Raw genomic sequence first — 68,462 nt, 5'->3', positions numbered from 1 at the left:
TATACAATAAGCATTATTCTTCCTGAATTTCAACCCGAATTTCAAGACAGGTAAACAAATATTTTGAATTCATGTAAAATTATATATGTAGAACTTTGACAATTACCAAGTTCTGATGCTTTTTGTCTTCGGTCACACTGATAAGAAATTCTCAAAGTTCTTCGTTAATTGAAATAACATTCAACAACATATAGACTAAGTCATCAAATTCTATGATTTTGACTGAAGGCAGCTCCTGGGATCCTGTTGACAATATTAAAAAGAGTGATGAAGATACATAAATAAATAAATAAATAAATAAAAGGGAATTAAAATTGAGTGAAAACAAAACAACCTTCGTTGTTGGAAGTATTTGTCCTCGAGCCCTCAAAAAAGAAAATAAGGCACCTATCCTTTCTTGTCTCCTTAAATAATCAAAACAAAAAGTAGAAGTTGATAGCATAAAAGAGGAACCTTTTTGTCTTGTTTTGTTGTAGATCAACTTCGTTTGACTCTTTCCATTTTCTTTCTCTAAGCCTACCATGGAAGTTTCATGTACTAAGCCGAAATGGGTCTATTTTCAAGGAATTTTGTGGACAATTTTTGTCTCTTTTCTATATAAAAATAATACATGATCATTGAACTTCATTCAGAGTGAATCTGACACCGGCGCAGCAATTCAATTGGTGCATTCTATATATCACAGTAAAAGTTCTCTACCTAAACTTTTTAGTGATACTAATAATATATGTTATAGGAATTAATAAGTGAGATTTATACATATGTTTTAAAAAGTAACAAAATTATTGATTAAATATTTAAATTTGTTTTAGATTCGTTTTAACGAGTTGATATTTTATCACAGTTAATCAATAAAGTTGCGAAAATTTTTTTAATAGAAAGTGTCGGAGCTCCATGCTTCGATTAATATATTTGTTTTGTTTCATTGTTTTTGGGTCTATTGACTAGAATCTTGTATATAAAAAAAAAAAATTAGTGCTAAAATTAACAAGTTAATCAACACCGAAATTAAGTTTTACAAGACTCAAAATTAATTGGTTTCAAAAATCGGATTAAATTGGTTAGTCTAATAGGTTGAACTATCATCTATTAAGAAAATTAGTTTCAATTCACTTAAAAACCATTTCTTACAATTTAACTGGATTAAATCGTTCAAATCATTCAATTAGATTAGATATAAATCCAAATTTGACTCAGTCAACATAAAGAATTAACTTTTTTTACAATTCATTATAAAAACTTAAATATAAAATTTTATTTATTAGCTTTAAATATATATAGCATTAAATTAAATATTAAATAAATTAAATCATATAATTAATGATAAATTATATATTATTTCTTCTATCGGTCAATACCCATTTCAATTTTAAAAACATTAATTTTTAACCAATAAAAAATGGTTTGATATTATACAAACGAGGGATCTTTCAGCCCATTGTTGCTCTTTTGAACTATTCCTTTGATCTGACTCATAATTGTAGAGAGAGATGGATTTAGATTTTAATATTTTATTTTGTTAAGCTAAACTTCAATCGATACTACTACTTCCCACGAACTCACCACTTCCTCTCACTGCCCCACGTGAACTCATTTACTAGAACAATTTTAGACCTAGTGCGACCCAACCATGTTACCAATTTTGATTTTCATGAATCCCAAATTCAAGTTTAGTTTTTTAAAAAGCAATAAAACTTTCAAGTCTCAAGACAGGAGTGAGTGAAGATTCAATTTATATCTTTATGTTGAATTTTTGTCATCTTATGAAAAGGTAAAGACGAAAACTCAATGCCAACCATCTAGCTCTCTATTGTAACACAATCAATTAATTAATATCAAAGTAATTAACATCTTCTTCTTATAAGGGTAATTCATAATTTTCAATAATAGTAAATGAATAAAACCTATGCGTATCCGCTTTGAATTTATAAATAAGTATATATTTATATGTATCATCACATGATTATGTGTTATTTTATTTTTAATTCTAAATCATCAATTACATGATGACACACATAAGTATATACTAATTTGTATATCTAAATTAAATACACATAGTTTTGTTGATAATAAATATGTTTCTTATAAGAGAAATATAACTTTATCTTTAATTCAAAATCACCTAATCGATGATGACTCATAATCTATTATCTATTTATATACCTAAAAGTATGTACATATGATATTACTTATCTGGTAAAGCGATGGAAATAGTTCCACTTTGATCATTGTAGATAGCACAAGAGCGGTAAATTGGGGTAAATAATCTATTACTTAATGAGAATTTACGTCAAGCCACCGAGCTGTTGGCTTATATATACTAGTGATGAGTAAGTAAGTAAGGATTAAACTAAGTTTAAAGTACTAAGAAATTTCTGATTTACTTGAGCTCGATCACATGCTACAGTTGACCCCATTCACTCACAAGACAAATTCTTCAAGTCTTTCTTTAGAGATCATCATCTTCATCAACAACAAAAAGTATACAAACAAACAAAAACGAGCTTCACTTGCCAATGATGAGATATTAGACTAAAACAATGAAAGGGGAATGGAGAAATTTTAATTAAGAAACCATGTCGCGTCCAAAAATGCTCTCTCTAACATTGCTAGACGAAGCAAAATTGAGGTACTGATGAGAAGGGTTGTTCTGGAGGAGAAACGACTTGTCGTCTGGTTCTACGTCGTCTATTTGCGGAGTGGGCATGATGGGGTCTTGATGCACCTGGATGCATAATATCTCCGCTTGAGCCACCGCCAGTTGCATTTGCAGCTGAGAAACCTGGCTCTGCAGGTACGAAATGGCCCCAACGCAGCCGTAAACCGGGTCTCTCACTCGCGCATTTGCTTCGTAAACCAAACTGCTCACTGCATCCGCTCTCTGGTGAACCGGGAGCTCCTGTGATTTCATAAAACAAAACAAGTTGATATACAGAACTTAGAAGAAACTTTATATTAAGAGAGAAACAGAGACAGGAGGAGGAAGACCTGCAACATTTTGCTGACGTTGCTGGCGCCGAAGACTTTGTGGACAATGGCGAACTTGTGGGGGTCGTCAGAGGGAAAGTAAGGGGCGAAGATACAGTCTTTAACGCAACGGCGACGGAGCAACTTGCAGGAGGCACATGGAGAATTTCCACCCATAATTTTGTCAGTGAAAAAACTACAACTCTAGCTTGATGAAGAAGAAGTAAATAAGTTTGAAAATTATAAGGAGAAAATGGTTTCTGTACTTAGGCGTAGGTTGAAGGGAAAGAGAGGAAGACAGCGTGCATATTTATAATAGATGACAACGTGTGTGACCGTGTGAGAGCTGGAGTTGTACGATAGATCAAAAGGCTACTAAATTATTGAATGAAGTTGGGTTTGTTTGATTAATTAGATAATTAATCATATTAGATGGGACGAGTTTTAAAGATTTAACTATTCCTACTTAAATAATCCTTTAAATTTGTGATTAATTTGGTAGGTAATTGTTATATAAATAGAGCCAAATTAAACAAGATTAACATAAAATAAAACTAGTAAAATTTTATTATCACGAATAAAAGGTTAGAGTTTGAAAATATGCGTTTTTATTATTAATGAAATCTAAATAATTTTGTAGAGTGATAATAGATCTAGTTACTTTAACTTAAGATTTACTTGTAGGATCAAATCGGATAGATTCTGGGTAAGCAAAAATAAAATGTTTGGCCAAGCATGGTGGCCAAAGAGAAAAAAAAGGAAATGGGATTAACTTAATTAACCTCCGACCAATTTCTAACCACACAAAAAATAAGATGTTTGGCCAAGTATGGTGGTTTCATCATCAAAATCAAATTAGGCTTTGACTTGATTGGGTTGGCAAAAATATGCTTATATTATTGAAGTTTTCTCCACGGAATATTAATATAATAGGTTGAATGGCTTCCACGTCCTCTTTTAAATTAATTGAAGAGAGAGTTATATATAAATGGAGTTTGCGTTTGAGTGAGGTTTTGTGGCATGGGAAAGAAAACCCTAATCAAGAGGAAGACGATGGATGATATAAGATTAAGAGATGAAATTAAAAAAGGCTCAACATGAATGTTTGTTAGGCACACCGCACACAAACATTCACGTGAAGCACAAACAAACACAACCCCTCTCTCTCACTCTGTCCCTCTTAACCCACATGGTTTGACTCAAATCATTGATTACATCAAACACTAATCTTTATTTTATATTTGTGTAATGTAAAAGGGATCTATCAGATGCTTTGATGCTTCCAAAATATATTATATCAATTATGAAGTATGGGTACTCTAAAGTAATATCCCAAGGTTTTTTTCTCATTTGAAGAACAAAATTATGTGTTGGTATCTAAGAATTTTTATTTGACAAGTCGTTAGAATCTTGAATATAAGGTATAAAATTTGGATTTTACATTAAAAGTATAAATTTATAGATTTATATGGTTTTGAGTCTTATAATTTCAATAATTAGTTTTTAAGATGTAATTCCCTCAAGCTTCATATAGTTTTTAGTATCAAGAGTCATCGTCATATTTTTCAGTTATAATCATGGAGTTATTGGTATTATAGTGTTAGCGTAGGGCTAATAAGGATTAATGCACAGTCAATCTGCATGAACAAGAGGTTACGAAGCTCTGGAAGTATGAGTTATGATTTTAGACTTTCTAATCTCAATAATTAGCTTTTTAGATTTTGCAATGTGATTATCTGAATATTCATATCACATGTATCATTGGTTATTCATTAGGTAGATAACTTAAAAGGGACATGATGGTGGAGTTTGCATGAAAAACATGTAAAAGTTTTGGCTAAATTTTATGGGCTTGTTGATTGAACACTTATAATTACTCTTTTCTAGACAAAAAAAGGAAAGAACAAAAGAGAAAAAGGGTTTCCATTGAACACAGTCAGATGGTGGTGGGAAAGCCAAAAGGATATGGTGGCAGCATGCAAGAAACAACAACTGTCTTTTCTGGGGCACACCTTTAGTATTTTGCTGCTTCTATTTAGTCGTATTAGTTGAATAATCAGAGCTTGTCATGGATTACATTAACCAACTGAGATATATACAAAGATCCTCGCAGATCTTCTTCTTACTCATTCTCTTTCAAGTGGAGACTGAGCCCGTGAATTAGTGTTATCATAATATCAACTTGGATTTAGACTTGATTGATTAATCAATGTTAAAGATATTCAATTTTCGTAAGTCCATAGACCCAAATTTGTCACGGCTAGGCTAACTGTTTATTTGTGACCCATAAGTACATAGAACTTGTGATCATTATTAAAGAATAAATTCCCCTTGAAAACAAATTCCAATACATTTTTGATACCAAGTTCATCGAGTGACGAGATGGCAAGATAAGTATGACGTAAAACAACCGTAGTAAGAGTTACAATGACATTCATAAAAACGTAAATGGTTAATATTATTCAACTAACGAATAGAATAATAAATATTTAATGCAATCTTTTTAAAACAATTTTTATATATCAATTTTGAAAATTTAATTAATAATTATTTTGTCATGTCACACAATATCATGTCAAGCATGTTATCACATCATTTTTTATTGTTATGTCATCCACTCGTCATCTCTCTTATTGTTATCTTATTTCTTCAACGTATTTATTTGTTTTTTTTATTTATCCTTTCTTTTACCCATATCTTTATTAAACATTTTTTCCTTCTATATTTTACTTTTACCTAAAACTTTTTTTTTCGTTTAACCTTTCTTTTACCTTATATCTTTATTAGATATATTTTCCTTCTATATTTTACTTTTATCTAAATCTCTTGGTTCCGTCACAAAAATGAGTTTTTTTCTCTGATTTTGACATCTTGTTTTTTACTCTTATCTAAATCTATTAGTCTCGTCACAAGATGAGTTTTTTCTCTGATTTTGATATATCGTTTTTTAGTATCTAATATTATCTTCACTTGTTAAATTATTATACTGTTGTTTAGTATAGGTTAAGTATCTATAATATTTTATATAATATATGATTAATAAAATTATATATATAAATAAATATATATTTGATATATGTCATCAAGTGATTGATAATTTTGAATTAAAGAAAAAATAATACTTAATCATATGATAATATATCATGTATGTTTATTTATACATCTAAAAATATATATGCAAAACATTGCTAATATATGATAATGGAAATCAAGGAAAACACAACCCACCAAGAAATTAATGAGCCTGACAGAATCAAGTAGTTTGAATTATAAAAATGAAAGCGGGTTCGAGGGAGATTAATATTGAAATTTGTAGTTGTAGAACCCTAAGTCCTACTAAAACATACACCTCACTCTTGCATTAATGGCTTCTCACATGATTCCAAGCTTCTCATTTCGCCTTCCAATATAAAACAGCTCTACTTTCATTGAATATGTTGGTCTCTCCTCAATATTTATACTATTATTGTATATATGTACCACTTCATTCATGAATTCAATCAAACAATCAAGGACATAAACCCTAAATAACATTTACACTCTAATTGATCAAACTCGAAAATATGACCAAAATTTAAAAAAGGGTTTGTTCAAATCATTTATGTTTTACTTATTTTTTCTTTGTAGTTTGAAAGAAACAAAGAAAGAAAGGAATCAAAGAGCATTGCATTGGTAATTAACACAAAACCCTAAGGTCTAGGATGGTGTGACCGCAAATATAGACAAGGATTAGAACCTTGTTGTTTGGATTCTGCGAAAATATAATAAATAAGAAAGAAAAAACAGACATCTTTAGCACCTTAGAAGGAAAAACATGAGACCTCCAATGTATGCATTAAATGAGCTTCGTGGCTAAGAAAGATTCATTTTCGAGATATATAGTTTTCCATCAAGATCGACATTGCTATGATTAATTATAGAATAGTCTTGTCCTTTTTTTATTTTCATAAATAGCTTTGGTAATCTCATTGCTATATGTTTTAAATTTTGATATTGTTGTCCCCAAAGTGGTGAGTTAGATTAAACAATTTTGTCATGTGAGCTTAAGGAAGACGATATGTGTCCCTCTTATTTGGGCTATCTTTATTTTGTAATTAATTAGGATTTTCAAATTTTGGATAGCAAAATTCTGAGTAAAATTAAAATTTTTAATACAAAAAATACTATACTTTAAAAGGCAAAAAAAAAAAAAAATTTCATTACAACAAATTTCATAAAATGTGACAAAAATTTTCATTTCAAAAAGTCAAAAATTCGTCTTTGAAAAATCTAAATTGTATATTTGTTATACTGTTTAGTAAGGTTTATAAGCTTGGATGGTATATTTTTGTGTATAATTGTAGCAAGTTATAAATTTACATACATACATACATACATATATATATATATATATATATATATATATATATATATATATATATATATATATATATATATATATATATGGATCAATGTTACTTTTTTTCATCATCTACAACCAATTTAATTCATTTATATTATATGGCACAATGGATCCCTGATATATCAATTTGAATAAAGATATAAAGACACCACCTATGACATCAAAATACATATTGTTCTTTCTTTAATATTTTGTGAAATTAATTAAAATTGAAAAAAAATATTATTTCATATTTGGGATACAAAAGTTAGGATAAAGTTTGCATTACAAATGATAATGGAGGCTTATTCGATTTAATAGGTCACATAATTTATCATAGTTTTATTTGAAAATCAAATCAAATATAATAAGTTGAAACTTAAGGAATTGGAAGATAAAGTTTAAAAAGTTGAAACGTGAAAGGTTTAGATTTATGGGAAAATTCATTGTGAAATTCAATATTTTGTCCTCAATAAAGTAGTTTTAAAAAGGGGTTTCTCCTCATATTTTCTTGATGAAAATTTTTGAACTCTCATATTCAATTTAATCTATTATGGTCTCTCTCTAAATTCTTATGTGGTCTTTAGGTTTTCTTGTGGTAGAATTCAAACTTAATACAATTTATTTGAATAAACGAATTAGTCTCTCTTGTTATTCTTTTGTTATTGTATCTTGAGAAATAGACATTGTTCATATCCTTATGCATTCAAGTCTATGTGTTACACAAGTCTTGACATTCAACATAAGTTTGTTCAAAAATTTTTTAATCGATTTTTTGTTCGTCATATTGAAAGTTCTCATACTCTCAATCATAAAATTAGTATATATAATTTTGAATACATTTGTATTTTAATTATATTGTATTGGCTATGAGTCTACTCATGACGGGTTTACCCAATCCAATTTAATATAACTGTCAAGGGCAGTTGGACATATATAAAAGTATCATGCCATTTTTTTAATAAAAAAGAAAAGGAATTCCTCCTTTCCTCTCCTACAAAAACAAAAAATGCACAGTAAACTTGTATTCCAAATGAAAATCAGTACGTGAGCAAATGAAGTTGTAGAAATAGACTAACATCGTCGAAAATTACTCTGGGTACGCAAATCCTTATTTACAGAATTCATAGAATTTGATCATGACATATTTTATTATTCCCAACATATTGTTTATATATGATATATATTTGCGAGCGCTGATATAAATCTTTTGTAAACAATCTTAAAACATATTTAATTTTATTAGTTATTTGGTTGTGGAAAAGCATTACTGTATATATGCAGCGATGCCTTTAAACGGTGATGGTGAATTTTGAGAAGTATGATGTAGAGAAATTTTACCTAAGAAGATAGTTTTCAAATGGGATATTGCATGTGAGCCCTCAAACCTTTTTCGGGAATTATTTATTTTTGGTTTTTTCTTTTTTTGGAAAAAAATATGACATCAAGACAAGCTTTGTTGATATGTTGGGTCAGATTGTGGCGTCCCCACTATCACATGTAGCATCAATCTTTGTTTTGATGAACCATTCAAGAAGACCAGAAAAATTTAATGGGATGAATTTCAAGAGACGATAACAAAAGACATTTTCCTTATTCTTGATTGAGGATACTCCAAAGCTCAAAGAAGATGAGCAAGATATTCAAGTTACCAGTGCTTTTGATGCGTGAAAGCATTTTGAATTTTGTTCTAAAATTATGTCATGAATGGTCTAATAGAATCACTATACAATGTGGACGCTTTAAAAAAAAATAACCAAAGAGTTATGGGAGCCGTTAGATCATCAATTTAAAACTAAAAATGTTCTATAAAAAAAGTTTGTCTAAGATATTATATAAAATTCATTATAAAGGGATGTTAACACGAGATAAGGAAAAAACAGAAACTAGCAAATCACTGTCTCAAGGCATAAGATGTCTATTGATATGTCAAATTGGTTGTTATTTCTGTAGCTAATCACTTCTTTGGTTATTGTTCCATAAATTTAATTGAAGATGAGTTTTAGCAATAATCAGATACACAATCAGATAAGTCAAAATTTTTTTTTTATAGCATTTCTCTTCTCATGCTATTTAAATTCTGGTATTTCACTAGAGAATCTCTTCATTTGATCACTCACACTAGCCTCTTGGGCTTATGTGTTCACGTACTGGTAGATGCACTGATACAACGCAACAAAATTCTGATGTATGAATTGAGCATAAACTTTTTTTTAAGGGTTGCGGCTTTTGTATTAGAATTACCTTTTTATCCTCTTTTTAAGGTGATGATGGAATTCCATTCCCAAAAATATCTTAACCGTCTGAAGGACGGCAGGGCACACGGGCCCGCAGGGGAAGGGTTTTCATGGGAAAGTACAACATTGTTTTCTCCAGGCCTTGGGCCTGACTTTGGCAGGTTGGTAACTGTAGGTTACAAATGTGAACCGGCCCAAGACGAACTGAATTAAGTGGTTGTCTAAAGAGAAGAGCAATTGAATCAAAATTCAAAGACCCAAAAAATGAAACGGACCGTACATTCCGGTTTTGAATTATGCCTAATGACTTTCTCCCTGTACAAAATTCTATCAATCAACAAAAAAAATTAAATTTGAATCACAATCTCCCATAAATGATCAAAATATCATACTTTCTCTTCAGAATTTTATATTCATATATATAATTTAAATATATAAATTATATATTATTATATAATTAAATAATTTTTAATTAAAAATAAAATAATGGTGTATACGAATTATAAACACGTAGCATCGCAAAAAGCCTGAGCAGGCCACGTGCCAATCGTAACCTATCAATCTTTTCCATCCACGTGTCACCATCCAATGGCTATCCATCTCTAGCCGCGTCCTCCTGTTATCATCCCTCCTTATCAATGCCGACACATAGCACCGTTTCGTTTGCTCTGTTCTTCTGCTACTTTTCTCTTTCTATTGTTAGAGAGAATCATGCTTCCTGGTTTTGCGTAGTTTTTGAACATTTTATATTATCTGCATTACTAATGTCAAGGATTTTTTATTCAGCTTTCATATCTGTGAGTTTCTCTTTCTCTCTCCCTCAGAAGACAAAGACAACTGAACCATGTTACTCAACGTAGCTCCGTCTTTTACGCTCTTGAATCCACCCACAGAGATTCTTGATCCTCTGTTCTCCTTTGTTTCTTCTCCAACGTTCATTTTAACTCCGGTTGTTTGGCCAAAAATGGTGCTGGCGTTATCGTTTGTGCATCGAAAAGCGCTAACAACAGTCCCTTGACCGGCTTCGTTTTTGAGCCTTTTGAAGAGGTGAAGGAGTTCGATTTGGTGCCAACTGTTCCTGAATTTTCTCTTGCTAGACACAAGTACCACGACCACTGCGAGGCCGCTATTAATGAACAGATCAAGTTTGTTCCATTTTTTCTTGATTTTTAATTCAAGTTTTTATGTCAATAATTTTTTTGTATTTTCTGAATTTCTTGCGACATTATGTAACAGTGTGGAGTACAATGTGTCATATGTGTACCACGCCATGTTTGCTTATTTTGATCGAGACAACGTGGCACTTAAGGGCCTTGCTAAGTAATTGTTTCGTAAAATTGTTCTAGTTCTATTGCTTTTCTTGTTTGAAGCTCATTTGTTTTTGTTTGCGTCGTGTTTAAGTTTTTCAAGGAATCGAGTATTGAAGAACGGGAACACGCTGAGGAACTAATGGAATATCAGGTGTGTGATTCATCGCATATTTAGATTTGTATCGAAATTTGGTTTGCTTTTATCTTGAGAGATTGTTTCGCTAATCTTCATTTATCTTATAATGACTAGAACAAACTCGGTGGAAAAGTTAAGCTGGCATCAATGTTGATGCCACTCACTGAGTTTGATCACGCGGAGAAGGGAGATGCTTTGTATTGTGGGTTTTTGCGGTCCAACTAAGCGTTTTGTGTTACTATATTTGCCAATAATTTGACCTGTAGCAATGATCTTGAAACATTTATCTGCTTTTATTTTGGTTAAATGTTATATGCATATGGCATGAAGGAGCTGCATATCATTTGACAAATCTCATGTTATGGCTATTTTTGAAGCTGACTACTTGTTTATGAGGCTGCAAATTTAAGTGATAACATGTAGTAGACATTTATGTGACATTTGTATATTTTCCCAGGACAGGCAAAACCAAAATCAATTGAAAGACTGCTGTATGATTTTGGTTTTGGCTTTCAATTGTTTCCATCTGCAGGTAGAAGCCGTCAAAAAGATCTCAGGATATGTTTCTCAGCTGAGAAGAGTGGGCAAGGGACATGGTGTGAACCAAAAATTATTGTCTTTCAGTATAGACAGTTTTCAGCTTCATCTTAATTGAATGTTCTGATTTCAACTTTCTTTGCTTAAGCTTACTGATTCTTATGGTGGGACTCTCAGGAGTTTGGCACTTTGATCAAATGCTCCTTAATGAGGCCTGATGATGGAGAAACCTTGCCTGATAACTGGCTGCCTTTTTGGTGAGGATTGTTCTATTGCTGGTTTTTACCATAGAAAACCTTAGGCATGCAGCTTGTCAGAAAAAACTATATATTGTTGATAGATGAAAGCATATGGGATATTTTCAGGCCTATCTTTGCTAAACTTTGGTGACAAACACATTGAATAATTATTGTTTCTCTATAGAAATCTCCTTCTCCAGTTGGTTTTATTTTATATGGAGGAATGAACTCTTTCGGAAGCAGGCAACAAATTCGGGGCTGCAAAAGTTTTTTTGAGTCAAATTTTTCGGGGCCGCAGGGTCCCCTTTAATGAGTCCGGATGAATCTTGGACCCTCACCCTCACTGCCAAATTGTCCAAGAAATTAGAATTGGCCATCTTTGAGAAGCCCACCGAGACCTGCCTGAAAGGAACGCAGGAACGCATAAGAAGGGTTGTCAATTTTTAACAATTTGTTGATCTGAGAAGGCATTTTGAACATACAAATAATATATTATTATATGATTGAATAATTTTAAATTAGAAATAAAGTAATATTTAATTATATTATAAAATATCATTTGTGTATTTAAAATCTATATACATAATATTATAAGAATAAATTATATAAATGTTGAAAAATAATCTCAACAACAATAAAAATCTTTATGAAGTGTATATTATTCTATTTTTGTATATTTATAATTACTCAGATTAGTTTTTATTTTTATTTTTTATTTAAATATTTTATTTTGTTATTTGACAATAAAAACATGATTTGATTAATTAAATTATTGTTGTGTTTTAATGATCTTAGTGTGTAATTTTTAAAGTAATTTAATATAAAAATTAAAACACTAAGATAGTAAAAATAATAAATAATTTTGAGTTACTTTATTTCAAAATAGTTTGGGTTTGAGATATGTTTGTATCAGATTAAGATGACACTTTTAAATTACCCAATTTAATGATTATAGAATAAATTATTAAATTTGGCATTTTATTAATTTTCTATAGTTAGTTTGATTTTGAAGGGGTGGTCTCGTTGAAATAAGATTTTTTTATTACAAATAGAAAGATCTCTAAGCAACATTTTCAAATTTGAAAGCAGGTGCCTTGAGATCGTTGCACCCTTGCCTTTTACATTGCTCTCACAACATTAATCACGGGTAAGGGAGACGGCTCTAACCGTCATCGTACACGTCAGCAATTGTTTGGAGCACCAGCAGCCGGTTGGATTCCTACCTAGACGCGGAGACGGTGCATGCAAGTCATGCCTATTCATGCTAAGACCTACCTCAATACTAACCTTGAGACACAGCCAGTGGACCCTTGGATTATGCTTTGACAGAATGGTCTCCTAAAAATTAAAAGTTTATATATTTTTTAAAAAATTTATAAACCGTGTTAGATTGGCACATGGGCCTTTCCCACAAACCCAACCACGACCCATAATTTGCAAACAGTACCTAGTGATCTAACTTTTTTAGCCTTGGGCTCTGCCGACCCACGGGGTTGACACGGCCATTACCAGATCTACTCCTGCCATTTCTTGTCTGTCGATTTATAGAGTACGTGCATGGAATCTCTTCTATATCTTCTAAACAACTCCAGTTCTACATGTGTGAAAGTTTAATGGGCTCAGTCTCTCAGATGATCATCTATATATGTATTTTTTAAATGGCTTTTAATTTTGGAATTAAAAGTCGAAAAACGTTGCAGGGTTCGAATGGTATATAAATACCACGTGGCGTCATCGTCAAAGCGATAACGGTGGGCTCACCTTTTAGATTGACCGTCAGTCAAGCGCTCGTCATATCAATATCGCAAACCGTGGCATACGTGTTCTTCGTTAGAGAGCTGCTCAGAGAGTTCTACGGCATCAAAAGCAAACGCAGACTAGACGGAGTAAAGATACAGATTGCTATGGCTTCTTATATGTTGATTCTGTTCATAATTTCGTTATCGCGATTAAACGATGTCGTTCAAGGCTTCGATGTTCGGCAACACCTCTCTACCGTTACAAGGTTTTTTCTCTCGTGTTAATCCAGTATGAAAGTTGCGTGTGTATAGATTAGATTATAGAATTTGAAATGTATAAAAATGCATTTCGATTAGCGGATTGTGATTGATGGACAACATGTTATTGTGATTTACTTTACTTATTGTTCTAACAGTTTAGTTCAACCAAATTAAGCTTTAATCTAATTCTTGTGCGTGATTTTACCCCTGTTTGGTTTCAGGAATAATGAGAAAGCAAAATATCTCGAAAGTTTGGATTTCTGATATCATGTTGCCGGTGTTCTTTTTTTTTAAAAAAAAGTTTGAACAAGATATCTTTGTGAAAGAAATCATTGGAGCTGGTTGAATTAATGAATAATATAGCTATAAAAAATAATTTATATTCGCAGTGGAGGCACATGGTTGGCGTTATCATTTAAAATAGATTATGGAGTGCTAGGTCTTGTGTAGTTATTTTATTCATTAATTGTTAGTTAATTGTATGTGCAGATACAACGTGGTAAAAGATGTTGCTGATACAAAATTCGTACCTTCTCTGATTCCTGATGAATGCACTCCAATACACTTAAACCTTGTGGTAATTTCACTTCTACAATTAAAATTTTTATTTCTGTGCAATCTATTAGTTTGCTTTTCCATTTTGTTTGTTGCATTTTTTAATAGTACAAATTCTGGTCATAGTCAACATAGAATCACAAATAAGAAGTTACTCGTCTATATTTTGTTATTTTGAGCAGAAATTTCCATCGTTGTTGCCTGACTGCTTTAAGAGTATCAAGTTTTGATGGTCGGGGATAATGTTTTAAGTTAAAGTTCTTTCTTTCAACATTTTGAGTCATGAGTTGCATATAACAGGTGACAAGAAAAATGGATATCACATTCTAAGTAAAACTAATCCTAAGGCAAGATATTTTGGTTGGTAAGGTACCTTCATAGTTAGGGAATCATGATATTTTATTTCAGCAACAGTAATTGTGTTAATGAGTAGTAAGATGAAAGTCATGGTATCACAAACCTGGATAACAAAAAAGAAACTAATAAAGTCTTTTTCCAGGCAAGGCATGGTACTCGTGCTCCTACAAAAAAGCGGGTAAGGGAGCTGGACAGATTGGCTGATCATTTGGAGGTACTTGTAAGGGAGGTTCAAGAAAATTGTTTGTCTCTAGAGAAAGTTCCTGCTTGGTTACGAGGATGGAAGTCTCCTTGGAGAGGAAAATTGACGGGTGGAGAATTGATTGGCAAAGGAGAAGATGAATTGTATGATCTTGGAATCAGGATTAGGGAAAGATTTCCTAATTTGTTCATTGATGATTATCATCCAGACATCTATACCCTGAGGGCTACTCAGGTAAGTTCTCTTCTATTTGGGTCAGTTAACGTGCCTTATACTAAGATTTTTATTTTAAGTTCAATACTACTATGAGATGTATACTGGTGGTTCACGGAAGATTCCTCTATTTTGTACTCTTCTTCATCTTGTCAATTTATTTTGCAAGCCCTATATTTTCATTTTTGTACTTGTGCTTAAGTGATTATAAGGAGAAAATTGTTGTTATGATTTAGGTCTAGTTTTGTTCTACATTCTCCTCTTCCTGCACTCCTGCACCCCTTTTTCTCTACTCGTTCTCACTTCTATTTTCTCACTGATGGTATAGGTTCCCCGGGCATCTGCTAGTGCAGTAGCATTTGGCATGGGCCTGTTTAGTGAGAGAGGAAGTCTAGGACCTGGGCGTCATCGGGCATTTGCTGTTACTAGTGAAAGCCGTGCAAGTGATATAAAGCTGAGGTTTTATGATTGTTGTGACAACTACAAGGTATTTTTGTGTAATCTTGATGTTTTGTTTGAGATCTAAACAGCCACCCACAAACTCTTGTTAGTTACTGAGTTTCAAGTTTTTAAGGAAAATTTCACATTCATTTTTCTTGCTTTAAAGCTTCAGTTTCACAAAATATGAATCTTCAAAAATTTACCTCTAAAGTGTTGTAAATTGTAAAATGAGTCTTTGTTGATAGAAACTATATTTCTTTTAACTGCTTTAGACATCTTGTGTATGCAGGAATTTAGGACAAATCAGCAGCCTGCTGTTAATAAGCTCAAGGAACCAACTCTTGATGAAATTACTATTTCATTGAGAAAGCGATATGGACTGAATTTCACTAGACAGGATATTTCTTCTCTCTGGTTTTTATGTAAACAGGTGATTGTCCTTTCATTTTTGTTGTAAACAAATCTGTTGCTCTCTGAGTCCACAACCTATATGCATTTGAGATGTACATTTGGGTCAATATCTCAATTGGTTTTTTTTTGTCAGGAGGCATCCTTGTTGGATATAACTGATCAAGCTTGTGGTCTTTTCAGTCCTTCTGAGGTACAAAAACTTTATGCTATCCTTTTGTAATTGAAATTTAAGTTACTGATCTGTAAGCTCACTTATTGTCTTGCATAGGAAATGTAGAGATTATAATTTTTTTTATTATTATATCTTTATTATTAATTTTTTATCCTGGACTAGAAATTGTATAAAAGTTGATGTCCCTGTCTGCATGCGAATTAATATGATGTATGGTTGATTTGTTCAAGAAAAATAAATATTTTTGTTTTTCAATAATTAAATGTTTTCATCAAGTAAGCCTGTCAACTATTTCTAGCTTAGAATACATGATTTCTTTTTTTTTTTTTTTTTGTCTTTTTGCTTATGTTTTTAACTTGCAAATGTTTAAATATGTTGTAGGTTGCTTTGCTGGAATGGATAGATGACTTAGAGATGTTTATATTGAAGGGTTATGGTGAGTCATTAAACTACCAAATGGGAGTGCCATTGCTCGCGGAGGTTGTTCAATCAATGGAAGAAGCTATTATGGCCAAGGAAGGTATCATCAAAGTTTTAAGTATGCACTCTTTATACTTTTTTCTTGCTTGTCAATATGCCATGTCGCTCAGTTTCAATGGAAGGAAGAATGTTGGACTTTATGCATATTATGATGGATGAGGATCTTCTAGAAACCTGATAACACCCTGCTATTTTCTATTGATTTTACTGAACAATCCAAGTGAAAAACAGATCAATATCAATTCTCACATGGTCAAGCAAACAAATGAAATTATAGATATAACTCCACAAGATTTATATCAACAAGACAAAAACAATCCACAATCAAGCTATACAGGGAGATAGATGAATCAGTGAACGAAAAGTTCAGTAACAAAAAGAAAAATGCAAATGACATTAAAAAAAAAAAAAATCCTGGCAACAGAGGTGCCAAAATCTTTCAGGCAATCGACCCCTTTTTCGATTTTTCCAGATTTGTCTTCAATTCTTTTATGTTATTTTTTTCTTTCTTCTTTTATTTTATACCATTGCCAAAGTTGCCTCTTTCATCATCCTTCATATACATTCCACGTGCGCCCTCCTTATGGATATATGCCACCTCACCAAAAGCCAAAGTTCTTCTACTCTCACCCTTATCTTTCTTCTTGTAGACTATAGTAATTGGAGGTCTAACAGAATCTTATGAAGAACTGTCTAAAACTAGTGGGATAGCATTTCAATGATGCTGTAAATGTTCCCCAGATCTAAAACTTGTGGGATGGCATTTCAATGATGCTAATACATGTTCCCAGCAATTATGAATGCTTTAGAGGTTGTTATTCTTGGGTTTGCCAAATTGGCTGCCGATAATCCTTTTCTTCTTCATTGTTGTCTTTGTTTCTACTATTCATTCATCACCCAACTTCTCTTCCCTCACTTTGGGCCCAAATACAATGTTCGTATATATTTTTGGAGATAACTGGGTGAATAAAATATGTTCATCATTCATCGGTGGAACTTGTGTAGTTGATGCCTTATGCTGAAAGAACAATGGTAATGCACAAATAGTTGGTTCACCTGTTGAATGTGTTTTGCTATCATTCTGAATGTCTTTCAATCTTGTAGAAAAACATACTCCAGGAAGTTATGAAAAGGTGAGACTTCGATTTGCGCATGGAGAAACTGTAGTTCCATTCACTTGTTTGCTTGGGCTCTTCCTGGAAAGATCAGGTGAGTACTTGCATACATGAATTCTTTCTGTGTCTGAAACTATTTATTCCACATTCTTAATGAAATTATGCATTTTTCAGAATTCCACCAAATACAACGAGAAGAAACCTTGCAACTCCCTCCAAAGCCTCCCAAGAGTAGAAATTGGAGGGGCAGTATTGTGGCACCTTTTGCTGGGAACAACATGCTGGTTCTGTACAGTTGTCCTGCTAATTTCTCAAACAACTACTTTGTTCAAGTACTACACAATGAACAACCCGTTCCAATGCCTGTAAGTTCTAGATTCTTCTTTCTTTTGCATTATTACTTTTTTTAGTGTTTCTCTTTTGTGTATTTTCAAAGGTCTATATTCCTCCACCTTTTTTATGTTTTGTTTTGTGAATAGGGCTGTGATGATACTGATTTCTGCCCATTTGATGTTTTTAAGGTACCATCATCAGCCAAACTTATGTTTATTTAAGGCAATTGCTCCTCACATACTTCGTTTAATTCTTTTCTGTTTGACATTCCTGCAGGAAAGAATTGTTGCTCCTCATATGAAACACGACTACAATACCCTATGCAATTTAAAGGCAAAAGCAATTCAGACGAGTGAACCCAGTAAGTTATCACCCCCACAATCCAAAAAAGTTGAATCACTGTAGCCCTTTTTATTTGATAGTCTGAGAAAATAGATCCCACGCATGTCTGTTTCGTTGACATCTAATTACAGCAGTGAAAATAAGACAAACTTTGCATACTTTTTTTTCTTTTTTCTTTATGATGCAACAGAAAATGAGTGCACAAATATGAATTGAAGAAATTAACTAAATAAATGTTTATAGATAAGCATAACTAAGACGATAACAAAAAATTAATGTCTGATCAATTTATACGCTAATATCGGTATACAAACTGTATAATATATGTGATTTATTTATAGGCAAGCCATGATTTGAAGGAATCATGGCTTCATATATTGGCATGGTGGAGGAATCACGTTTCTCCCTTGGCCATCTGCAATGCAAACATGAGTTCTAGTGAACGCTGAAAACAGATGAATTAATGAAAACTTGTATCAATATTTACATTGTGAAACTTACGACTGTGCCCACCTTCAAAGCCCCTGAGTTGAAGCTCTCTCCACTCTTGAACCATTGCACAACAGCAACACATGAGATGAGTAAGGAAATCATCGCATGCACCTCCCTGCACAACACACCCAAAATGTTGAAAGTAAGTAGTTTCTATCAAGGGTTTAAACTCTTTTCTGCAATGGAGAAGAAGAACCTCAATATTGTAAGTTTCTCGCAGCTTTTTCCTTATACAGCAAGTGTAACAGCAACATCCACAGAAGAGGGAATACGCCGTGAGTCTGTCAATTGCTTCCTCCCGGGCTGTGGTACCAATCAAGTAAGCATTTCAGCTATAAAAGGATTTAACTCAATGTGTCAAATTGTCTCATCAATCGAATAAGCTTACATATTTTTCCTTTAGACACCGCATTAGCTATCCTTGAAAATGTTCCACAGGGATAGAAGCACGTTTTCAAGCCTGAAATTAACCAAATCAAATCTTAAAAAGAATCAATATAACCTAAACAATTACCTCAAATTAGAAGAACTCACATAAACAGGGCTCTCTGCAACAATCAAAAAGATCAGATTGCCACTCTGATAATTGTCCTTCATCTTCAGGCCTTAATCCCAGGTCTCCACAGCCAGAGTTAGCATTATTAATTACATACCTGCCCACAATTGCATGAAAATCTTTTGTCAAATTACTTTGAGAAAGACTATAAACACATTTAACATATCTCAAGACTTACCCTGATGGAGTATAACTTGGTTCATGGACAAGAAGCTTATTAACCTTCTTCCCAGGAAGATCATTAACAACATTTTCTGTAACATCAATTAGATGTTCGATCAAGCGGCACTGCTTGGTATCATTGTTAGTTCTCGATCGTTGCAGCTCGATATGTAGTTTCTCTTTTTCTTCTTGCAGAGCATCCTGGAGTCCCAAATCAGGGTATTTTCTGGACAGTGAATTCTCCAATATCTTTGCATCTTTCTTTGAACGATCAGGTTTTAATATCACACATTGTGCTTTAACATCCTCTTCATCTAGCGTGTACTCTCTTTGATCCTCTTCAATGGCTACCAAACCTTCCTTCAAATGCTGGGCTTATAACACAAAAACTTTATTTAATCAAATTTGATTTTATTGAGTCAAATCTGCCCAGAAACATATGCCCCTCAATTTTTTTCCGGGTGATCCGAAAGAAAGGAAAAAACTTTGTTGGTTCCAAAATCAATTCAAATGGGAAGAATCCATAGAATGAGGAATTGGTTTAATAATAACTTAGCCAAATGACTATTTCTCCACCCAAACTTTGATAAAACTGTGATGTTTTACTTTCTAAATTTGAAAATTTTAATTTTTCACCAGTCATTTGCTCCTATTAATAAATTTTGTTTTTTACATAATTTTTTTTATCTTGCCTTTCTCCCTTGTTCTTATTTTGTTTTTTTCCTTTTTTTTTTTTCATTTTCCCTTTTCCCCTACTATTTCTATTTTCTCTTTCTTTCCCTTCTCGCCACTATTGTCTCTTTTCAATCCGATCAAAAAATCAAATATATCATTACCCATGTCGATGTCTCTCTTGTCATCGCTAATGATCGTGTTTCATCTCTCTTTTCTTATCATGCATCAATTACTTGAATTTTATCATCGTTGATGATCATGCCCCATCTCTCTCCTCATTTTGACTGTGTATCTTTCATCTTTGTCAATGATGACTTTCCTCTTGTCCATGGCTGATTAGACTACTTCTTCTTCATCAACAATTGAAAAACTTTTTTCATGGTCTAAGCATTAATTTTTTTAAAGTTTATTAAGAGTTTTAATATTTTTAAAGGGTTTAAGTGATAAATTTTTGAATTGGTAAGGAGATTTTGATAATTTGATATATGTATAAAGTTTTAAATACATATTTGTAATTTCAACAAAAAGGGTAAGATAGATTTCCAAGAAAACTTATCAGAATTCACATACAGAAATATAAAGTGCGTAAAATTGCCATTTCTTCATTGTTTGGGTGGGAAAGTCTTTTCGCCTTTCTTTTAATCTTTATTAGTGGTTATAAAAAAAATAGTGTGGCTCCGGATGTGAAAAACACCTATACAAGTTATGTCAACAATGCCACCGACAACAATTCAATCACAGTACTGGGTTGAAATCTAAGAAAATCAACATCGTTCATCTCATACGATGCCCCACCAGAATTCGCGGACCCAGAATTATTCAACGGTCCAGATTCTTATCAACTTCTCAGAAGAGGAATTAAACTCTAGTGACTAGTCTAAAGAACGTTAGAATCCACCCTTCTTTTTCTTTCTTTTTCTTTTAACCGAAAGAAAAAAAAGTTGGAAAAAATAATTCTTGAAAATATTATTTTTCTTTTAATATAAGCAATTAAGTCACTAATTAGGCTGAATATAAACTTGTTTTTGAAAGCAAAAAAATTTGAAAAAAGTATTTTCTGGCAGCAAAACTATGAAAACGCTTGAATTTATACCTGCATACGGAACTCATGGACAAGGGAAATCAAGGGCACGAGCTTAAGATAACGATCAATCTCCGCCTGAACTTGACGGAACTGATACACTACGCTCCACCCCATGGCAAGCATGTATAAGCAACTCTTATTTCTGCAGCTCTCCACTAAATCAAACGCCTTCTTCAACGCTTCCTCCAAGCAATCCAGTGGCTCTTTTATGGCTGGTAACCTTACAAGGTCAGTTGATTTCAACTTCTCCAACAAGTTCCCTATCATCTTCACGTGCTCCGCCAGCTGCTCGCAGTTTCTACGGTGTGTTGCCGCCTTTCCGGCCGATGATATGATCAGGTTCACTATGCCTACCGCATCTACTCCGGTTACTTGAGCCAAGGTTTCCATTCTTTTCAGAGTTGAGTTTTTGCAATGATTTTGGGGTGCAGCGATTTTGAAGTAGTGACTTCGGCTTCTTTTCGTTTTTCGGGTTTTGTTAAATTTGTTCTCACTTTTGAGTGAATTACATTTTCCGCCCAAGATTTTTCAGAAAATTATTTCCCACCCAAGATTTAATTCGAAGTCTACAGTGAAAAGTCTCACTACAGTTTCCTCTTCATTTTGCAACGTTTCAGCGCAGCACCACCGTATTCTGTCAATGCATAGGGAGATAGAGATACAACTAAGTCTAAGGAAATGCTTATACTGAAATCTCACCATAAACTCAGGAGACATTTTAAAGATTTTGCAGGATGGAGGGAACAAAAATGCTTCGAATTTCATTCTAGTGATTGAGTGAAAACTCAACAACAGCCCTCGACAGATTCGAGTAATTTTGTGTTAACATAATAATTGAACCCTGATGGATATCATAAACAAGTTTTACGGCAAAGCTTTGATTTTCCCACTAGCTGGTTATTAGTGGTGAAGCGATGGTGATTATAGTAATGGTGATGTCAAATAACGACTTTGGAGGAGAAAAAAGCGACGAACAATTTTTAATGTAGAAACAAGATATGTAACTGTTAAAAAAATTTAATAGATTAATTGTTTTAAAGGGTTAGAAAACAAGGTCAAATTTAATTTGAGTGAAGTATAATTGGTTATTTGATAGTAACAATGGTATCTAAAGTAAAATAAACATTATTAGAATTGTGATATCATTTAACTGACAAAAAATGATAACAATAATTTTATGCAATATTTTTAAAAAGTTCTTTAAAAAAAACCTCAAATCTGAATTTTATTGATAATTTTATTAATTTTAAATTATATAGTTCATGTTTTCATATAAATTTATTTTCTTAAAGTTGACTAGGGTTTCTTAAATCAAAATATGATTTTTAAAACCATCAGGAGGACAAATATTAATAAAAATAAAAAAATTAAACTTAAAAACTAACTTTAAATTAAAGATTCAATCGTATTAGAAAAGATAAGTTAAATTAAACTCTTCGGACTAAGGAACATATCACCTCATGTCATATAAGCATGTCAAATCACTTTGTCATGTTAGACAAAAAATATTGTCACATTTTTTTTTGTTGTCATATCATCCATCCGTTCTTTCTTTTGTCTTTGGATTGTTTCTTTAACATTTAATTTATCTTTTCTATACAATATCTTTTTTGCCATCATATCTTGTTTCGACCCTTTTCATTTTCATATTTTAGTTTTGTTTTTTTTTCAACAATGGAATGTCTTGATCGCCCATCGATAGTGATGGTGATGACAAAGAAGGTTAAATAGCACTAAAACTGAATTCTACTCACTTCAAACAACCAAAGCCGAAGCAAATAATGAGGGTAAGAAAGAATTAGGATTAAAAAAATTAGAGGAATGAGATGAATCACACATGGAAAAAAAAAAGGGAGTAGAGTATAATAGAGGTTAAATAATAATTTAATTTTTTAACACTATATTATATTCAATTTTTCATTAATAGAGTTTTATTTTAGGTGATAAAGTATGATTTTGCTATCAAAGATTTGAAAAGTGTTATTAGGCCAAACCTCGAGTGGGAAAATGTAATTCCCTCTTATGTTGGGTTAATTCTTTAGCACTTGTAGATAAAGTGCCCTCGATGGTCTCGTTAAAGTCTCTATGGGGGGACTGTAAATTCATGGAAGCTTGGCCTTAACGGAAATCAAATCCTAAAACTACCTTTTTCTCTTTTATTTTATGGTTCGAAATAGAGACGATTATAAGGGGAAATGGTTCGAAAAAATATTATCATCTAATTATTAATTTTTTAAATAATAAAATATCTTATAATAAAATATTTATTTGATTAATGATTTTTTAAATAATAAGATATTATATAATAAAATATTTGATATTCTAAAAGAAAATATATCTTAAAATAAAATATTTATATAAAAAATTAAAATATTTTCATTTCAAAAAATAACTGATATAGATTATAAACAGTTGAAATTTGTATTGAAGGGTTAAATTTGTAATTTCAGGAGAAAATATCGCAGATATTTCAGAAAATCGCCTTGATTTCACCCTGCAATTCTGTCGCAAGTCACAACCCCATTCATCAGGGGGGTGATTTTATAATGGAAACATATGGGGGTTTATATGATTTTCGAAATATAAGGGAAGCAAATTTTATTGGAAATAAAACCTATATATAGACGCCACTGTCTCTGTGTTCGTAGGCGACGTAGTCTTAAAGAATCTCTCCGATTGTGCTTTAAACCCTAATTTTTTACTCTCCCCTTGAATTTTCCCGAGAAAAGATAAACTTTCTGAGCGACCAAACATGGCAAGCCACTCCCCAAACCTCGAGTGCCGCATGTACGAGGCCAAGTATCCAGAGGTCGACATGGCCGTGATGATCCAAGTGAAGAACATCGCTGATATGGGCGCTTACGTGTCACTTCTAGAATACAACAACATCGAAGGTATGATCCTTTTCTCGGAGCTTTCTCGGCGTCGGATTCGTAGCGTCAGTAGCCTCATCAAGGTGGGGCGCATCGAGCCCGTGATGGTGCTGCGTGTTGATAAGGAAAAAGGTTATATCGATTTGAGTAAAAGGAGGGTCAGTGAAGAGGATATTCAGGCTTGTGAAGAGAGGTATAATAAGAGCAAGCTCGTTCACTCTATCATGCGACACGTAGCTGAGACTTTGAGCGTCGATTTGGAGGTAGTAATTTTGACTGATTATGTCTTTTCCTATAATTGCGTTCTGGTGTGTATTATATGCGAGTTTGAATGTATCTGTAATGTTAGAGCTATTTAGGGATAATAAGTGTAAAGCCTGTTTCTCTGTAAATTATGGATTGGCATAAAATGTAGTTTGTATGGATTTTGAAAAATAATATGCTTTGGTTTCTTTGAATTCTTAGGACGTAAATTATGGATTAGCATAAAATATAGTTTGTATGGATTTTGAAAAATGGTACGCTTTGGTTTCTTTGAATTCTTAGATGACGAATTTAATGTATAGAGGTACAATGAAGAAATTTTTTATGCTTTTGTCAGGACTATGATTGTTGATTTGTTGTAGTGAATCTTATAAACTTGTAGTTGGAATTGTTCTGTGTATCTTTCTAGGATACAATATTTTCGAAGAATTCTATTTGCCATTTGGGAAGATTAGTTGCTGGTTGAAATTTTGCCTGCCATTATGAGTGCTCACTGAAGCAGATAATACATAAATAATAGAGGTTATAATACACTTTTTAGTAATTGTAGTGATTACAATAAATACCATAATGGGGGCAGGAGGGATGTGAGAAAATTAGATTGTGAATTTGAAGGATAGTCTTGTCATGAAATTTCTTTGGCACTTGCTAAAAGTTCAGGAGCAACCTGTACTATGAAACAATATTATGCACATAAGAAGGCTGTGATGTTGCTTGTTGAAATATTTACATATTATTATATCTTGTTCAATTGGCTTGTCAAAACTTTAGATCCTTCCTTATGATTTTTGTGGACTCTACACTTCATTCCCATTCCAAGTTATGATTTGCTTAACCTTTAATTGATCAATGCTAAATGTATTTTTCTTGTTATAGGATCTTTATATCCATATTGGCTGGCCTTTGTACCGCAAGTATGGTCATGCTTTTGAGGTAATTGCTAGCATCTTTCTTGAGGTGTGTTTTCCAAGTTACAGTGGCAGATATAAATGCTTTAACTATTTTACATGCAGGCATTCAAAATTATTGTTACTGACCCTGATTCCGTTTTGAATTCCCTCATCCGTGAAGTCAAAGAAACTGGCCCTGATGGACAGGAGGTAAACTTTGTTTTGGCAGGGTTTTATACCATGCTCTTTCAGTTGATGTCTAAGGTCCGCCTATCTCATTGTGCATAGGGGTGAGCAAATTTCCTGTTTGGAACCGAAACCGAAACCGTCGGATACCTGGCTATCGGTTCTGGTTCTTACCTGAAACGAAAGGAAATAAGTAGGTTCCAGGTAGCAAACTGTAGGAACCTGTAGGTTCCAGGATCAGTTGCAGTTCCTTGATCCTAGGAACCAAGAACTGACCCAGTTCACCCATTACATGTACTGTGTCGGATGCTTTATTTTAAACATTATTATTATATAATTATTGTCAGCTCCATTCTTCCAATTTGCTTTCCCTAGCACTTCATTCTTCATTGTATTCCATTCACCCCCTCTCAAGCGATTCTTCCTCCTGCAATCATTTGGTTTCTTCTCCAATTCAGTCAATGCTTCGTCAATTGTTTGGATTTGGTTAAGGTTTGATTCTTCCTCAATCGTTTTGTTTTCGGATCTGATTCAGTTTAACTCTTATTTGGGTTTCTTCTGTTCATCTCTTACAGTAAAATAATGTTAAATCTTGATTTTGGTTCCGTTCTTTTTTTTAACTTTGTTTGATATGATGATGGGCAAGGTGGGATTTGATTTTTAGGGGAGTTTAGATAATGGGGATTATGAAATTAATGGAGGAGCTTCAAGTACAGATATGGATGAATATCAACTTCAAATCAAATTAATCAATGAATTAATCTTGTCTTTTGATCCTTGTTTTATCAAAAAGGAATTAATGGTCTTTTCTTCTGTTTGGGTTATTAGATTTTTTATGTAGTGAGATATTGGAGATTGGTTTTTTGGGATTGGCTTTTTGGAGATATGGGTAAAATTTTCCAGAGTAAAAGTTTTCCAGAGACTCTGTAGTTTACTGGAAATTCTTGGTTTTGTTATTGGCATTCCTACCGGACTCTTGGTGGGATTCTTCATCTTCATTTATTCAACAATATAATTATGTAAATATATATTATAGGTTTTGGATAGGAACTGGAACCTAGAAGATTGGTTTTTGGTAGGAACTAACCTTGTAGGGTCCAGGTTCCGATTCTTGAAAGTTTTATAAGATACTCGGACCCGCTCACCTTATATTTTGCAGGTCAGTAAGGTGGTTCCTGCTGTGACTGAGGAATTGAAGGATGCTTTAGTGAAGAATATCAGGAGAAGAATGACCCCACAACCATTGAAGATTAGAGCTGATATTGAAATGAAGTGCTTCCAGTTTGATGGTGTTCTTCACATTAAGGTCTTAATTTTGATCTTTCTCATTTGGTCCCTTAACAGTTTTTGTTTGATTGCCATTTTTATGAATGATCATGAATTAGTTGTGAAATCAATAATTAGTTTCAAAGTGCTGAATTATTATTACTTCATGTTTATTTTTGACATTACAGGATGCCATGCGAAAAGCTGAGGCTGCTGGCAATAATGATTGCCCTGTAAAAATTAAATTGGTTGCACCACCACTTTATGTCCTCACCACTCAAACTCTTGACAAGGTTAGCTGAATCAATTTACCCTTGAAAGGCTGTTGTAGTGAGAGCTGATGTGATGCCGTTCAAGAATTAAGTATTGTCTAGTTGACATTTAAAATTGTATAGAAGCATGATGTTTTGACGTGGAATATTTACCCGTTATACATAAGCAACTGCAAAGTTTAGTATAGAAAGCCACTATCAAATAAAGTTGTTTATAATTATTTGGATGGGCAGGATCAAGGGATCTCAGTTCTCACTAAAGCGATTGCTGCTTGCACTGAAGCAATAGAGAAGCAGAAGGGAAAACTTATTGTGAAGGAAGAACCAAGAGCAGTGAGTTCCAATACTTTATTTCAAATTCAATTTATAATTATCATTACCCCATAGCATAAAAACCTTCGTTATAAACAATTTGCGTAGTGGGGGGACTGGACCTTGCTATTTCTCTTGTTTGGGTCTGATTCATGGTGTACTGTTTCAGGTGAGTGAAAGAGATGACAAATTGCTTGCTGAGCACATGGCTAAGCTACACCAACAAAATGAGGAGGTAAGTGGTGATGAAGATAGTGAAGAAGAAGAAGAAGACACAGGAATGGGAGAAGTGGATTTGGAAAATTCGGGTCCAGGGATTACAGAGTGACAAGATGCAGCATGCATTAAATTTTGTGAGTTTTTTTCTCCTTTTTTGTCATTTAAACAAGATTTTTGCAGTTGTATGAAACCAATTTCAAAACAATCCTGTTGGCTAGATCATTCTGCTAGGTTACCAAATGAGTATAGAGTAAGAGTAAGGAGAGTGCAAGAATCCTCATTGTTCAATTATTTGATTTCAGTCTTCATGTTTGCCTAAAAATTTAAGTTATTTTAATTAATATCCCTTGTTATCTAGTAGAAAATGTTAAATAAAAAATGTGATAACTATTATTGGACTTTCAAATTTATCATTCTGATACAGTTTTTGTACTCTTACAACTTAAATTTCAAAGTTGAAAACTATATCATATGATTCATATACCCTTTTGCCTTAAAATTCTTTTATATTTTTTCATAAGGCTAGGATAAAATAGTAATTTTGATCGTGCGGGAAAATATTTCATCAGCTAACTCTATGTCTCTAATGCAGCTTCGGTAGGGCATACAGATATGTAATATTTTTTAAAATTTTTAATATAAAATAAATATAAGGGTACTAGTAATATCTTTAACTTTTAATGATTAAATTGTTATTTCAATAATATAAATTTTGAAATATGAAAAGGTGAATGATGACAAAATATTTGGCTGAATGAGTATTTTTCAGAGAAAATTTTCATACTTTAAATTTGAAAAAATTGTTTTTCTACTCATTTATTAAAATCAACTATTAATTTTAACAGCCGAAAAGAATTTATACACAACATCGGGTCATGCCAGATCATGATCTATCAGCTCCGACACAGCCGGTGTTAGGGGGAGACCTGGGTATCCTCCAACCAACAGGTCTAAGTTTCCAGTCTTTTGTCTCTTTGATTTGATCTGTTCACTTTATTTTCTACAACTATATACCATTTAATATACTCCAAATGATGTATAAAACTTGCTTGCATGCATTTAGTAGTAAAAACAAAACAAAACAAAAAAAGAAACTTACAATTATCAGATGTTTCCCACAAAAAAGTTTCGATGAAGTGTTTTCTATAAAATACAGATGTGAACATATTCATGTACTCTCAACTAAAGTTCAAATTAAAGCAATTCACTTCCAGACTTACAATTAATGTCAGAAAGAGTAAAATAAGGCAGCAAGGTATTCACATTAAATAGGATCAGACCGTATCCAGTACTCAGTCATTCTCATGGTTTTCTTAACACATACGAAAAATAAGGAAGGTATAGAGGAGGAACCTTCCTGAAAATTATCAGCAACAACATACCAGTACAGCTCATAGGTTGTGTGCTATGTAAAGAGGTGTAGAAGTAGAACACTTCTTCCTTAAGCACAGAAATTGGTTCCATTGTCAAATAAAACCTCCAGTCTCCTAACCTTCTCGGCCAAATGGTGTAGAGCCCCTGTAATACTCCCCAAATACTATCAGCATCCATACTGCATACTTTGGCCCTTTCATAGCTGCTGCAAGAATGGGTTGTCAAGCCATATTGATCATGGTAGTCCAATTGTGCCGTAGGACACTCTAAACCTCTGCTTCTAGCTTCAGCAGTACCGCTTGTCCATGTTCTACTCTCCGGAACTTTTACCAGCATATATAGATGTAATTCAAAAACGAGTCTTAGATTTGTCTGTAGATATTTAGGGAAATTAATATACCAAGCATAATAAGCTCCACAAAAACCTGAGTCCATATAACTTCCTAGACTAGTGTTACTTGACAATTTCTGAAAATCAACTCTATCAGAAATGTGTTTTTTTTTTTTTTTTATAAAAGCAATTTTCAGAGTTTGACCAGTAATTTCTGCAAAATTTCTCACTAACTTCATTAAACACTCTTTTTTCTGTTTTATTACAATATGATACTAGCACATTAGACAATTAAAAACATTTAATCTTTCCATTTTGGTGGAATGAATGAGATTGGGTTTATCTGGCTATAGAGCATTTCTTTTCTTGAGAAACATTTAAGAAGCAATTTTAAAATCATTGTAGTTCAAATCCAGAGAACTGGTGTTGATAAAGTTTCATTAAACCTAACACAAGAAGTTATACAGGCCAGTGCGCATTATTACTGTGAAGCTTCTAAGAAGGTATACGGTTCCTATTTAAGGCAGATCTACCTATACCCTTTCCTTCTGTTCTTACTTAAACTGAGTAAAAGCCAAATAACATGATCATTCCAGGACTCAGCTCATAAGCACATATCTTTCAGTTAAATGATAACTAGTTCGAAGTTTTGAATTTTGTAAAGACCGGCACAATCCCTAGTTACCATCAGCCTGAGACATCTACTAATACTATCCAAGCTCAAAAACAGATGGATAGCTCACAGTAAATAGGAAGCCAACAATCAGCAGATTAGCAAAGCCAATGCACATAAAATCAAGCATCCAATTTGAATAAAACACCTAAATACTGCCCAAACATTTAACTAAAGAGTAACAGACAACATAAATATTTAAGTGGAAGCTTGAAAAGCTAAACATTATTATCCAGAAACACACACCACACTACAAAAAGAAACAGATTATTTGGAGAACTTCAAACTAGAAATCTTACAGTGGCTAAGTCATTGATTAAAACTAGAAGGTGGATATACAAGGAGTTGGTTTGTCACTTATGAGACTGCCATTGCTAACTGCAACACTGCGAGAGTAACAACCAAATTCATCTCTGTAGTTATAACTTTGCTCAGTATTTGCTTCACCAGAGAGCACAGAATGATCCTTAACCTCCATCCATCCCCAAGAAATCTGAGTATTATAAACAGTACTTCGAGTCTTACCAATTAAACATTGCTCCCTAAAGAAATGGCTCACATCTGTTTCAAGCACATACTGATCCTTCTCTGATCCAGGTGAAGTAATAGTTTTCACATTAAGAGGATACCTCCTATTAATTATCACATAAGTAACCAAAAAACCTCTCTCGTTTGTCACCTCCACTTGTCTCTTAACCTTAAGCCTTTGTTGAACCAACTTATGAGTACCATTCTTGTCAAACCTTAAGAAGCCCCTGAATCTGAACTGCCTCATAACTCTGGTAGTCAAATTACCTAGACTTGACTTAACCCACCCTTCATACGCAGTCCTCCTCCTCCCTTTGACATATAATCGCCCATCAAGGAATCTGAAAGCTTCATTAGCACGACGAGTAAGATTTGGATAGCGATACTCACATGATTTTGCAATAACTTCAGACAACTCGCTATCTAACCAGACATGCAAATTCGCATTTACAAGCCAATATGAAATAGCGTCTTTAACTTTAATACCAATCTTATGTTCTTTCCCATCCAAAACCACACCCAAAAATGGAGTCAAATCGAGATCGTAAGATGGCAAATTAAAAGCCCCAATTGCAACAACAGGCTCCCAGAACAGAGGATTAATACCGCCGGTAAATATAACCGGAAATGGAATTTCTGATGCAACTAATTTCCCATCAATTGTCACCAAAACCTCTCTATAAAATCCATTACCACGACTAGTACTTAAATTATTCTTTTCTATGTAAGAATTCGGTGGATTCAAGTACCAAAACTCGTCATTTCCATGAAAAGAAACATACAACTCCAGGATGACTCTATAAGCATTGCGTGGGAAATTAATTTTCTTGAAATTTATATCTGATTCACTTTCAACTCGAAACCAAAATCCTTCTTTTTCACCATCATTATTTGATATCGGCAAGATCAAATCAGCCGGTGGATAATAGTATTTATCAGATTCAAACCCAACTTGTGAATTGAAATTGTTTTGGGAAAGAATAGACGGAACCCTACCAGTAACATCTTTATCTTTAAAAAATAAGAGATTGACCTTAACATGGTAAACGCCGGTAAACACATCGTTGACGATATTTTCTAACATCATTGTAACGTTGATATTCGATTGTGTAAGGAGACAAGAGTACCTCGTAATGTCTTTACGGACCTTCCAGAAAATACCACACTCGGTTGGCTCGGCTGTGCTTGTACGCAGAAGCTCAACGCCGCCAAGCCACAGGCCGGCAATGCGATCATACTGTTCGCCTTTGATTTTGGCATGAAACTCGAGGATGATGTGGGACCAGGGTTGGGGACAACCGGACGGTGGAGAGTAAGGTACGGTGAAGGGAGGTTTGTTGATGGTGTCAGCGAAGAAGTGGTTGACTATAGTACGAGTGCACGAGGGTGTCACGTAATCAGAAGGTGGGAGAGGGTGAGCCAGCTCGATGTACTCTTGAGGTGAGCATTGACGGCGAAGTGGTTTGAGATAACGATAACGGTAAGGTTCGACTGGTGAGACGGAAGAGGAGAGGTAGAGCGGTGCTGGAATTACGACGGAGAAGAGGAGTGCCAGAAGAGTGAGAGTATTCATTTTTATTTCCGGTGAATTTTAAACTTGAAATGCGGAGTGCTTTTTAATTTATAGAGGCCAAACGATTATGTCCCACCCAAGTTTTAACATAACCTCCAAAATGTCTTCATGATTGATAAAAAATATATAAACATTCCCTTATAGATTAATTATTATTAAAATTTTTAATTAAGAATAAAAATAAAATTATTATTTTACTTCTAAACTTTAAAATCTTAAAAATTAATATCATTTTTCTTTCAAATTTTAAAAATTAATACTTTATCTTATATATATATGTTTGAAAAGTTTAAATTTCACTCCTAAGATTTATTTCCCTTTTTCGACCACCATCATTTCGGCTAATGATTTATGTTTCTTACCTATCTTTTAGATTCAACCCGAAGGATGATGAAAGACAACTACCCACCACTACAAAAGACGACAAAGCATCTTCCTTTATTGCTTTTTCCAAATTTAAATGATGAAAGGTCGTCCTTTGTCGAATAAGATTTTTGGTTAGATTTAAAAAGATCATCTGTCAGAGATGAAACTTAAAAAAGGGGAAATTAAATTTTCAAAATTTAATCACAAGAGAAATTATTAGTTTTCTATTATAGATATACTTTTGAGATTTGACTAAAACTTGATTGGGAAATAGTTCTCTGGCCATTTATAGATGATTCAAACATATTTAAATATTGTCCACCTTTAATAGCATGTATAAAATATTTTCAATCCGATTTAGATGAGATTTCTCCTCTTCACAAAAAAAGAATCTCGCCCAAATAAAATTCTTAAGAATCTTAACTAAAAATGTCATAGGTAAATACTTTTTAATATATAAATAGTTACATTTGATAATAGATAAAAAAAATAAACATTTTAATTTATGAATAAAATAATAATTATTTATATAATAATATATCATATGTATAGTTAAAAATAAGTACACATAACTTTACTTGTAAAATAATTATTTTACCGGACAAAAGTTTCAAAAAAAATAACCCTTTTAAAATATTACCTCAATGTATTTTAAATATGGCAGGTAACCTTGAAGTTTATAATTCAGTTCTAAAAACTTGGTTGCTATTTGATTGAAATCTCATTATTATCATCAATCGATTAACATAGTAGAAAGAAGTTGAAGATGATAAAGGTTCCATTGAGCCATGTTGTGATGGAAGTTTACAGAAAGGTTTGGTGAATGTTCAGAACTTCGAGTAAGATTATGATAATATTTAATTATCAACTATGTACATAATAAATAATTATTTTAATAATTTATTTTTTATTATTTATATTATTTTATTTAATTTATAAATAATATAATATTACGATATTTTTTATTATTAATAATGATGTTATAGATAACATAAAAATTAACTAGATTATCAACTTTGTTTTAAATATTAAAGGGATAAATATTTTTTAAAATAATATTAATTTTATTACTATTACAATTTCACTTATTAAATTTTTTAAATAAAAAAACTTTTATTTAAATAAAATAATTATATTTAAAAATATTTAAATAAGATATTCTGCTGATATTCTTATATTAACTCATTTATTTCATTTATCTTCCTAACATTGTCCGAAACAAATATGCCCTAAAAGTTTTGTCGGAATCACAAGATAATAAACAAAATAACAGATTTACAATTTGAAGCAAATTTCAAAAAAAAATAAAAAATTAAACATTAGCAAGTTATTTACAGGAAACGACGCCGGAGCAAGAGGCAGATGCTCCTCTTTTAATGAGCAGCTGCGAGATAGCTTCAAAGCCCATAGCTTGAGCCATGTAAAGAGGGGTGGCGCCGCTTCTGCTTTCAGCATTAACATTAGCCCCATTGTCAAGCAACACCTCAACCGTCTCCGAACTGCCACCCTCGACGGCGAGATGCAGCGGATCATGGCCCTCATGGTCGTGGTACCCCAAAGCCGCCCCGAATTCAATCAGCATCAGCACTACATGTTTGTGGCCTTTGATGGCTGCCGCGTGGACAGCTGTCAACCCGTACTGATCTTGGTAATTTATATTGGCTCCTTTATCTAGTAATGATTCAAGTAAATCCAAATCCCCTCGTCTCGCCGCCGTTAACACCGCTTCTCCCCGTTCCAAAATCTCTATTACTTCAACCTGATATTACATCGACAAAGTCCTAATTGTAATTTTAAATTGTAATATCAGACTTATCGGTAGTTTCTTAGTTACAAATGACTAACCTGTCCCTTATCACGAGCAATGTCGAAACACGAACGGCCACGATCATCCGTGATTGTGGGGTCTGCACCCATTTCAATAAGCATTTTCGCCATCTGACGGTCACCTTTCGCTGCTGCAATATATAACGCCGTCCTACCATCTTTACCCCTCGCATCCTTGTTTGCACCGGATTCAAGCAACATCTTAGCACACCTGATATTTCCCTTGCTCACCGCCAAATGTAACGGCGTCTTCCCCTCTTTGTCCTTACAATCTAACGAATCATATTTCTTCATTTTTAGCAGGCTTAAAACCTCCTCCGTCCGATCAAACGCCACTGCTACGTGTAGCTCACTCCATCCCTTCAAGTACTCACTCGTGTCATTTGGATTCGCATGTGTGTCAATCTTAAATCCAGTCTGGAGCAGCAAGCCAACCATATCCTCCGAGTTCGGCAGCTTGGTTGCAACTCGGAAGAGATACTCAGAGTCTTGTTTCGGCAACTCAGCCACAATTGACTTTTGCCGCTTGAGCATGTCCTTCACAGCGCTAATGTCGCCACAACTGACTGCATGCTTTAAAAGAAAGGGACCGACGAAGGCAACCTTAAGTTTAACATTCTGAGTCGATCCATCAGGGAGAGTCAAGAAGAAAGAGTTGAGCGACTCGGTGGGCTTGAAGAGAGCTGTTTTGATGAGGAAACGATCGGAGGGAGAGCGGGGGAAAGTGGGTGGAAGTTGGTTTTGAGGTTTGAGTATGATTCGGAGAGTGGTCTGAGATAAAGGTTGAACGATTCCAGTGGGTGGGTTAACAAGGAACTTGTGAGGAGAAGAGGTTTGGACCTTGAAGGCAATTGAATTGGTGGAGCAGAGTGAAATAATGCGTACGTTAGCACGGCATTTGGTGTTCAAAACGAAGTTTATAAGCACTTCTTGCTCCGAAATGGCTACTAGTTTCTCCATTGTTAAGAGAAATTTAAGAAAATTGAATGTATATAAGAGGAAGACAGAGAGAATATGGCTGGAACCTGGTACGTGATAGAGGTAAAGGAAGAAGAGCATGTGAGTCAGTGGGGACGATGAAGAGAAGTGACAAATTTATTAGCCATTTTGTCGAGTAAGAATGTCTACACTGCAAAGGACAAGGGGACAACGCAGATTTCTAAAATCGTAATTGCAAATTTGCAAATACAGACAATTTTAAATTAAAGTTTATTGCAGACACTCAACTTCTGGATTGGAAAAATAAAGTTGGTGGTCTTCTGCTAGCGCGTGCCATCTACTCACCTTCATATCATCAGTGTTTTTTTTTTTTTTCACTAGAACTAATTTTTGATCAATTTTTACTTGATCAAATTACCCTTAAAAATAATTACAAAATATTTTTAATAAATATTTAGATCATTTTTATTGCTTTTTTTTAAAGACAAAGGACAAATTTTATTTTTTCTCACTTTAAAGAGAATGTTTGGTTTGAAAAATATTTTATTATTAAAATAAAAAAATTAGTTTAGAAATTGATTACTTTGAAAATTACTCAATATAAATTATTACTATTTTTAATAAAATTTGATAAAAATAGATAAATATAAATAATAATTATATTTAGTTAAAAGTAATAAAAAAATACTAATATATTATTTTATTTAAATGTCTTTAAATTAATTATTCTAAAATATTTTTTATGATATTTATTATATTAATTAAAAAAATATTTTTATCTTAAAAAATTAATAAATAAAGATATAGTTATAATAAAAATAATACTTTAATATCTAATTGATAATAAAAAATTATCAAAAATAAAAAATAAATTATCGAAATAATTTTTATAAAAAATTTAACTAAATATCCCTAGAAAGTAAGATGAATACCTTAACAATTTGTCCTATTATTACCTAGAATTCTACAAATCTTACCAACACTTTCATTTGACATTAATTTTGCTCATCATATTATTTTGTTATAATATTGAATTAATAAGTCTTTCCGATTATAACATCTTCTTCAATTATAAATTTTATATAGAACCAATCTCTTTAGAAGAATGTATTTGTTATTTTTTACTAAAATATTTGTATACATAAATTTGAGACTTACAATCAACGTTTTTATTGAATATTTTTTAAAATCATTTATAGGGTTACTTCCCGTCTTCCTACTACAAAAACAAGCCAGTGTCACATATTTCATCTCATCATTATCTCTTTTTTTTATTTAAGATCGTATTATAACTTCAAAACTTAATTTATTCCCATAGTTTTTGGAGTTTCGGACCAAAATATCAAATGAATCAAAGTCCATTCCAGTCTTAGGCTCTCATTCCTCCTTTGCACATCTTGGATCTTCTCTTTTTTCAAAATGATTAATCTAATTTATTGATATTAGAATTGAATTTCAATAAGATAGTTTAGGAAAAAAATAAGGAATATTAAATTATCGGCTGTTTGGAACGACGTGCTGGAGTGTCGTTTTTCATCTTAAAAAAATGATGTAAAACGTGTTCAGTGCTCTTTTTAGCTAAAATGTCTTCAATATGTGTTAGAAAGTTAAACTAAGTACTCTAATTTTACACTGTTCGCACAACAACATCCATCAATCAATTAACATAACCCTAACAATCAATCAATATGATTTCTGCCGCAATCAGCATAATTTCGGCAATCAATCAACATTCATATATTTTATATATCTTCATCCTTGTATATAAATACCCTTTTGTACAAACTTTTCAATATCAAATAAAATATAAAACAATATATTTTTTTTATTGTTATCATGATATTAGATTTTCTAGGGTTCGAGCCCTGTAAGACCCATATCTAAGCCCTTGTATAAGAGCTTTTAGGTTCTTTTTAATTTTCTTAAAATTTTCAAGTTCTCCTTTCTTTGTTTTATTGTACATAATGTTCTATCATTGTGATTACCCATTTTCAGATTTTTTTTTTTTTTTCTCTATTATGTTTTTATGACTCATTTGTTTCCAATTTTTTTTTCTTTGCTTTACTAAGCACAATGTTCTGTTAATGTGACTCACTCGTTTTTAGGTTTTTTTTTTTTTTCATGCACAATATTATGTTATTGTAATTCACCAATTTATAGTGTATAGTATTTTATCACTTTGACTCACTAGTTTCCAATTTTTTTATTATGTCGCGTACAACATTTTGTCACTTTCACTTACCAGCCTCTCATATAGCTTGATTGGTCTCTGTCGACCTACCTTTAGTTGTCTTCATCACTACTACCCGCCACTAGATCTGTTTTTTATAATTTTGATATTAATGATAATTCATCCAAACAACTTATCATTAAACCTTAATATCTGTAACCCACAATCCTAACCATCCATCAAAATCAATAATCCTACAATCAATTATAATATATTGTGAATGACATCATATGATTCATGTTTGTTTGTTCTAATGACAAAATTGTCATTTTTCAAATTGTTTTTATGTTCTTACTTTTAAACTCAAATTGGTCTCTACTCTACCACCTTGAATTCGAGGGAGGGTGTTAAGATAATAACATCAATTATAGAATGATTCTAGTAATCAATTAACATAATTCCAGCCTCAATCAACACAATTTCAGCCATCAATCATAGCATAATTTTAGTAATCAATCGACATTCATACATTGTATATAGCTTCATTCTTATATATAAATACCTATTTGTATAAATTTTTGTATATCGAATGAAATACAAAACAATATTTTTCTATTGCTAACATACACAATTGAAAAATGAAGCCACATGATTCCGTCTAATTTGGATGATTAACGTAAGAAAAGCTGAAATTGAAACCTAATGACCTGTTAATTTTAGTTCTAATAGGCATTTTATCAAACACTAGGGCCATAAACAAAGAAACTATCAATTCAAATGAAACATAAAGTTCCGGCGAATTAAAGGAAAATAGAGGCTAAATTTGAAAAACCAACATAACCCCCGACCCCCATAACTATGTAAAAGACAAATAATAGAATAACCAGAAAATTACCGAAATTGAAACACTTTCAGAGAGCAGCAAATTATATAGCTTATAATTAAGATGAAGACGTTTTTTGACATTAAAAGGAGAGGCTCCAATCTAGATTGGCTCTTTGAACTTACCGTGATGGTATTCCACCTCTTAGATCACCTAAGAGGGCGTGGGTTCAAGAGCTATACCTTGGTGGGAAATAGTCCTTTGGCCTAATTAATTAATGATACAATTAGAGGTATTTCAAAATACCTTTTACAATTATTGAACTTAAAAAAATGAGAGGCTTCCCTCTGCAACTAATCTCTCGTTGGTGGTGAAACGGGAAAAAAGTATTGAAACAAAGAAATAGTTCTTCTTTACAACTAATCTCTCCCTAATAAAACAACAACAATGATTCATCTTCTGCATATTTCTTGTAAAAGCTACGAGAATTTGAATGTTTATACAAAAAGATGTGCGCTCCAAGGGACTGTGCCAACTCGTGAATTTTTGAGGCATGGGACTTGCAGAGACATTTGCCGCATCATGAGTGTACTCAATTGGTAAGTTTATTTTTGTAAAGAGGAACCTTGGGTCAGTCTAGAATTTCAGATTTAGTAGCTTATCTTATAAACGTAAAATCAAGTGAAAATTCGGATATTAAAACACCGTTAAAAGAGTCTCGAATCTTTACTTTTTTATATACAAAGTGTCATCTTTTACTATAAAAACTAACTTTAAAAAACATTGAAGTATATTACAGTAGGTATGTATGGATATAACAGTTATAACCCATAGGAGACATTTGGTTTTGATAATATTTTATTACCAAAATAGAAAAATTACCTTGAAGATAGATTACTTAAAAGATTACTAGGTATAAATGATTATTATGTTTGATAAAATTTGATAGGTATAAATAATTATTGTGTTTGGTTAAAGATAATAACAGATTACTAGTAAATTATTTTACTTAAATATCTTTGAATATAATTATTTTTAAATATTTTTTATATTATTTATCATATTAATTAAAAATAATTTTATTTTTATCTCAAAAAATTAATAAATTATAATAAAATCAAGATTACTTTGGTAATCTTTAAATATCTAAGGTGAAGGTAGTAATCAGATTACCACCTATATTATATGTCACGTCAGTATGATAATCTTTAAATACCTAAAGTGAATATAGTAATCAAATTATCACCTATATTATCTGTCACGTCAGCATTGATAATAAAAATTACTGTAATATTTTATTATTGACAAATTAAACAAGAAAATAAAAAATAAATTACCAAAGTAATCTTCAAAAACTCAAACCAAACGCCCATATAAAGGTTTTTTTGACTAATTGATGATATGGTATGGTTAGTGAGCATTTAATTTTATTCATTCATTCAGCAACAGCTTGCCCTTCCATGTGTCTAACCATTTAACAATTATTTCTCAAGTGTTTCTGCACATGCCTTCAAACCGAATAGCCTGTTTTATTTTCTTTTCCAATACAGTCACCTTACTGGCAGATCTCACTTCACCACCATCAATATCAAATAATTTTTCTAAGCAACCATTAACCCACCTACCCCATTGATGTACTCTCTCTGTTTCCCTATTTAGGGTTTTACTCACTTCTCTTATTATACCAAGTTCTTCTTTTCGCTTCTCATTCATTCCCCTTTAAACAAAAGCCATCTCTTTCTTTCTTTCTTTCTTTCAGATGTGGCCAGAGTGGTTAAGATCGCCCACTGCTTCACCAAGTAGGGTTCATCCTAGATCAAAATCTTTCTCTTGTTCTTCTTTCAAGGACATTCCATCCATTCTCAAAGAACCCGAGTCTGAACCTAGATCCCCCAAGTCTCCATCCGTTTTTCACCGGGTTCGGATCTCCACTTCGGTCCTCCGTTCATGGGCCAATAAAAATTCAATCCCGTCATCTAATCCATCCTTTAGACCACCTCATAAAGGCATCATAATTTTCTTCACCAGCCTCCGTGTTGTTCGCAAAACTTATGAAGACTGCAGGACCGTCAGATCAATCCTCCGCGCGTACCGTGTACCCATTGACGAGCGAGATTTGTCCATGGATAGTAAATTTTTAGATGAGTTGCAGGGAATCATGGGCTGTAATGCTCAAAATTTAACTCTACCTAAAGTGTTTATAGGCGGGAGACACATCGGTGGGGCCGAGGAGATCAAACGGCTCAATGAGAGCGGTGATCTGAAGCATATCATCAATAAGCTACAATTAGTGGGGCCTACGTTTTGTGATCAATGCGTGGGAATAAGATTTGTTCTATGTGAAGAGTGTAATGGGAGCCACAAGATCTACGTAGAAAAATGTGGGTTCAGAACCTGTAAATCTTGCAACATCAACGGTTTGATTATGTGCCCCTCTTGCTGCCCGGTGCTCCGCTGATGCAGGGGATCATGATTCTATAATTAAAATACAGAAAGTATAGGGTTGTCCCTTTTTTTTTTTTCTCAACATAGGAAAATAGCCTTCTCGACAGTACTTTTTTTTTCGATAGTTTTATTATGATTGTGAAAAATATGTCAAATATAGTTGTAGATGTTGGAAGTATCTGGAACATGTGAAATGTCTATTTTTATGAGATTAATACAAGTGCTAATAAGCTACAGAGGTGAGCAAAAAAGTCCAATCTGTAGGGCTTGGGCCTCATGCCCTAACCAGGCCTTGGGAAGGGTCAGCTTAGACCGGATTGAGCTGAGGGGGGAGGGTTTAGGCCCTCCTCTCAGAGCTTGAGTTTGGTGGCATAGGGCTTAATCCTAGGGATTGGATCAGATTTTTTAAACATGTAAAAAATAAATAACCCTTGGCCCATAAAGTACGGTTAAATTCAAATCGAGTTTATTTGAGCTTAAATTTAAAATCACCTCAAAGTTGTGTCTGAAAATTCAATATTTTCTAGTTAGGAATCGAGTTTTTGGGGTGTTCGGCTTGTCAAGCTCATAAGCTTGAAAATTTTGATACAAAACAATATTATTTTAATTAATATACATGAAAACGACATCAATTTAATACCAAACCAAGCTTAAAGCTCCATTTGAGCTTGATTTTTTTAAAACAAACTGAGTTTGAACACCTTTGAAGCAAACTCAAATTTGATTCCATACAAATCAAATCGAACTTGAGTTTGATTCAATTCAAATCCTACCCTACTACAAGGATAACAAAAAGTTGATCAAATGGCTATTTCTACCCAGAGTTTTGATGAAATAACAATTTATTATTTTTTAAGTTTAAAAGTCTATATTCTCATCCGTGTATTAATTATATGAGTGAAATTTGTTAAGCCCAATAGTTAGTAAGACAAATGGAGTATTAAAACTTGTAAAAAGAGAATCTTTCTATCATATTTATGAAATCTTATTTTTCTTAATATAATAGTTATGAGTTTGATCACGTTGTTCACTTTACAAAACAAAAATATTTGTTATATTTTTTAGTAATAAAATGGTGAAAATGTCCTTTAATAATTGACTTAAAAGTTTTAATATGGACCAATTTTTTTTAAATAATTACTTGATAACTTTTACTTAGAAAAACCTTTAACTATACAATAATTATGGGTTTAATTACTATATTTGAAATTTTACCTATTCGGTATGGTTGATTATACCCCTTTGAAACATTCTAACTTAAGTGAAATTGCTCGTTACAAAAACATGAAAAAAAAGCCTTTAACTAGTTTCACCTTCTTTGACCACATCCTCACCTCCTAAAGCTCAACATAAAACTATCAAGATTTTCAATTAGGATCACAAACTTTCTTATTGTTTTCAACAAAATTACGTTGAGATCTGAATCATTTGAAACTCTTGAAAGATCAATGTCTTAAATATTGTAGCATAAAAAATCAATCATGGCTACTACAAAGCTTGATTTTCCTATACTTGAAGAAGGATTGCATAAGAGGAAGCTTCATATCCAGACATGACCTAGTTGATGATAGAATTGTTTGGGTTTAACAAATGACTCAAGATCATACCTTGCCTTGTTTTGAGATAAGATTCTATGGCAATCATCTTGAAAGTAGAGGGGCAGATGAAGGGGATAGATCTCCACGGTCCTTCTTGGCTACAGTGATGATTTTGGATATCCACATAGTTTGGTCGATCTGATCAAATATTGTGTATGTGTTAGAGATAGGGATGTAAAATTATGTCCTTGTCAACTTTTCTTATCTTCAAGACATTGAATTGAAAACCAAATAAAATCAATCAATCAATCCCAATTTGTAAAATTCACGCACAAATTATAAAACATTAAATTGAAAACTTGTGGGTTATAGGAATATTTGATACATTATGCTTCCAATCTGTATTAGAGTGATTCATCTTCCTCTAAAATTTTCTTGAATGATGATTTTCTATGGGTAAATGATACAGTTGTTATGTTTTGGTTTTACAAAGGGGACTTAATCAAAATAGAGTAGGTTATTGGATTTCTCTATCAAAGACCCAATAAACCTTAAAGTCTAGAATGAACTATCTATCCAAATCATAACTTTTAAATGTATTAGGGTTATTTTTATTAATGATTTAATTTCATCAATAAATTGTTATTAGGCAATTCAATTATGTAATTTTATTAAATAAAAAATTATAATTAAAGTCAGCTCACATTAAAAAATTTTCTATCATTCTTCGATTTGGATAACATCAATTTTTTATTTTATTTTAAGAAAAGAAAACAATTTTTTTGACTCCTGCCAACCAACTTCTTAATTTTAACTTGACAATTAAGTGTTATCTGAAGTGTTATTTTCAAGGAGTGGGGCCTTAATCACATATAGATATGGCAGGGGGGTCGAGCCGACCCAAGTCCCCTTTTTTGTCATGGCCTATGGGGCATGTAAGGCAGCGTGCTAAGGCCTCCGGGCAAGGCCTATGGGCCAACCTGCCATGACCTGTTAAAAAACAATGAAAATTCTCAAATAATTGATAAATTGAAAAAAATATATATATGCGAGTTAAGTCAAGTTACACTACAAATTACAATAATTTTTTGATATCAATAAAATAATGTAAACACACTTTTAATTAAATAATTTTAAATTAAAAATAAAATAATATTCAATTATATAATAACTCATTATTTATATACTCAATTATATACTTAAAAATACGTGGATATAATATTTTTCATTTGATCTCGAATGTTTGTTTTCTTATGCTATGGACAGGTTAAGTGTGATGCACAAAAATAATACAAAGAAATTTTGTTTGATGCATGGAGTTGCGTATGTTGACCGCATGCCAAGTAGGAATGATTAATGCCGTAACAATAAATTATTTACGTTTACCAAATTGCACACCATGCAGTTGCAGTTGATAGCCTCCCGGTGAGGGCAAAACTTGGACTTGTCTTGAGGTTCATGACGATGACTTCGAATTTATTAGACTAAAGAATTTAATATCATGTTAGAGAAATTACAAAAGTCAGCAACAAGCAGCAAGTAATATCAAACAAAAACACGAAAATTAATTATCTATTTTCTCAGTAGTTTTCAAAAGGCCATACGACTATTTCCCATCCAAAGTATATTCATTTTCTAAAGTTTCTCTCATTATTTTTTAAAATCTTATTTATCCACCCATGACTGTTTAAATCTGTTAATTTTAAGGATAAAATCGTTATTTTATATTTAATATTAAAAATAAACTTAAATATGATTTCGTTTTTTCTCTTAAATTTAAAAAACTAATTTTTCTCCGCTAAACCAAGTTTAAAAAAATCACATTATCCCTCTAGGGTTTAGTTTCAAAATCTAGAGTATAGTAATTTTTTTTTTTTTAAAATAATTCAGGGCCCATCTGTATTTGTAAACATGAAGCATATTGATTTTTTTTTAATAATCGTATTTGTTGGTTGGATAGATAAATACGAAGCACAATGCTTTTTTTTAATAACCGAAGACTCTGTTCGTATTTGTTGAAAGTGTAAACTCAATACACAGTGACCAAACCCATAATCACTGTATTAGATAAGTTAATTGTATTTTTTTTATTTTTTTGATAATTGGAGACTCCGTCTTCATTTGTTGGAAGTGTAAGATCAGGACATAGTAATTGGACCCATAACCACCGTATTAGATAAGTTAACTGTATTTATTGGTTGAACGGGTAAATTTAAAACATTATGATTTTTTTTATTTTTTTGATAATCTGGGACCCTGTTTGTATTTGTTGGAAGCATAAGCGTAGAACATAGTGATCGAACTCATAACCATTATATTAAAAAGTTAAGGTTTCACACGTATGACATAAATTCGAACTTAAACTTTTACAGTAGAAATTTTAATATTCTACTAGTTTTACTAACTCTTGAGGTCTATATAATTAGATGTTATTTTATACTTAATTTAAAATCACTCAATCGCATAATAATACGTTATTTTTATATTTATTTTATGTATTTAAAATATATACACATAATTTTATTAATTTTGAAAACACTCTGGGATAGAAACAAGAAAATGATAATTTGGCTGATTGGACTCTTAGGCCAAACCATAAAAGGGGAAACGTTAATCACTCTTATTATACTAATAATTTGCTCATTAGGTTATTAATTTATTTATTATTAGACTGGTTATTTGTGTTGCTTCCTAGATTTTTCCTCAATTAATAATGGGTAGTATTTTTATCTCTTAATTTTTAATAAATAATTAACATCAGTAAATAATTATTGCAAAATGAAAAGTTGCAGAATTCGACTACATCGCCAGTAATATTATAAATTTATAAGCCATCTCTGTCATTGAAATTGCTTGATCGAAGCTGAAAAAAACTATTAAATAAATTAATCAAATGAAATCATATTCGTCAATTTCGGTTGCATAAATGATGTTAAATTATAATCGATGATTTTGTCTTGATAGACCGGCTAAGAAAGAAAAAGTTAAGAGGAAAAGAAAACATATTTCATTGTCTTTAAAAAATTAAAAATCTTAAAGAGAAAATAATTATTTTTTAAATTTTTGATAGGAAAAAATTATTATATTTTTAAATTAAAAAAATAATAAATTTTTTATTTTTTAATAATTCTAATGACTAGAATAAGTCTTTTAGCCTTAAAAAATATAAAATATGGATGCCATTTGACCAAAATGGCCTCAAAAATCTTTAACCTTAAGCAAATTTTGTTAGGGTTTTAATTTTTTCTTTTTTACATAGATTTTTGCAATGATTTTAAGAAAATATTAAAAAGCATCTAATAAAGGGCGGAAAATCTGAAAAAATTTGGTGGGTATTTGTTGGAGAATAACGTATATTTTATTCGTATTCACATTATGAGAAATATTCAAGAAATTAATTATTATATTATTTGAAGGCTGCAGCCTATTTGTTCTTGTTTCTTGCCAACCACAGCCGCCATGGGAGAATTTTTAAATTTACAGATTCACATATTCAAACTATTTTATTTTAAATTATCATAAAGAGTGTGAATCATTCTTGTAAAATAAAGGCCAAAGGACTATTTCCCCCCAAAAGTATGCGTTTTTCTTAAGTTTTTCTCTATTAACTTTAAAAATACCATTTATCTATCCATGGGCTATTAAATTTAATAGAACCCTAATTTCTGAAAAATTTATCTCATTTTTCTCCCTAAAATTTTAAAAATTAATAATTTTTTTCAATCCAAGTTTTAAAAAATAGCATTTTCCCCCTTAGGATTTTCAAATTTTCAGAGTTAGTTTTCTGGCATCGTGTCTTCCTCTTCGACGACTCCTCTTCCTCTCTGACACGGCCTCCTTTCGGTGATTATCCTAGGCACGATCATCGACTCGTCTTCGTCTACGATAGTGCCCAGGACAACCACCAAAAGGAGGTCGCGCTGGAGAGGAAGAGGAGTCGTTTGGAGGTCGGCCGGAGAGGAAGAAACAATGCTGAAAAACTAACTCCGAAAATTGAAAACCCTAGGGGGAAAAATACAGTTTTTTAAAACTTGGGTTGGGAGAAATTGTTAGTTTTTAGGGTTTATGGGGAAAATAAAATCAAATTTAAGTTTATTTTTAATAGTACAGACAAAATACCGATTTTACCCTTGAAACCGTTAATTTTAACCGACTATGGGTGGGTAAATGAGATTTTCAAAGTTAACGGAGGAAAATTGAGAAAACAACATACCTTGGGTGGGAAATAGTCCTTTGTCCTAAAATAAATAAGATTTCTCATAAATACCTAATGCGCAAATTATTAGTATATTCAGAGTGAATAACATTATTGCACCCAAAGTTTGACCTAAAAACAATTTTTCATTTATTAAATGTATAAATCAAATTTTAATAATTTAAAACTTAATTCGTTAATGAAAAACTAAGGATAGAAGGATAATAATATCGATTTACTTTCCTGTAAATCTAAGATATGTAAACATGTCATTTGTCCAATAAAATCAAATAATTTACTTCAAGTAGTTCAGATGTTATCTCTCCTCTCCTCTTTCAAATTTTGACATCACTCTCACCTTCATCAGCTCTTCTCTTCTCTCACCTTTATCGTTGAGAATGATTCATGTATCTTCTCTTTTAAACTACGTCAATCTCATTAAAAAAGTCTTGAGTAATAAAGTGCTGCTTTGTAAATTTCTATTGATACAGTTTTAGGCCTTTTCATGTTGGAGTATACGAGTCTTTTCTTGTACATTTAATCATAATCTCATTTGGAGATTTCAGTTGCTTCAAAAGCTGTGGATGTAGAACTCAACACAGTTTGTATGCGTATTATTTGGGTTTGGGAGAGAGACATATGCTTTCGTTGCGATGAAAATCTTGGCCCAATCATAAAAACTAGCAGTGTCAACTACACTTTCTGTTGGTAGCTAGAGATAGAGACAACAATAAGAAAAACTTAGATGACAGGGGAGCCAAACTGAAAGATTGGAAGGAAACTCAAAGTTGAAGGTAACTACATTGAATATCTATAAGCTCTATAGTGAGCAAGCATTATTTCGAAACAAACCATGAATGTGCTAGAGAAAATTTGTGGTCAGGAGGTGTTGGCTCTTGTGAGTGACGTGAAACTTATAGTATTAGCTTGAAAAGGATCGTGGAGAGATAGAAATTACCACTCAATATGACAAGGACGTTCAAGGTCTTGTTAAGAAATGATGATCGGGTAAAGTGAGAAGGGGGTTGTAAATTGATGGCACTTGAGCGGCAAGATGAAGTAAAAGAGAGAATGACATATAGGAGGAGCTTGTTGTGAAGAGAAATGACAGTAAAAATGGATGGGTTTTGGTTAATTTGGTGGGAGGAAAAATGTGCCAAAGGCTTGATTAAGTGGCAAGTGATAGGTTGCATCAAATAACAAAGGTGATATGGTATTGTGTTAAAGCCTTAGATTTTGAGTGTTAAAAAAATTTATTCATTTAGTTATAGAAATTGTTTTTAATATAGTTTTAAAAATCAGATCGGAACAGTTGAACCATCAACCATTAGCCAAATTAGTTTCGATTTGTATAAAACTAGGTTTGACTCAATTAACATAAAAATCTAATTTTTTAAAAAGATTTGTTATGAAAACCCTAGTTAATATAAATGTGAATTATTCGCATTTTAAACAGTTATTTTGAATTTTTAAACCCAAAATATATTAAACACGTATTTTATATGTTTTTTTGTATTAAACGTATATTTTTATTTTTTTTACGTTTTTCCTTTTTTATTAATTTTTTAAACGACGAAAATATCTCTTACATTTTTAATTAATTATTATAATGTCATAACTTATAAAACAAAAAATTCGATTTTTTGTCATCTAAATCTCTAACCTCTTTCGATAATTTTTTATAATGATTGAATTTTGATTATATATTATGTTATATTAGGATTAATAGTCAATTAAATATTTTATATTTAAATTGTTAACCGAAAGATCTTTGAAAAATGTTCAAATTATTATTGATATTAATGTATTTTTATAAATGTATTATTCATGACGTCTCCTATTAAACTCATATATACACATTTTGTATATGAATTTTATGACTTGTTTTATAAATATATTTTTCACCATTTATCACATTATACCCGTATAATTTTTGTATCATTTTTATCTATTCTTGTAGGATGAAAACTTATATTTAAGACTTTATTTATCATATTTAAATATATATATATATATATATATATATATATATATATATATATATTACTAAATTAAATTTATTTTAATATTAAATAAATTAAATTATATAATAAATAATAAATAATATAAAAAAATTAAATATTATTTAAAAATAATTAATCAATTTAATCATCAGACCATCCTCGTTATCAAATCAATATCTAACTAATTTAAAAAACGTTGGTTTCTAAGTCAAGCCTTTGGATGGAAAATGTTAATCACTCGTGTAGAAACAACTGGTAAACTACTCTCCCAGGCACGTGGGCCAACAGTATACAACTCTGAAAACGACTTGGTCCATGGTGCTAAAGTCTACGCCGGCACCCTCATCCCAGTTGAATTGAAACTTATCCAAGACGACTTGTCGTTTTAATCACCGCAGTGTAAAAAAAACAAAAAAAAAGTTTCAACATACGCGTTTTCAAAACTCAACCGGCTTCTTTATGTTTCAGTCTAAATTAGCTTGCCAGCACGCTAACCTGGCTTCATTTTTTAATACAATTCTCAGATTACGGTTCAAGTTTTAGGTTTTTTCACACTTCTGTTAAGTTTCGGGAATTTCATTTCTCGTTTTCTCTCCTGTTCGACTCAGTTTCGGCAACTCAACGCGCGGGAAAGTCTTAGTTGTGATCGTTTTCGATCGATGGAATGGAATTGGAAGCTTGGTGGATTACAAGTTTTGTTTATTATTTTGGTTTCTCGTAGTTTGTGTTTGTGTTGGTCGTTGAATGATGAAGGTACTTTTCTTTTCTATGTTTGATTCTCGGGAAAGTGGACGAAAGGTTGTGATTCATTTTTTCTATTATGTTTTGTCACGAGTACAGGTTTGGCTTTGTTGAGATTAAGAGAAAGAGTTGTGAGTGATCCGTTTGATGCTTTAAAGAATTGGAAGAGTAGTGATACAGAGAATGATCCGTGTTCGTGGTTCGGCGTTGGGTGCTATGAAGGCAAAGTTGTCATTCTGTGAGAAGCTTTCTTTCTTTCTTTCTTTCTTATCTGTGAGAAACTTTTGTTTGGTTTATCGGAAAAATATGTGAAAAAGTTATGAGTTTTCTCTAGTTTTTTTTTTTTTTTTCCTTTGCAACCAAATGGACGGTACCCATCATCAGAGTTGGCTGTGCTTAGAATCAACATTTTTTGTTATTAATTATATTTTTATTATTTTTGGTAATTATGGAGATAATAAAATTGATCCAAAATGTGGTGAAGAATTTATGAGAACTTAAAAAAAAAAAAAATAGAATAGTTTTGCCATTAAGAGTTCATTAAGAACCGTAATCTAAAATTATGGATCTTCTTTTCCTTCAAGTCAAAGGATCCCTGCGTGTAAATTTCACACCTAATTTATATTTGAATTGATTATAAAGATGAATGTGTTTAATATGCAGGAACTTGAAAGATCTTTGCCTGGAAGGATCTCTGGCGCCCGAGCTCAGAAGATTGACTCACATAAAGTCTATGTAAGTTGCCTATGGTTTGTTAGCGGGTTGCATGATGATTTTCTTTTTTTTTCTGGGGCTTTGATGTTGTCTCTTATTCTTTGCAATAATTCTGTGTCTTCTTGCAGTATTTTGCGCAACAACTCTTTCAGTGGAATTATTCCTGAAGGATTTGGAGAGCTGAAGGAACTGGAGGTGTTGGATTTGGGCTACAATAACTTTAGTGGACCGCTTCCATCTGATCTTGGCATTAATGAGTCACTGACAATCCTGTAGGTTGATAGTACCCAATGGTTAATTTTTGCTATCGATACCTAGTTATCATTCTGTATAGTGATTCAATTTCTGCTCAAGTTGCAGTTTACTGGACAACAATGAAATTCTTGGTGGCCTATCTCCTGAAATATATGAACTTCAAATGATATCTGAATCCCAAGTAGATGAAGCACTTCTGTCTAGCGCTGCTAAAAAGGGATTGTCTTGCGGCAAAAGATTCATAACTTGGTATGTTTGCTGTAGATTTGAAATTAATTCCTTCAAGGTTCTATCACATGCGAAATGCTAGTTCATCAGTGCATTGTTCTTTCACCTTTAAGTGTATTCTGTTTTTTTTTTGTTTTCTAATTTTCATGAATTGAAAACATAAGTACCTCCTTTGTGCATAAGACATCATAATGACTGCTAAATACCATATCTTTATATTTTTTAATATTAGTTGCATTGTGTTTCTTTGTATCTCTCTTTACTAATGATCCATTTGTCTTTGCTAGGAATGATGTCCAAAATGAAGTTGTTGTTCGAAGGAGACTGCTGCAAGAGTCACCTATGGTCAATTTGAGTGGTACTGCCGGTGAATCTACGCCCTCTCCTGCACAATCTCCATCAGACACTTCTCCTCCACGTGCTTCTGTTGCCCCCCCAGATAGTGACACTAGCAATTTTCCTGCTCCAACTCCTCCTCTAGACCCACCTCCTTCACCGATTCTGAACCCCTCAAAATCAGAAAGGAGTTCTTCAAAGTCAGCAATACTGGGTGGAACTATTGGGGGCGCTGTATTGCTTCTCATTTTAATCATAGTCATATATCTCTATAGATGCAACAAGGTATCTACTGTCAGACCTTGGGCCACAGGATTGAGCGGACAGCTTCAGAAAGCATTTGTAACTGGTACCTATTCTTTCTCAGGTGAAAATCATTTATAAGGATATCTATGGTGCCAATCAATCAAACAAAAAAAGTCAAGCAGTGTCTAAAAACTGGAGACTTTCAGAAGGTTGAAATGTATATTTCAATGGTTGGCACCTACCAATATTACCTAGACCAGAGATGGCCGTGCATATCTCTCCATAGATCAGTAGCCTCCCTTGTATTTCAAGTTATCAATCAAAGGAGATATTCTAGGGCCAGAAGTAAAAATTATGGTTGTGGCCTTAATTTCATTTCGGATTTGGGAGCAAAAAAATAGTTTTCTGTTCCTCTCTGATTTGGTTAAATTCCTTCCAAAAATCTGATTTGCATTCTGAATTATCCACTTGACTTAGATCAAGTCTAGAAGCTCATAATAATGAGAAGTATATAGAGTACATGCTCGCCTGCTTGCATGTACATTATACACAGAGAGCCAGCAGTACTGCATCTTTCTATTTCACCCCCATCTCTAGTTTTAGTAGTTTTTATCACGTCGATATTGTTGGTTTTGCCTGAATACTTACATAATTAAATATTCATTTCAGGTGTTCCTAAGCTTAAGAGATCTGAGCTTGAAGCAGCTTGTGAAGATTTCAGTAATGTAATTGGTTCTTCACCGATCGGTATGGTGTACAAAGGAACATTGTCCAGTGGAGTTGAAATATCTGTTGCCTCTGTTGAAGTAGCATCAGCCAAGGATTGGTCGAAGAATTTAGAAATGCAGTTTAGGAAGAAGGTAGTACTTTATGAACAACGATTGATCTCAAAGTGGTATTTATGCTATCTGATTGTCCTAAATATTTTTTTATGGTTTTGTTTTGCAGATTGACACTTTATCAAAAGTGAACCACAAGAATTTTGTCAACCTTATTGGGTATTGCGAGGAAGAGGAGACTTTCACTAGAATGATGGTGTTTGAATACGCTCCTAACGGAACTCTTTTTGAACATTTACATGGTAAGTGACTAATTGTACTGTATATTAGGCAATTATGGGCAAACCATATTTATGTTTCATTTCTTTCAGGCAGTTGATTTCTTAGGCCTGTTTTTGTTTCAATAGAAGTACTAAGTGCTCTGTAGAAGGTGGTAAATTATTTGTTGCCAAAGATGGAGTCTACACAGATAGTGGAGAAAATAAAAAATAAATAGATCTATTGTTCTCAGTCTATACATTTATTTCACAACTGATTTGAGTTTTATATTTTTGGGTCCTGCAGTTAGAGAGTCAGAACACTTAAACTGGGGAATGCGTATGCGCATTGCAATGGGCATGGCTCACTGCCTAGAGTATATGCACCAGCTGAACCTGCCCATAGCTCACAACAACTTGAACTCTCCGGCTGTCCACCTCACCGAGGACTATGCAGCCAAATTGTCAGACTTAAGCTTCCGGAATGAGATATCTGCTTCTGAAATGAAAACAGCCGGCACAGAGCTTTCAGATACACCATCAGCAAGCCTAGAAAGTAATGTGTACAGCTTTGGTGTATTATTATTTGAAATGATGACAGGAAGAATGCCATACACGGTGAACGATGGTTGTCTTGAAGACTGGGCTTCAGATTATTTGAGAGGGAATCAACCCCTTAAAAGATTTGTCGATCCAACTCTACGCACTTTTGATGTGGAGCAGCTGGAGAAATTCGGTGACTTGATAAAAGCTTGTGTCCTTCCCAACCTACAACTGAGACCATCAATGAGAGATGTCACTGCAAGACTCAGAGAGATTACTGGAATAACACAAGATGGAGCAATCCCCAAGCTTTCTCCTCTTTGGTGGGCGGAGCTTGAGATTTTGTCCGCAGATGCAGTCTAGAACATGAAATTTAGATTGTAAGTATTACAGCTTCAAATTTTATCATCCTCTTTGTTGTTTAGGCTCAGAAGTATTTGCCTTTGGGTCGATAGTGCTTGTATCTATTGTAGGCCAATATAATGCGAGTTGTACATATCCAAAATCGGGGGGAAATCTGGTAAATCTTCCTTGTTTTGGCTCTTCTCTCTTTTAGAATTATCTGTGAAAATGCACAAGAAAATTACATTGCACATTTTTCAATTTATGTTTTCAAATGTTGAAATGATCAACCAATTTCGTGGCTATCTTCAATTGTCTTTCTTTTGTTGGTTCTTCTCTCATTGTCTTCCTTTCCTATTCAGGAGTTTGTCTTAATGTTATTGACGGTTTCAACCAGGACTGAATGTTGTAGAATAAAAAAACCAAGTTTGAAAAGTAGATGGTTCCTGTAATTGCCAATTAATCTATATAAAAATAAGTTTTGAGACTGATTTGGTGGCAGAAGCTTTTGTTTAGGGTTCTTTATTAAAATGACTATAATTTGAAGGAGTTGTACCTAAATGATCAACTCTTTGAGAATCAAAGCTCTCTAACCAAATCACTTAATTAAATTCCATATTGTTTTCAATCTTTAACCTTACAACAAAAACATTGAAAGCTTCAAAATATTTAAACTCTAACTATAATTTTATGTAACAACTCCAATATTAAAAATTTTGCACCAAAATCACAAGTTCAATCTAGAAAGATTATAAAATTCAGATAAAATCAAGAAAGATTGTAAAATCTAGATAAGATGATTAATATTTATTGGTTTGTTTCATTTTAATTGGATAGATTGTTGCATTGTTATAAATATAGGTAAGAAATTGTTGTTATAGGTAAGAGAATGAACTTGTAGAACTTTAGTAGTAATGCTAAACTTTCTAAAATGAAATGATAAGTTTTGATTTGGGGGGTAAATGTAAGGTTTAAAATTATGGGGGGTTTAAAATTTTTAGTATCAATTTTGAGGGTGTAGAGGCAAGATTTATAAGATAAAGGAGAAATAAAGTTTAGGGGGAATGCTAAGGTGTCTAAACACTAAACTTTGATTTGAAGATAAATACAATATTTTATAATATAAAAGTCCTCAAATATTGTCAGGGGTGTGTTTGCATAAAATTAAAACTAAACATCAAATCAGAGGGTTACTTATAAGAATTTAAAACTAACGGGGATTTATGTATGTTGTTACGAGACAAATATGAGATTTAAAAGTTCGAAAGTTAAATAAAATTTTAATAAGTTTAGCATTTTGAAAATGCTATTAGCATTAACTCTCTAATTTATTTAAGTTTGGCTATTCAAGAGAAGGCTAGTTATAAGATGTTAAAGCTAGGAAAAGTTTATGAGAGTTTTAGGGGTGAAAATGTATAATTTGAAAGTTTAGGGGTATATTTAATTTGATGTGCAATGATATTTTAACATAAATTAACAATTTTTTAAAATTTTATTTATTTCTTTTGAAAAAAACATTATTACAATGATAAAATCTATCAAAATTTACAGTATTAATTATATCTCTCAATTAATGAATGATAGATCTTGGTCTATAAACCTTATATCGTTAATATTAAATCTTAATATTAAACTTTAAACCTTAATCATCTACTTTAACTAGAGCCCTTAATCGTACGTTATAAAACTTAACATCAAACTAAACTTTAAAACAAAACTCTAAACTTAATTGTTAATCCTAAATGTTAAACGTTAAGCATCAACCTTAAACTCAATCATAAAACTTAAATCGTAGACCTTAACCGTAAACAATTAAACTTAACATTAAATTCTAAATCCTAAATTTAATTGTTAAACCTAACTCTTCACACTAAAACTTAAACATTAAACTCTAGTGAAAAAAAATTTGGACAATTTTTTTGTCAAAACTCATTTTTTTATGTTGTCGGGAAAATCAAATGGACTAGATTTTTTTTTTTTTTTGGTGCCAAAACTGAATTTATATATGAAGGTATTTTTGTCAGTTCACAATCTGTTGGCCACCCAAATTTAATACTTAAGCAGTTTGGTCATTTTTGTACAGCCTCTCAAAATATAGTAATTTTAATAAATAATCTTTTGTTAATAAACAAATACAATTTGGGAAGATTGTAATAGAAGATAATGTAATTGGAATGCATGGCTGTAGATAAAACTCGAGTTTATAATTGAAATTAAAGCTTTGCATGTAGAAAACATTTATTTTACGCCAACTTTTCTCCATCATTTGGAGGGCCTTCATTTCTACATATATATATATTTTTGACATAAATCTCCTCCGGTCGCATCCAAATATCACTTGTACCACAAGGCCGTATCACCTCCTCCAACAATAAAATTATGTATATTTAATTTTGATACATAATTTATATATATAAATTATGTATTATCATATGATTAAATAATTTTAAATTAAATAAAATAATATTAAATTATATGATAATACATTATCTATGAATATAAATTATATATAAAAAATAGATACAGATAATATTGCTATACGTAAAAATTGACCATCAATTATTAAAACTGTAGACAGCTTGCCTCATGCCTGTTCTAGTTTGCGTTCGTGGCACAGACCAATATTATTGTCGAATCAATTTTATGCAAATTTTGAAAACCATCATATAAAAAAATTAAAATAATAGAGAATGATTAGGTGCAAGCATAATTCAATACCTTAAAGAAAGTGGCCTTCACGCCGGAGCACAAATTTGAGATTACGAGTCATTGACATGTAGTTTAGTAGCCTACACGTCCATCGAAACCCACACTTAAAAAATTTTAGCACACAAAAACAGCCCATATAAAAACCATTCAATCCAATCTACCTTCATCCCAGAATTCACAAAGCTTTCATCTCCTGAATTCCAAACCCAGAGAAAAATGGCAAGCAACAATTTCAGAATCATTGTCTCATCGCTCTTGCTCTTGTCATTGGTCTTTCCTTCCATGGCTGGTAATGAAAATACACCAGCAGTTGGGAAGACAGTTGATGTAGTTGTTGAAGGCATGGTGTATTGCCAGAGCTGTAAGCATTATGGAACATGGTCTTTGTCAGAGGCTGAGCCGATTGCTTCAGCAAAAGTTAGTGTTGTCTGCAAAAACGAAAAGGATCAAGTCAGCTACTACAAAGCTTTTCAAACGAATGACAATGGCTACTTCTACGCACAACTTGCAGGATTCAAGATGAACAACTATTTGGTGGAGCATCCCCTTCAATCATGCACTGTTAAGCTTGTGTCATCTCCTCTTGAAAATTGCAGCCTCCTATCCAATGTTAACTATGGAATGTACGGCGCCCCACTCCAATATGAAGGGAAGAGATTGTTCGGAAAGAGTTATGAGGCTGTGATCTATGCTGCAGGCCCCTTGGCTTTCCGTCCATCAAATTGCCCTACCAGAGCTTAATGACTTACTACCAGTTTACAATGAACCTTGACTAATCTTTGCTTCAGTTTTATTTCTTGTTGTGTTGCTTAATTTGCCAATTTAATGGTGCCTAATAATTTTTTTAAAGTTAATTCTGCTTTTATGCAGAATTGTTTCTTTCAAAGCCTCACTTCCTTGACTTGCTTATAAGATAATAAGTTTGACTTGTTTATAAGATAATAAGTTATTGATTATTTATGCTGTTTCCTAAGGGAGACAAATTGTCTCCTGATTAGGACATCATTTCACACACTGAACTCACAATGCATTCACATGAATTTAAGTATATATGAGGCAAAAAGTGATGGCAAAATAAATCAATTGAAATTTTAGATATTAACCAGAATACAGGACAAGTAGAACTTACTTTTTCCTTAGAAGTCCAATGGCATTCCAAACATCTTATTTATGTCATCCATGGCCTCCTTTGTAAACATGGTTGGCTCAAACAGATTGCAATCTCCTTTTTTCTTTGATGACTTCGATGAGGCCTGACATTGAGGTTTCAAGTCATCATCAGCAAGTATCAAGAAACCACCAGGGTCTTGATTTTTGACTGGCGCTTTCTCTTGCTTCTTTGGTCTCTTAGCCCTAACAAAATCTATTGGCTTGCCAAACATATTATTGATATCGGCCATAGCCTCCTTCAAGTTGATTGTTGGGTCTACTAAGCCATGGTGGCAAACATTTTCCACATCTGGCTCATCTAAAATAGTGGACCCAACAAACCTATGAACAACTGTATCCTCTCGAAGCTTTACTCGAGGTGAGCCCCCTGCATCCTGTTCATCAGAACTTTCAGATGGAAGGTCCTTTGGACTTGGAAACACGAAACCACTTACATGTGTAGAAGATGAACTGAAGCCTTGTGTCTCAATTTGCACTTCATTCAGCTCAAGGTTCCCTTCATCATCATTTCTAACTTCAATCTTATTACTTTCTTCGTCATCAACAAATATTGTGAATGGCTCTTTTTGAGGCAGGAAATTTTCAGCTCCACCATGCTGCATTAGTGAAACACCTTTTTCTTCTTTTCTCTCAATTGATTCAATGCCTTTATCCAAATTGTCATCAACAAACACCACGAAACCATTTTCCAATCTTTGATCTTCTTTCTTCTGGATTCCACGTGATCTTCTTCCACGTGGAGCTATATCTAAAGGCTCTTTAAACATGTTGTTAATGGCATTCATGGCCTCCTTCATATTTATCGTAGGATCCACCAGTCCATGATGGAAGGCATCTTCTGTTTCAGATTTTCCCACAATGGCTTTATCAACAAACTTCACCACAAATGTATCATCACCTGCAAACATTATAGGTTCATCAGATTCTCCTTTAGAATCCACTTGTCGCTTGGATGTACTTCTACTCCCAGATTTACCAACATGTTCCTCTTGCATGCTACCTAATCCAGTATGGCCCAGTTTCACTGAAACCCCATCATGTTTAGATTCCATTGATTGCTTCACATTCTGGGACCTTTCCTTCAAAATCTTCTTGGATTCTGCATTTCTATTCTCAAGCAGAGTTTCAGCTAAAGATCGTTCAACTACGCCTATGTTCTCACTGTTTTCTCCTGTCTCAGTGGAATGAGCAGGGGTGCTCCTGTCAGACAAAGGCCTCCTCGAAGTTCTCCGTTCCTCTTGCTGTATGATATCCGCCAATAATCAGATAACTAAATTCTTGGCCAATGAACAAATGCACAATACACAGAAGAAATAAAAGCAATACCCGCATTCTCTTCTTTTTGTGTCTTTCCATCCGATGAAGAAACTGCTCATAAGACTTCTGCAACTCATCGGCAGGCTCCGCAAAGCTATTCAAACAGTTAATAAAGACTGAATAAAGCTAGTCTAATTCTCCCCAACATCCCAAACAATTGAAGCAGATTTATAAGTAATCACATCCTTGTATGATTTGGTCATCGGTTGCAAATTAAAATATAATCCATTGACAAAACTATATCAAACTCACTAAACTGACTAAAGTAGGAATACGTAACAATATTACGGGTGGCTTATTTTTGCCATATCGATTAAGAAAAATCAATAAATATTTTCAAATGTAACTGAACTTACTTTTGCACTCCGAGGTGGTACATTTGCTCAGCCTCTTCAAATTTCTTCATCTTCTCATAGTAAAGAGCATATGCTTGATAGAATAAAGAATGTTTTCTTCCAATGCGATTCACCTCCATGCTTCTTAGTAGACCTCTCGGATCATCCACATAATCCATCTGCTCATCTCACACACACAGAAAACAGTTATTCTAAAATTATTAAATATGTAGGTTTAAAGAAAATATCTACTAATTAATTTGAAATTACCAATTCTAACCAAACGCGAAGATACCGCATGTCGTTCTTGTAACGCCGCTCGGACTCAAAAGTCTGAGTGCATTTCTGCAGAAACCGAGGCAATTTCTCCTTTAAGACATTTGAAGGTAGTGACTCTTTCATTTTCTTTATGCCTCTGCAACATATTTAATTAACGAATTTATATATGCTAATGAAATGGAAAATACGAGGAATAGATGAAAACGCGTCGAGGTTTAAATACCGGATCCAGGGAAGAAGGGGATCGGTGCCGGAGTAGGCTTTGATGTCTTGAATCAAAGAAGAGAATAAACTGTTGACGGCGGTGTCGTTTTGGGCCATGTTCCCGGAGAGACGAAGGTGACTGAAAATGGGTAAGTTTGGAGTTGAACTTGACAGTGGCTTGATTTTGAATTTGTGATTGTGCGCTTGTTTTCGCTTTTGGGGAATGTTCGCCTATACAAGCTCCCAAGTTTCAGATTCTGGGCTCCACGTAAAATGTGGGACACGTGTTCCAATCAACATCGGTGTTTTATCAACTTGCAAGTTACAATGAAAACTAATATGTCATTTCTGTCCAAAACATTTAATTAAACCGTGAAATTATATATATATATATATATATATATATATATATATATATTATATAATTAAGTAATTTTAAATTAATAATAAGATAATATTTAATTATATAATGATATATATATATATATATAATTATATAATTAAGTAATTTTAAATTAATAATAAGATAATATTTAATTATATAATGATATATATAAATATATATAATTATACAATTAAAATAAATATACATAATATTACTTTTAATTAAATTTATCGAATAACATATTCTCAAATTATTTATTTATTTATTAAATTTATTAAAATTTTATGATATATTAAAAAACAAAAAAAAATCCTAAACTAAATAATGCATTACTCTAAAAGTTTATTAAATAATTTTATATTCATAATATATATTAATTTTAATAAAAAATAATAAAAAAGTTTACAAACATATATTTGAACATCAAATATAATTTTTAAAAATATTAAAAATGTCAAATATTTTTTTTATGAATTTTATAATTTTGAAAAACTCTTAAGAGTGTTTTAAAAAATGTATATTTTAATATCTTCTCAAATAATTTAAAAAAAATGATAGATATATTCTTAAGGCACTGAATAGAACACAAAATATTATTGGTGTTTATGTCATGTCATAACAATTGCATTGTAATTATATTTTTAAAATATACGAGATAAATATAATAATAAAGGAAACATGATAAGAAAAATATCTATTTACACACATCCCCATTGTATTATTTGCAGTTCAGTCCAATAAGGTTGTTATTATAATATTTTAAACCTTTGGGGACAAAATAAAAGTTAATTAATTAACTACACATGAATTATAATTGAACAAAATGATATAATTATAATTAAATTTTAAAACTAATGGCTGATTTTGACATATTGGTGTAAATTAATTTTTTTTTCAAATTTATAAGATGGTAATCTGTTATTTTATGAAACCTTGAGTAGGAAATAGTCATTTAACCAATTTCTATAATTATGGAAAAAGATGAAATATCTAGTGTTATTTTTAAAAAAGTAATCAATAATTAATGTCGGACGAACTAACCACTTTAAGATCGCACTAAAATAGTGTGATTACACTACAATCATACCACATCCCATGTGCAATATGGCAAGAGATCTCACCTAGCAAACTTATTAAGCCTATCTAGAATAGTACTTGTTAGTGTTTTTATTTTATTTAATTGAAAATAGGAGTCTTAATAATAAATTTTCAAGTTGATGCAAAATTTTATTTTGTTTATACTTTAGGATATAAGTGATATTAATTATATAATATATTATAATTTAACAAAAATATCCTATAACAATTAAAATTAATGTTTTGAATTTAATAGATGGGTGAAAAATAGATTTTTTAAACCTAAAGAGAAATACTTCAAGTGGAAAACATAATTCTCCCGTAATAAAAGATCATTTACCAAAATTATTGATAATATAATATAATTAGACATGTTTGTGGTCATGTTAGACTAAATTCAATACAACTCATTATGTTGTGTCAAGACCCATAAAATGGTGGGTCATGTTAGCCCTTGGAATGATAATACCTGAAACACAACCCAGGGCTTCCCATGTTGTGCCTTTGTGAGCCCTTGGTGGGAGTAACTCGCATGCTTTGTAAACCAATTTATTTATTTTTTTTCACAGGTTGTGTTAGGCTGATTTGCAAGCCTTACCCTAAGCTCCGTTGCAGGCCAATTGGACTTAGTTTTAAGACAAAAAAGAAGGTTAACCTTTTTTAAGAAAGACAAAATGGCACCTAGGCATTAATTAGGCTAGGACCCAAATCGAGTTAGTTTGGTCTAAAAAACTAATTTGACTTAGTTTGATTCAATTTGAATTTGTTTAGTTTAAATTCCCAAATTTGAAATGAGTTTAAATCAAAAGGGTTGGCTCTTACCTATCAAAGTCATATAATTGTCAACATAAAAGTCAATCTATCATGTAATTTGAAGAGAGAATGCAAACTTATTTTAAGTTTGGGTGAAATAAAATATTTTCATTTTTTGTATGATTTCGATATTCCTATAACTCCAGGTTGGAGAATTTTGAGATAATTTGGGTGTTTGTCACATGATTCTAACAATAACAAAATAAAAGTCTGAAATCCAAATAGTTGTAGCTTTCAATAGAGTAATTTTGGAGTTATACTTTATATACTAATAAATTATACAAACTTATTTATATATTATGGTATCTTAGCATCTGAATGAATGAATGATTTAAAGTAAGAGAAAAAATAAATAATCACATCTCTTAATCATAAATTGTTATATCAATTTATATATATAAATTTATACACTTTTTTATACACATATTTTTTTAAAATTTTGTTATAATTTTGATTTGATTGTTTAATCTATACCACTTATTATAAAATAAAAAGTAAAATATAGAAATAATAAAAACACTAAAATACAAGGATATTTTTGCAAAAAAACCAAGTATTTTTTCAAAGGGTTATCAATATAATCCATAAAGAATTATCATTTTTAGTTACAAGAGTAGATATCTTATCATGTAGTTTGGTTATGAGACCATACTAATATCTATGGCAATAAGGCTATCGGTTTGTTGTAAGGCTAAAAGACTTATTCCCCCGCAAGGTTTGTCAAATTAAATCGGAGTATATACACACCTAATCTTTACCAACAATTGGTTCTGAAAGAAAATGCACTCAAAAGAATCAAATGATGAAAGCACCAAAACAAAGTACTATTATGTCAAGGATGCCAATATGTGGTTCAAGAGCTTCAAGTTTTTCCTTTTTTGACTTAATTTTTTTGTCAGAATAATACAATACCCAAATTACCCTTATTACGTCAATAAAAAATATGCATATATATCATAGAGATGGTCCTCAATCCAACATTAGTTTGGTTGTTGTTTGGCTAACCAAACATTAATGTTAAAAGATAATATGATGTAGACACTATTTCTATTTCTTAGCTTCGATAAAATATTGGTTAATGAAAAGATTAGAATGTACAATAATTGCATAATTGAGAAGTTAAAATTAGTTTTTGTTGATTTTCTATCATTTAAGTAGTTATGATGTCTTGTCAGAAACTACTCGTGGTTTGTGAATAGAGGGCTAATTAATTTTAGATTAATTATTCACTATCAATATAAGAGAAAACTTGTAGGTTATATACAATAAGAGATTGATTGTCATGACTAGAACAGTTTTTTGATTTATTACATATAAGTGAATCACACTTGAACATTGTGACTTAAGCTCTCTTAATGAGTGACTAAGATTCAATCAATAATGATGAATGTCATATTTTATTGTTAGGCCTAAGTACAACAAATTAAAGTTTTAAGGGTTAAACAATAATAATCCAAAAGTTGAGGGGCTACAATAAATAATAAATTGAAAACACTTCATAAAATTGCATTAAATATTGGTGATCTAACAATCGCGTAAATTATTTAACACCTTTATTGAAATCTCAGTTTTGTGATTGTCTCTGTGTAGATAAATAGTAACTCCACTATGTCGCAAGGGATTATGAAAACACCTATCGCGAAGACAAAGTCAATGGAGTCTCTAACAAAGCTTTGATTCAATATTTTTGTATGTTCAGATTTGTTGATCCATTATCCTTTATTTTAGGTTACCCAGAATCTCAATTTGCCATTCGATTCTATAGTGGTTTTAGCGCTTTTGGGGTGTTCATTCACAATGTGGATCCCTAAAAAAAAAAAAAAGCAATTAATTTAAATGTTAAAATAAACAAAACATTATACTAAAAAATATAACTATCATATTTTATAAAAAAATATATATATGAAAATCATTTTGTCCCCAGATAAAAAATATAATGTTGCCTCTCTTGTGCGTACAAATTACAATGTGCACCTAATAGGCACAATGCCTACCCAATACACCCCCCAATTGATAGACAACTAAATATAGACATTATCTACCTAGTATGCACACCCTAAACTACCCAAATATAGTTTTTCAATCAATTAACAACCAATTTCATAAGCATTTTCAAGAAGAAGTTGAATGAAATTTGATTGAAAATGAATGGATTGTAATTTGAATGTCCATCGGCAAATTTTGGTCATTAACGGTTTTTCCATTAAGTATATCGGGGTGAATTTGGTAAATTATATTATTTTAATTATATCCGAATAATTCATGAAGTGTTTACTAAATACTTATAAACTCCTCAATTAAAATATACATTAAATTAGGTATAAAAGTGATGTGAAATTTATTATTAGATCATTTTAAATTTAAAAAAAAAATTATTATTGTCCAATTATTTTTTTAATTAAATTGCTCTATGTAAACTGGATATTAAAATTCAGTGTTTTAATATTATTATTTCACTCGATAGTCACTTTACTTCTCATTTGCGCCTCTCTGAATCAATGGCTAACCTGTACGAGAAACCCGACCTTGCACAAAAGCCCGAATCGATCAACCCTAGCTACGAGAGCGACGATGACGAAGAAGACCTCGAGGAAGAAGAAGACGGTGATATGGACGAAGACTCCGAACCGGCCCCGCCGAGGGAGAAGATGGTAAAATTGTTGAGCCGGATGCAAAGCGACACCGTTCCACTGCGCGTGCACGACGTGATTGTGAAAGGGAACACGAAGACGAAGGAGTATTTAATTGAAGCGGAACTAGAGGCTATCAAGAATGCCACGTCAATGCAAGAGATAATCCAGGCGGCCAGTATTGTTAATTACAGGCTGCAAGAGCTCGAATGCTTTGACTCCGTCAACATCACGCTCGATGCGGGCCCACCGGAGCTTCCGGGTACGGCGAATGTGATCATCGAAGTTGTTGAAACAAAAAGTCCAGTGTCTGGTCAAATCGGAACTTACACCAAAGGAGAGGTATTTAAATAATTTTATGCATGAATTATGCGTGTTGGTTAAATTGAGATTTAGTTCAATGTTGAATTTGTTGTATATGTAATGGCGTGCTTGGTGAAGTAGAAAATTTTGGACTAGTAGAAGGAAAATTGAGAGAAATGTGGGGAAGTACCGTATTTAAACATGTGTTGTGAATAGCTTGTGCTGTGTAGTCATTGATGTGGCATTGGTGATATTAGGATATCATGATTCGATATGTTGGTTGAAGGAAGGCATATAAATGTTAAGTTTTATACAAACTTTCTGAAATGAGAATGAGAATTGAGATACTGAAATTATAAACATTATCTTTGGGATATTGAAGAAGGTCTTATATGTTATTTAAAAATACTTGATGTGTTTTTGGTGGATAGGCTTGATGATGCTCATCCTATGTAATTTTTTTTTTTTTTTAAGTGCCAAGCTTGGCTATTCTTTGGTGTACTACCAGTTCACACTTGTATTATATCCAAGTGACTGTAGATTTTGAATATGATGCAAGGCAGTGTGTTGCTGAGTGTGCCCCTTAATTTTTTTTTCTAAATCTCTATAACACTTATGTAGGGTAAATCTTCATCAGTTGAAGGATCACTCAAGTACAAAAACTTTCTTGGGTATGGTGATTTGTGGGATGCTTCTTTGGCATATGGCTTTGACCGCTCCGCAGAGGTAAGCGCTGGTGTGTATATCCCCAGATTTAAAGGCCTGGTGAGTCCTCTGACTGTACGGGTTTCACTACTATCCCAAGACTGGCTAAAATTTTCATCTTACAAAGAAAGATCATTGGGGCTGTCTCTTGGCTTGTTTTCATCTAAGTATCATGACTTGGGATACAATCTTGCATGGAGAACCTTGACAGATCCATCACAAATGTCATCCAGGTCCATAAGGAGACAACTTGGACATGATTTTCTTTCATCTCTAAAGTATACATTTAGGTTTGACAAGAGAAATTCTCTTCTGAGGCCAACTCGGGGATATGCTTTTGTTTCAACCACGCAAATTGGCGGCATTGCACCAGATAACAGGACCCTGAGATTTTTGCGACAGGTTCAATCTAACTCTCATTCTTGGTTTTGCTTGCACCTGTTTGATAACATTTTTGACTGCACAATTGTTTTGTTACTCTTTCATGATTCTATTTATTATTGACATTTCTGTCAATTGATATTGTGGTACAAAAATTGCGCTTGGTTTTTTACTGGAAACCTTTTGCTTGACTTTCATTTTATGTAACTCTCCCTGTTTCTAGTCAAACTTAAATGATTTCACTTTGGCCATTTATATGTATGATTTAGAGTGAGAGCCACACTTAGGGGTGCACACGGTCTGCTTTGTGCGATTTGAGATCTTTCCAAATTAAATTGAAAAAAAAAATAGTTTGAAAATTTTTCAAACCAAATCAAACCATTTTAGGTTTCAAACCAAACAAAACCAAATAAAACAGAAAAAATACGGTTTAGTTTAGTTTGGATTATAGTTTAAACCTATTAAAATAATTCATTTATAAATATATATTATGTAATAAAATTAATTGAATAATTGTTTTCTAGAACATAATATAAACATGTAAAATAAGTATGAAATATATAGACAATATATATGTAAAGAAAATGATAAAATAAATTTGAAAAAAATAAATTATATACCTAATTGCTTATTGAAAAATTATGTGAAATATAATTATATATATGTATTTTAAAAATACGGTTTATGGTTTGAAAATTGCCAAAACTTAAAACTGTTTTTCAAAAATTTATCAATTCAAACCAAACCATTTTACAAATCAAACCAAACTTTAATTTTTAAGTGGTTGGGTCTGGTTTTACGGTTTAAATCGAATTATGCACACCTTTAGTCATACTCTGACTTTAAACTTAATATGATAGATTTAGTAGACATTTACCAACCCTTTGGCATGCGTATGGAGACAGCATTGTTCCTGTAAATGCTTATTTTGTGGTTTCATGATTCCATTAGGGTGCTAGGAGAATAAAATCTAAATATTGTTTCTATGACAGAAGGAACTGGGATTCAGTCGTCCATTCTGAAATTAAGGAACTTTCCAAAGTGTTTTAGGGCCTTTTGGCTTGATAAAAGTAGTTGCTGTACTTTTTTGCATTATGCTATTGTTTCCTATTTGCATGTTTAACATTTTATTTCCATGTCTCTGTAGCTTTGTGTGCTGTTTTAATATGAGGTTAATATTATAATGAATCAGTGTCTTCTTATGTAATCATGGACTGCTCATGAGATTGATCTTGTTTCTGCTTCTTGTGTGTGTCACTGTGGCTTCAGATTTCCTAAATGATTCATTTGTTTTTGTGTGGGTTATGCAATGTTGATCTGTTTCTTAACCTTGTTGACAATGCCTTATGTTACAGGAGCTTGATCTTCGATTTGCTGTTCCATTTGGATTTTATCACACTTCCCTAAATTTTGGGGTATCCAGTGGTGTTCTTTTCCCACTTGAAAGAGGATTCTTGAGCATGTCTTCATCTGTACCTGAGAGATTCTTTTTGGGCGGTAATTTATCTCCAGTTTGCCATTTGGGAGGGCCACTGGCTTTGTGGGGGTTTAAAACTAGGGGACTGGGCCCTGCAGAGCCCAGAAGGCAAATGACAGGAAATTCTTCTGATGAGAATGCAGATCCTGCTGAAAGGGATTTTCTTGGAGGAGACCTAGCTGTTTCTGCTTTTGCAGATCTTTCTTTTGATCTTCCTTTGAGGTGGTTTAGAGAAAAAGGAATTCATGGACATTTGTTTGCATGTGCTGGAAGTGTTGCCAAGTTAACAGAGAACGAGTACCGGAATTTCTCTTTGCCAAAGTTTTTGGAGTCTTTTCGAAGCTCTTTAGGTGGTGGCATTGTTTTCCCAACAAATCTATTCCGCCTAGAGGTGAGTTCTCTTTTCTGTTAAGTTTATAAATATGAGCAAAAAGGAATGCTTTGTTCCAGGTGTGCTGCATGATTGAGGAAGGTTACCTGATGAATATCAATTGATGTGGGGGTCTCTTGTGTAACTCTGCATATTGCTTCTGAAACAATTATTTTACTAACAAGAGCATTATAACTATAGCATGTATTTAAAATGATTAAGAGTGACTATTCATTTAAATAAATTTTTTCATTTCACAAGTTGTCATGGTGCGATTCTCCTAATAAACCAATCTGCTGTGAGTCTGTGGCTTTTAAGTTAAAAAATGGATTTGCATGTTATGGGTTGTTAGTAGTAAAGTAATACTGGAATATATATTAATCATTTAGGCCCTCTTGCTATAAATTTATACGGACTATGCATATACACCATCGGATTTGGACTGTAGTTTGTCGTTTTAGTCCCATGTAATTAATTCAACGGTGAATATATATGGTGGTAGGTAGAGTAGCTATTTGTTGGCAGGAGAGAGAGAAAATGTTATTGGGAAAATCTTGTTGAATGCTATAGATACCGTCCTTGTTTGCATAAGTGCTATATGTTCCTCGAAAACAACTAATTTTTCTTTAGTTTTTTTAAATTAAAAGTAGCTATTTGTTTTTAGGAAGACATATTCTTTAATTGAGAAACTTGATTTTGATTTCAGGTTAACTATTGCTACATACTGAAAAAATTTGATCATGACCATGGTAAAAGTGGCATTCAGATAAGCATATCTGCTCCATCCTAGAATTCGGGATTACTTGTATTGATATCTAATACCCGGCAACCGGTAGAGGTGACAAACAAAACCTGTCATTTCAGGTAATCAAGATTCTCTGTAGTTTGGCTGTTTGATGATTGCGCATCTTGCTGGATACCTGAGTTTAGAGCAAGAATTGTTATTGTTTTTTCCATTGTAATTCATATCTGGGCAGGAACTTCAGAAAACATGATGTTTTATGATGCATAAGGGTAGACGGAAATAATTTTGGTATCTAAGCTTTAGATGCATGTATTGGCCTTTTTTCTTTCAAGGTGTCTGACGAAACTTCTGAGGGGTCTAATGTTGAAACTTACATTTTAGACAACCAAACCTTTTATTGGTATCACGGGAAAATGCTCTCAACAATAAATTTCAATATTATTTCTTTCAGGTTTACTCTTTTACTTGCAGAAGCTTATATTCCTGCTTTTGTTGCTTAAAGCATGACAAAGGTTTAATCTAGAGTTGCAGTGACCAGAGTACAGGGGAGGTTGCAATCAGAATAGTCCACTATATTTTCTGAAATCATTGAATGGCATATTAGGAGTAGATTTAATGAGGAACATTTGATCACCTCCCAACAAAAATTGAAATTTT

The 68,462-nt window shown here is 32.4% G+C and overlaps 11 protein-coding genes, 1 long non-coding RNA gene and 1 pseudogene across 21 annotated transcripts; 8 read left to right on the top strand and 5 right to left on the bottom strand.

Moving 5' to 3' along the window:
• Positions 1-2,355: 2,355 nt before the first annotated feature.
• LOC123228125 (LOB domain-containing protein 12-like) lies at positions 2,356-3,259 on the bottom strand. Its single transcript, XM_044653373.1, has 2 exons — positions 2,989-3,259; positions 2,356-2,899 (listed from the first exon to the last, which is right to left on the bottom strand). The coding sequence occupies exons 1-2, from the start codon at positions 3,142-3,144 to the stop codon at positions 2,567-2,569; spliced, it is 489 nt and encodes a 162-aa protein (XP_044509308.1). The 5' UTR covers positions 3,145-3,259; the 3' UTR covers positions 2,356-2,566.
• Positions 3,260-10,488: 7,229 nt separating this feature from the next.
• Positions 10,489-11,994, top strand: LOC123227843 (annotated as a pseudogene).
• Positions 11,995-13,403: 1,409 nt separating this feature from the next.
• On the top strand, positions 13,404-18,586 carry LOC123228123 (multiple inositol polyphosphate phosphatase 1-like). Of its 2 annotated transcripts, none has more exons than XM_044653367.1 (11): positions 13,404-13,812; positions 14,297-14,384; positions 14,862-15,155; positions 15,463-15,621; positions 15,865-16,005; positions 16,120-16,176; positions 16,540-16,696; positions 17,743-17,847; positions 17,928-18,118; positions 18,233-18,274; positions 18,363-18,586. In XM_044653367.1, exons 1-11 carry the CDS (start codon positions 13,712-13,714, stop codon positions 18,489-18,491), a joined length of 1,464 nt encoding a protein of 487 aa, XP_044509302.1. In that variant the 5' UTR covers positions 13,404-13,711; the 3' UTR covers positions 18,492-18,586. The 2 variants fall into 2 exon arrangements, with proteins under 2 accessions (XP_044509302.1, XP_044509303.1); XM_044653368.1 differs by having other exon boundaries at positions 13,508-13,812; positions 16,540-16,678.
• Positions 18,587-18,649: 63 nt separating this feature from the next.
• On the bottom strand, positions 18,650-21,787 carry LOC123228124 (cell number regulator 13-like). Of its 4 annotated transcripts, none has more exons than XM_044653372.1 (7): positions 21,407-21,787; positions 19,655-20,007; positions 19,455-19,573; positions 19,309-19,380; positions 19,117-19,223; positions 18,916-19,035; positions 18,650-18,843 (listed from the first exon to the last, which is right to left on the bottom strand). In XM_044653372.1, exons 1-7 carry the CDS (start codon positions 21,785-21,787, stop codon positions 18,823-18,825), a joined length of 1,173 nt encoding a protein of 390 aa, XP_044509307.1. In that variant the 3' UTR covers positions 18,650-18,822. The 4 variants fall into 4 exon arrangements, with proteins under 4 accessions (XP_044509307.1, XP_044509305.1, XP_044509306.1 ...); XM_044653370.1 differs by having other exon boundaries at positions 18,930-19,035; XM_044653371.1 differs by having other exon boundaries at positions 18,942-19,035.
• On the top strand, positions 18,921-21,998 carry LOC123228126. Its single transcript, XR_006504619.1, has 3 exons — positions 18,921-19,062; positions 19,141-19,239; positions 21,378-21,998. It is a non-coding gene; the product is annotated as an uncharacterized LOC123228126 (long non-coding RNA).
• A 1,805-nt stretch (positions 21,999-23,803) lies between these two features.
• Positions 23,804-28,786, top strand: LOC123227548 (eukaryotic translation initiation factor 2 subunit alpha homolog). Of its 2 annotated transcripts, XM_044652573.1 has the most exons (9): positions 23,947-24,533; positions 25,411-25,467; positions 25,548-25,634; positions 25,986-26,102; positions 26,770-26,916; positions 27,065-27,169; positions 27,383-27,481; positions 27,630-27,813; positions 28,525-28,786. In XM_044652573.1, exons 1-8 carry the CDS (start codon positions 24,150-24,152, stop codon positions 27,786-27,788), a joined length of 1,155 nt encoding a protein of 384 aa, XP_044508508.1. In that variant the 5' UTR covers positions 23,947-24,149; the 3' UTR covers positions 27,789-27,813; positions 28,525-28,786. The 2 variants fall into 2 exon arrangements, with proteins under 2 accessions (XP_044508509.1, XP_044508508.1); XM_044652574.1 differs by lacking the exons at positions 25,986-26,102; positions 28,525-28,786 and having other exon boundaries at positions 23,804-24,533; positions 27,630-28,036.
• Positions 28,758-32,188, bottom strand: LOC123227547 (peptide-N4-(N-acetyl-beta-glucosaminyl)asparagine amidase A). 2 transcript variants are annotated; one of them, XM_044652571.1, is made up of 2 exons: positions 30,357-32,188; positions 28,758-29,425 (listed from the first exon to the last, which is right to left on the bottom strand). In XM_044652571.1, exon 1 carries the CDS (start codon positions 32,156-32,158, stop codon positions 30,380-30,382), a length of 1,779 nt encoding a protein of 592 aa, XP_044508506.1. In that variant the 5' UTR covers positions 32,159-32,188; the 3' UTR covers positions 28,758-29,425; positions 30,357-30,379. The 2 variants fall into 2 exon arrangements, with proteins under 2 accessions (XP_044508506.1, XP_044508507.1); XM_044652572.1 differs by having other exon boundaries at positions 28,758-29,376.
• Positions 32,189-33,688: 1,500 nt separating this feature from the next.
• On the bottom strand, positions 33,689-35,414 carry LOC123227325 (protein VAPYRIN-like). The gene is made up of 2 exons (XM_044652088.1): positions 34,370-35,414; positions 33,689-34,283 (listed from the first exon to the last, which is right to left on the bottom strand). Exons 1-2 carry the CDS (start codon positions 35,408-35,410, stop codon positions 33,852-33,854), a joined length of 1,473 nt encoding a protein of 490 aa, XP_044508023.1. The 5' UTR covers positions 35,411-35,414; the 3' UTR covers positions 33,689-33,851.
• Positions 35,415-40,042: 4,628 nt separating this feature from the next.
• Positions 40,043-40,741, top strand: LOC123227842 (uncharacterized protein At5g39865-like). The gene has a single exon (XM_044652966.1). The coding sequence runs from the start codon at positions 40,043-40,045 to the stop codon at positions 40,739-40,741; it is 699 nt and encodes a 232-aa protein (XP_044508901.1).
• Positions 40,742-48,887: 8,146 nt separating this feature from the next.
• LOC123228358 (probable inactive receptor-like protein kinase At3g56050) lies at positions 48,888-53,210 on the top strand. 4 transcript variants are annotated; one of them, XM_044653727.1, is made up of 9 exons: positions 48,888-49,217; positions 49,305-49,443; positions 49,869-49,940; positions 50,048-50,191; positions 50,274-50,423; positions 50,690-51,105; positions 51,654-51,844; positions 51,933-52,065; positions 52,328-53,210. In XM_044653727.1, the coding sequence occupies exons 1-9, from the start codon at positions 49,124-49,126 to the stop codon at positions 52,924-52,926; spliced, it is 1,938 nt and encodes a 645-aa protein (XP_044509662.1). In that variant the 5' UTR covers positions 48,888-49,123; the 3' UTR covers positions 52,927-53,210. The 4 variants fall into 4 exon arrangements, with proteins under 4 accessions (XP_044509662.1, XP_044509663.1, XP_044509664.1 ...); XM_044653728.1 differs by having other exon boundaries at positions 48,889-49,217; positions 50,280-50,423; XM_044653729.1 differs by having other exon boundaries at positions 48,890-49,217; positions 50,690-51,087.
• A 2,313-nt stretch (positions 53,211-55,523) lies between these two features.
• On the top strand, positions 55,524-56,537 carry LOC123227210 (non-classical arabinogalactan protein 30). Its single transcript, XM_044651913.1, has one exon. It carries the CDS (start codon positions 55,831-55,833, stop codon positions 56,353-56,355), a length of 525 nt encoding a protein of 174 aa, XP_044507848.1. The 5' UTR covers positions 55,524-55,830; the 3' UTR covers positions 56,356-56,537.
• Positions 55,879-59,117, bottom strand: LOC123227209 (probable inactive serine/threonine-protein kinase bub1). The gene is made up of 6 exons (XM_044651911.1): positions 58,939-59,117; positions 58,707-58,851; positions 58,458-58,615; positions 58,111-58,195; positions 56,744-58,025; positions 55,879-56,042 (listed from the first exon to the last, which is right to left on the bottom strand). Exons 1-5 carry the CDS (start codon positions 59,034-59,036, stop codon positions 56,751-56,753), a joined length of 1,761 nt encoding a protein of 586 aa, XP_044507846.1. The 5' UTR covers positions 59,037-59,117; the 3' UTR covers positions 55,879-56,042; positions 56,744-56,750.
• Positions 59,118-63,632: 4,515 nt separating this feature from the next.
• LOC123228216 lies at positions 63,633-68,255 on the top strand. The gene is made up of 4 exons (XM_044653528.1): positions 63,633-64,166; positions 64,749-65,234; positions 66,569-67,081; positions 67,767-68,255. The coding sequence occupies exons 1-4, from the start codon at positions 63,693-63,695 to the stop codon at positions 67,848-67,850; spliced, it is 1,557 nt and encodes a 518-aa protein (XP_044509463.1). The 5' UTR covers positions 63,633-63,692; the 3' UTR covers positions 67,851-68,255.
• The last annotated feature ends 207 nt before the right edge of the window (positions 68,256-68,462 follow it).

The sequence above is a fragment of the Mangifera indica genome, chromosome 10, assembly GCF_011075055.1.
Source record: "Mangifera indica cultivar Alphonso chromosome 10, CATAS_Mindica_2.1, whole genome shotgun sequence".
NCBI lineage: Eukaryota > Viridiplantae > Streptophyta > Magnoliopsida > Sapindales > Anacardiaceae > Mangifera > Mangifera indica.
The sequence above is the reverse complement of the archived record's forward strand: the minus strand, read 5'-3'. Positions and strand labels throughout refer to the sequence as shown.

What these genes read in the sequence shown, in the direction of transcription:
- LOC123227548 (XM_044652573.1), top strand. Translation starts at nt 24,150, where the DNA reads ATGGCAAGCCACTCCCCAAACCTCGAGTGCCGCATGTACGAGGCCAAG. An exon ending in AGTATGGTCATGCTTTTGAG is followed by an intron (nt 25,468 to 25,547) that starts GTAATTGCTAGC and finishes TTTTACATGCAG; the next exon opens with GCATTCAAAATTATTGTTAC. An exon ending in CCACTCAAACTCTTGACAAG is followed by an intron (nt 27,170 to 27,382) that starts GTTAGCTGAATC and finishes TTGGATGGGCAG; the next exon opens with GATCAAGGGATCTCAGTTCT.
- LOC123227842 (XM_044652966.1), top strand. Translation starts at nt 40,043, where the DNA reads ATGTGGCCAGAGTGGTTAAGATCGCCCACTGCTTCACCAAGTAGGGTT.
- LOC123228358 (XM_044653727.1), top strand. Translation starts at nt 49,124, where the DNA reads ATGGAATGGAATTGGAAGCTTGGTGGATTACAAGTTTTGTTTATTATT. An exon ending in GGCAAAAGATTCATAACTTG is followed by an intron (nt 50,424 to 50,689) that starts GTATGTTTGCTG and finishes TGTCTTTGCTAG; the next exon opens with GAATGATGTCCAAAATGAAG. An exon ending in TCTTTTTGAACATTTACATG is followed by an intron (nt 52,066 to 52,327) that starts GTAAGTGACTAA and finishes TGGGTCCTGCAG; the next exon opens with TTAGAGAGTCAGAACACTTA.
- LOC123228216 (XM_044653528.1), top strand. Translation starts at nt 63,693, where the DNA reads ATGGCTAACCTGTACGAGAAACCCGACCTTGCACAAAAGCCCGAATCG. An exon ending in CCCTGAGATTTTTGCGACAG is followed by an intron (nt 65,235 to 66,568) that starts GTTCAATCTAAC and finishes CTTATGTTACAG; the next exon opens with GAGCTTGATCTTCGATTTGC. An exon ending in CAAATCTATTCCGCCTAGAG is followed by an intron (nt 67,082 to 67,766) that starts GTGAGTTCTCTT and finishes TTTTGATTTCAG; the next exon opens with GTTAACTATTGCTACATACT.
- LOC123227210 (XM_044651913.1), top strand. Translation starts at nt 55,831, where the DNA reads ATGGCAAGCAACAATTTCAGAATCATTGTCTCATCGCTCTTGCTCTTG.
- LOC123227209 (XM_044651911.1), bottom strand. Translation starts at nt 59,036, where the DNA reads ATGGCCCAAAACGACACCGCCGTCAACAGTTTATTCTCTTCTTTGATT. An exon ending in TTCGCGTTTGGTTAGAATTG is followed by an intron (nt 58,616 to 58,706) that starts GTAATTTCAAAT and finishes TGAGATGAGCAG; the next exon opens with ATGGATTATGTGGATGATCC. An exon ending in TACCACCTCGGAGTGCAAAA is followed by an intron (nt 58,196 to 58,457) that starts GTAAGTTCAGTT and finishes CTGTTTGAATAG; the next exon opens with CTTTGCGGAGCCTGCCGATG.
- LOC123227547 (XM_044652571.1), bottom strand. Translation starts at nt 32,158, where the DNA reads ATGAATACTCTCACTCTTCTGGCACTCCTCTTCTCCGTCGTAATTCCA.
- LOC123228125 (XM_044653373.1), bottom strand. Translation starts at nt 3,144, where the DNA reads ATGGGTGGAAATTCTCCATGTGCCTCCTGCAAGTTGCTCCGTCGCCGT. An exon ending in ACGTCAGCAAAATGTTGCAG is followed by an intron (nt 2,900 to 2,988) that starts GTCTTCCTCCTC and finishes ATGAAATCACAG; the next exon opens with GAGCTCCCGGTTCACCAGAG.
- LOC123228123 (XM_044653367.1), top strand. Translation starts at nt 13,712, where the DNA reads ATGGCTTCTTATATGTTGATTCTGTTCATAATTTCGTTATCGCGATTA. An exon ending in ATTGTTGTGACAACTACAAG is followed by an intron (nt 15,622 to 15,864) that starts GTATTTTTGTGT and finishes TTGTGTATGCAG; the next exon opens with GAATTTAGGACAAATCAGCA. An exon ending in GCTCTTCCTGGAAAGATCAG is followed by an intron (nt 17,848 to 17,927) that starts GTGAGTACTTGC and finishes TGCATTTTTCAG; the next exon opens with AATTCCACCAAATACAACGA.
- LOC123227325 (XM_044652088.1), bottom strand. Translation starts at nt 35,410, where the DNA reads ATGCTCTTCTTCCTTTACCTCTATCACGTACCAGGTTCCAGCCATATT. An exon ending in TTGCTCGTGATAAGGGACAG is followed by an intron (nt 34,284 to 34,369) that starts GTTAGTCATTTG and finishes ATGTAATATCAG; the next exon opens with GTTGAAGTAATAGAGATTTT.
- LOC123228124 (XM_044653369.1), bottom strand. Translation starts at nt 21,787, where the DNA reads ATGGAAACCTTGGCTCAAGTAACCGGAGTAGATGCGGTAGGCATAGTG. An exon ending in TTGCAGAGAGCCCTGTTTAT is followed by an intron (nt 19,381 to 19,454) that starts GTGAGTTCTTCT and finishes GGTTAATTTCAG; the next exon opens with GCTTGAAAACGTGCTTCTAT. An exon ending in CTTTGAAGGTGGGCACAGTC is followed by an intron (nt 18,844 to 18,929) that starts GTAAGTTTCACA and finishes TTTGCATTGCAG; the next exon opens with ATGGCCAAGGGAGAAACGTG.